Source organism: Myodes glareolus, chromosome 2, assembly GCF_982192425.1.
Source record: "Myodes glareolus chromosome 2, mMyoGla1.1, whole genome shotgun sequence".
Lineage (NCBI taxonomy): Eukaryota > Metazoa > Chordata > Mammalia > Rodentia > Cricetidae > Myodes > Myodes glareolus.
The window spans coordinates 85,174,031-85,246,119 of record NC_142027.1 but is presented as its reverse complement, the minus strand read 5'-3'; the positions used below and the strand labels follow the sequence as shown (position 1 = coordinate 85,246,119).

At 37.9% G+C, this 72,089-nt stretch overlaps 1 protein-coding gene across 1 annotated transcript; it reads right to left on the bottom strand.

Moving 5' to 3' along the window:
• Positions 1-34,264: 34,264 nt before the first annotated feature.
• LOC148123048 (uncharacterized) lies at positions 34,265-43,758 on the bottom strand. Its single transcript, XM_087902543.1, has 5 exons — positions 43,725-43,758; positions 43,130-43,225; positions 36,226-36,308; positions 35,349-35,659; positions 34,265-35,180 (listed from the first exon to the last, which is right to left on the bottom strand). The coding sequence occupies exons 1-5, from the start codon at positions 43,756-43,758 to the stop codon at positions 34,667-34,669; spliced, it is 1,038 nt and encodes a 345-aa protein (XP_087758669.1). The 3' UTR covers positions 34,265-34,666.
• Positions 43,759-72,089: the final 28,331 nt, after the last annotated feature.

Genomic DNA, 72,089 nt, shown 5'->3' with positions numbered 1-72,089 from the left:
ATACCAAGACATGAGTGGGCTTGGGTGGCGAGGGAGGTAAGAGTCCGTTTGCACACAGTGAGATGTTTGGGGTGATAGGGTCGAGAACTAAGTCATTACCAGTCAGCATCCTCCAAAGGATGGTACCAGAGACTTCATGTGCAGGTAGAGAACAACAGAGATCTCCAATGATCTCTTTGGTTCTGAGGAGAAGAGGGGAGGATGAAACTAAAGTGCCCTAGGGGAATCCATCCCCACCACAGCCCAGTCCAGCTTGTTCAATCAGAGAGTGGAAAGTTAAAAAGCCCAGAGGCAAAATGCCATATACACACCTACCTGAACACAAATACACATGCATACACACATACCTACATAGGTGTACACACACACACACACACACACACACACACACACACAGAGATAGAGAGAGAGAGAGAGAGAGAAACCCTAGGTCATTTCTGAAAGCAAAACACATCTTAAGCAATTGTGACCAGGGAAGTGTGATCAACTGTCAAGCAGACAGAAAGCTTAGCGGAGCTGAAGCAAGAACATGGAAATACACACAGAAAATGAATCTGAGTTGCACTGACCACACAGGGTCTCACTATGCAGTGCTGGCTGCCTTGGAGTCCGTCTTCCTTGACATCCAGATCCTCCCGTCTCAGTCTCAGTCCCCTAAATGGTGGGATTACAGATGTGCACCAACATAGTCAGCAAAAGAGCAGTATATCCATGTGACAAAAACCAGGCTCCAAAGACAATCAGAAGTGAAAATCAAGTGGGTTGCTGAGATGTATATGAGGTTTTTCTATTCTGTCTTCTGACCTCTTAGGTAAACTTTACACAGCTCTACTTGAGCTGCCAAAAGGTTCACCCCCCCACCCCACCCAAGGTTACAGATGTTTAAACAACTGGGGGCAAAGTGACCCTGCCCTAGCTGGCCCTATGCAAGTGCAGTAAAGGTCATCACAGTTGCAGCTTTTGTGAGTCAGTACCCAGTCTGTGATGGGCTGTGCAGTGATGCACAGGTCCCTGCTCCTGTAATCCTTCACCCATGCTCCTGGAACTGATGTTGATAAACTAGGTGGTTTATCAGGTTGGTCTATGAAGTGTCTTGGTTTGAATGGGAAACGTTCCTCCTTGGGCTAATGTATTTGAACACCTGCAACCCAACTGGCAAGATGGATAGTACAGAGGTCCTTCTTAGGATGGCAGGCTTATTGTGTATCATACTGTAAAGAATGCATGCCCACAATAGTCACAAATAGCATAAAATAATCTCGGGGTAACTCTCACCAAACATGTGGAAGACTTGTATGACAAGAACTTTAAATCTTTGAAGAAAGAAATTGAGGAAGACACCAGAAAGTGGAAAGATCTCCCATGCTCTTGGGTCGGCAGAATTAACATAATAAAAATGGCAATCTTACCAAAAGCAATCTACAGATTCAATGCAATGACCATCAAAATCCCAGCAAAATTCTTCACAGACCTCGGAAGAATGGTACTGAACTTCATATGGAAAAGCAAAAAACCCAGGATAGCCAAAACAATCCTATACAATAAAAGAACTTCAGGAGGCATCACAACCCCTGACTTCAAACTCTACTACAGAGCTACAGTACTGAAAACAGTCTGGTATTGGCATGAGAACAGACAGGAGGACCAATGGAACCGAATAGAAGACCTGGATATCAATCCACACATCTTTGAACACCTGATTTTTGACAAAGAAGCAAAAATATCAAATGGAAAAAAGAAAGCATATTTAAAAAGTGGTTCTGGCATAACTGGATATTAACATGTAGAAGAATGAAAATAGACCCATATCTATCACCATGCACAAAATTCAAGTCCAAATGGATCAAAAACTCAGAAAGCCAGCCACACTGAACCTTATAGAAGAGAAAGTGGGAAATACACTTGAACACATTGGGACAAGAGACCACATCCTAAATATAACCCCAGCAGCACAGACACTGAGAGAATATTAATAAATGGGACCTCCTGATACTGAAAAGCTTCTGTAAATGCCCCTTGACTGAAGAATGGATAAGGAAAATGTGGTGACATCTTGAATTTTGCAGGAAAATGGATGGAGCTAGAAAACATTATTTTGAGTGAGGTAACCCAGACCCAGAAAAATAATTATCACATGTACCCACTCATAGGTGGTTTTTAAGCATAAAGCAAAAAAAAAAAAAAACAGCCTACAAACCACAATCCCAGAGAACTTAGACAACAATGCAGACACTAAGAGATACTTACATAGATCTAATCTACATGGGAAGTAGATAGTAGGAAAAGACAAGATCTCCTGAGTAAATTGGGAGCATGGGGACCTTGGGGGAGGGTTGGTGGGGGAGGGAAGAGGCAGGGAGAGGAGCAGAGAAAAATGTAGAGCTCAATAAAATCAATAAAAAAAGGGAGAAAAGAAAAGAATATGTGTCCATAAACATCTCATCCACAGGCAGGAGCCCAGAAGAAAGAGATTTGGCCTATCATGGGCTTTTGAAACCTCTGTGTTCACTCCCAGTGACACACTTACTTCAACAAGACCACATGTTTTAATCCTTCCCCAAAGAGTTCAACAACTGGAGGTTATGTTATTTAAGCATATGAGCCTATGCTTAAATAGGCTCATTTCATTCAAACCATCTTAAGAACTGAACTGTATCAATAAAATAATATTGTTGAGAAATCATGAAGATGGAATGGAGAGATAGTTTAGTTGTCTAAGGTACTACTAGCTACTCTTGCAGAGGACATGGGTTCAATTCCTAGTACCCACAGGTGCCATCTCTTAACTTCAGTTCCACTCAATCTGTCGCCTTCTGCTGGCCTCTTTGGGTACTGCATATACATGGTGCTGAGGCACACATGCAGACAGAACAACTAATTTTAGTCAGTGCCCTCCAAGGGACAGACTACTGGAAATAACACACATGCACACACACACACGTACACACAGCCCAGATCTAATAATGCAGAAACATATATAGGGAAGGTTTATTAGAGTGGTTCACAACTGAGGTCTAGCAAGTCCTACAAAGGCAGTCTCCTGATGGAAAAGACAAGCACATGGCAGTTCTTCAGCCTAGGAACCTGAGTGTCTCAGCAGTCCCAGTCTGCTGCTGGTCCCAGGTGAGTCCTGGAGAGCTGCTGGTCTAACACCAGTGAATGAGTATCTTGTGAATAGGAGAGATGAACTCGCTGGAGAGAGCAAGGACAAATAGATGAAAAAAAGCATCCCAGAAGCTTCCTTCTTTCATATTCTTTTATGTCGGCTGACTCCAGAAGCTGTGTTCAAGATTCAGAGTGGGTCTTGTCACCTCAAGTGACCCAATCAATAAAATCCCTCACCAGTGCCTAGATTCATGGATTAGAGATGTAGTGTAAATGACACCCAAGATTAGCCTCCACAAACCATACATACGTAATAATAAGGAAAATTTAAAAACAATTTCAATGTAAACCATGTACTCTCCCTTTAGGCGGAGACTGGACCTGTTTCTGTCCTTAAGGATTGCTCCAGGGTGGTAGGTCAGCTAGGAGATTGCCTGTAGGAATGCAGGTTCACCTGACGATAATGCACTTTTCTCTTTCAGGAGGCTTCTAGCACCTTCCCCTCCTCCACCCATACCCAGTGCAGTTCCGACAAGCCAGTCTGTCACCTTGAGGTTTTGCGGGGTCTGTCTGCCCTGCTGAGTGTTGGCTTTGAAAGGCACAGCTGTCTTCTCCTCTCATCTTCTTCTTTAGGCTGTTGGCCAGATATTCAGTGAGTTCTTTTTTTTCTTTTTTCTTTTCTTTTTTTTTCAGTGAGTTCTTAAACTCCCTAACTCTTTGAACTTCCTCATTTTCTAAAGTTCTGTTCGCCACTGAACAAACCCATCCCTAGACAGCATGACAAGGATGTGGAATCTTGCTGAGCTGTCTTTTCCCTGCACTTCAACCATGAGATGTTTCCCACAGCACAACTGGACCCACGGCTGCATCCCAGCAGCAGGTGACCAATACTTAGGAGTTCATAAAAGCACAAAGGCAGGCACTCCTCTAGTGCATATCTAGGTGCATACCCGTACACCTGAATCTGAAGCATTGGCCACCTTAGAGGGTCTGACCGAGAGACTCCCTGAGAGACCCTGTCCAGCACGCTGACTGTGTGCTATAATGCAAGCTATGGTCAGCAGAGGGCACTGACACTTAAGGGAATTATGAAAGTCATGCTAACTGCAATCAGGGCTTCAGACACAAAGTAGTCTAAAACACCATCAAAACCACAGGAAAGAAAAGAATCCCTAGTTGACCCACACACCCACACTCATTAATACCGTGCTATTCGGCTGGACAGCAGAGTCATTGAGAGGAGTGTCAGCCAGTCTGCCAAGACAAGCGAAGGCAGCCTACCGCCGTATATAGCGGGGACAGCACCCGGAGGACATCAGCAGAGATAACTGTCCAGACACCTGAGGGACTGGTGCTTATTCTCAAGTGTCACATGGGTTTTCCGGGTGTCTCTTACTCAGTATTATTGTCATAATAGATAAAGATACATCAGAGCCATTAAAGATTTCGTATTTCTGTAGGTTGCATTCATCTCCTATGTCCTTTCTTTGTTTCTCTTAGACTTTTGTTGGGTGGAAGAACTATTGCATGACCCTCTGTAAGAATTCTCATTGAGACTGATGAGTCATATTCTTACTAATCCTTACCTATGCACACCTTCTCTGGGTACCATCCACTCACCTTATTGGGCAAAGCTCTGTCAATCTCATTTTGAAGTTTTTTCTGCACATCAGGTTGGGTTCCCAGTGTATACATAATGAAGGAAATGGATGTCTTTGTGGGTTCACAGCCAGGGAAAATAAAAACAACTGATTGGGTTGTGATCTCCATATCAGACAGGGCCAAAAGGAAAAGAACATTGTAGATAATGAAGTCAAAGCAGAACATCACAGTTGAGATGAGAAGAAATTCAACTGTGCTCCCAGTTGTCTAGGGAAGAACAGAAAGGAGGTCCAGAGTCACTGGGACTGAATTCCCCTCTGGTGCCCACTTGTGGCCCGTCTGTCCTGTTAGAGCAGACTCACCACCACAAATGTGTAGCTCTATCCACCACAGCCTGTCCTCATACACACTTATAAACAAAGAAATGCAGTGGTTAATTCTGACTGACAACTTGGCAGGATCTAGGATGGCCTAGGAGACAAGACTGGGCATTCCCTTTAGAATTATATTTATTGATGTGAGAAAATCCATCTTAAATGTGGGTGGTACATTCCCTGTCCTGGGGTCCCCAACTAAATAAAGAGAAGAGTGTGAGGTAAGCACCGGCATTCAGCTCCCCTCTTTCTGACTGCTAACACAATGTGGCCAGCTGCTATCACCAGCTCTTCCCCGCCATGATGGAGTGAACCACTACATGTGGGTGAGAATAATCCTGTCCTGAAGGGGTTTTGTCAGGCATTTGTTACAGTGACAGCATGAGTGACTAGGACAACACCTTACTATTAGTAAATGTGAGATCATTTTTCCTTCAAGAAAAAACAAAAACAGGCAGGAAATGGTAGAGTATTTGTCTTGCAGATGCATTGCCATGGTGGAGGAGGGTATGCAGAGGTATACAGGGAATCTTCCTGTATCTTTCCCCCAAGCTCTGCTTTGACCAGAAAACACTCTAAAATTAAAGTTTCTTCTAGCACTCGAAATTAAAGAACAGACAAAGCAAGTTCTCCTGAGGCCAAAAGGGGCCCCAAGTGGACATGTATGACAACTTGAAATGCAAAGTAATTAATCACAAGAAGAAAGTAACAGGGAATGCAAAAGATCACACTCCTAGAAACGAATGAATATATATTTGAATGATATTTTTAAAAAAGCAAATAATTAAGGCTTGAAAACTCTTCTCATGCTACATAATAACTATAAATATGAAATAACAGAATTTAAAAGTCATTCTTTAGCTATAATAGTAATAATAGTTTTTGTCACAAAGCTAGCATGGATAATATTATAACCTGGGGGCCTGAAGGAAGAAGAAGTGCAGGGTACATAGTTTCCCAGATGCTGTTTATAAAGAGCAGAATTAATTGCAGATAAAGATGTTAAACACAATTCCACTACTCACTCTCAGGGACCATCCCCATTGCTGGATAGTGTGCTTCCTGTTTGGGACCCAGATGCAAATTCCTAGGCAAAGATCCAGAATAGTGGGGTTGGAAGGGACTGAGAGTCAGACTCTGCTCCAATACTGGAGACTTCCAGGCACGAAATGCTTCTCTGTGGCTACCCAACAGGCTCTTGGCCATTTATACCAGTTTACTTCTAGAAAGCTCTTATGGGCTCCCTAGATACCATCCATGTGCAAATGTTTCTGCAATTTGGCACGAGCTTTGTTCCATGCCCCATGCATATGTCCTCATACCTTCTTCTCTCTGGGTTTCTTTCTTTCTTTTTTTTAAAAAGATTTATTTATTTATTTATTTATTTATTTATTTATTTATTTATTTATTATGTATACAGTATCTCAGTATTCTGCCTGCATGTATGCCTGCAGGTCAGAAGAGGGCATCAGATCTCTTTGCAGATGGTTGCGAACCACCATGCAGCTGCTGGGAATTGAACTCAGGACCTTTGGAAGAGCAGGCAATGCTCTTAGCCACTGAGCCACCTCTCCAGCCCCTCTCTGGGTTTCTTGATACACACACTGTGAAGCATCCTGGGTTACCTTTCTGGGGCTCTTTTCCTCTGTAGTTCTGAGTGTTCATCATCATCTGAAGAAAATCCACTTGGGTCCGGGAGCAGAAAGAGAAAAGTCAAAAAGGGACACTTAGAGAAAGGGAACAAATTATACATGATCAAACATTGAGCATTTTGAGAGTAACACACCACATTTTACCTTATGATTTGTATCAAGGTAATTCTTCTTCTTCTTCTTCTTCTTCTTCTTCTTCTTCTTCTTCTTCTTCTTCTTCTTCTTCTTCTTCTTTTTTACAAATTTATAGAAAAAGTCCATTAGCTGTAAGGAATGGAAACATAACTATAGAGAAAGTATAATAAAATTCTGCACAAAGTTCTTATTCACTTATTATCTTTTTGCATTGTAAGTTGGCATTTTCAAAAACCAGAAATTCAATAAGTACTCATCTAGTCTCTAGGTCTGTTATTCCTATTTCTACAGCCTTAGTTAATATGTGTAAAATATCACTAAAGGGTTTTCTCTGGTCCTGTTTAACCCTGGTATATGATTCAATTAGTTTTCTTAGTTCTTGAATCCTGTCCCAAGCATTTAAGGCTGTTTTGTGGCATAGGGACACAATTTGTCCATCGTAAAGAGCTTGAACCTGTGGGTCAGCATAAGTGCCCTCACCAAGAATTTGATCTTCGGAGGTCTCAAGTCCATTTGATTTTCCCTGTTGTTCTAAAATTTTAGCCTCTTCCCTGAAATAACATTTAAACATCAGTTGACGCTTGCCATCCAAGACTGCTGAGACTAACTGAAGCCAGTCATGTGGCACCATCTTAATGCTAGAACTCCATGTCTTTATTATCTCCCTATCAAATGTGGAATGCAAGCCATAAGTTAAGGCAGCTTGCTTAATTTCTTTTAGATCTTTCATTCCTATTGGTATCCATCTAACTTCTTTGGATCCTTTTGGGCATTTAGAACTTCATGCTTTGTCAGAGCAGATTACAGGGTAGGAAGCTAAAACCCTGGGTATGTCATCTCTGACAGCTACTAGTGATCTTGAATTCTGTCCTTGTGCCTTATTTCCCTGTTAATCAGCTCCAATAATTTCCTCAATCATTTAAAATCTTTTTACTATTGTCTTTTGTAAAGCCTGAATCTCCTGGCCTGTATATATTTCTAATGATTTCATTGAGGCACATAGCCTCTGGTCCTCATTCTGCACATGTGATTCCAAGGTCTGAAGTTTTTTCTTTAAAGATAAAACCTTATGCTTGGTCATTGTTTGGATAACATGCAGATTGTCATCCTGGAAATATACTCTATCTGCTAACTTATCATAACTTTTAAACAAATTTTTATTGTCAAATTCAACAGTATAAATTCTTTCAGATAATTTCTTAGTACCCTTAAATATGTATTCAATTTTGTTTGTCAAATTAATGTTATCCTTTTCAATGATATTATTTTTTTCAGGTAACTTTTGATAGTCAATGGTATTAATACTGCCAACTAGCTGTTCATTATTAGTCTGTAAAGACTGTATCATTTCTAAAAGTGCTGCATTCTTTCTTAAGGATATAATATGAAGAAAAAACTGAGTCCCAATTGAAGATGCAGTGCAATCGGTAATGAAAGGTTCCCAGACTATCTTACAAAAGATACAGCTTTAATAAAACAGAAGGAAAAATTTACACCAGTATCCCAACTGTCCAGAACGCTGGATCCAGGCCAGAGCGAGAGAGAGTGGGGAAATGCACCCTCCAGGTTTATAGGTAAACTTTTGCCTTAGGGCAACATGCTCCACAGATAGAATGTGATTGGCTGAACTCCCCTATCACCCATTTTCCAATAAATGGATGTATCACCATAACCATACAAACATTGCAGAACACAATACATAGTATTAGCAAAACAGTTACTAGAAGTTTCAATGTTAATGTAGTCTTCCATATTGATTTATTAATTACTTGTTATGAGATTTTGTAAATTATTTTAGGTGTAATAATCTTTATTGTCCAGCTGGTGTTGTGGTTACAGGGTCATGACTAGCAGTGTTGCAGTGGGTCCTGAGCTGCTTTAGTTTCCTGCTTTGGTACTGGTTAAATACTGAGAAATATGCTTTGCTTGACAAATTAAAAGCAATTAAATCAATTCTATACATGGAGCAAGAAATCCAGAACTCAAAGGCAGGGAGCACAAACCGGAAGCTGCAAAAGTTGCCATGCGGCAAGGAACCATACCAGGGAACTGTGCCAGGAAACGTGGCAGTGGGGGGTGGGGTGTGTGCTTGAGAAATTTCCAATTTGCCATATGCAGTAAGCTCCACTGTGGTGGGGATTCTACAAATATCTGCTTAGGTAGAAGCAAGTCAAGCAGGCAGGGTTGGGAGACTTTCTGACCTGTGGACCAGTTAGTTCCTCAGGTCATTCACCCAGTAGGTATGGAGTCCTAATCTATGTGGGGCACCAGATGAAGGATGCTTAAAAGAAATCCCACACCAGCTCAGAATTGAGAATAACAGAGGGTTATTTACTTAGGGGTAGGCTCACAAATCACAATCCTCTGCTGGAGTGGAGAACAGCAACCAAATCCTGCAACCAGAAAAGAGGCTGGATGTGGCTTTACTTCTGCATAAATAGTATAAGAGGCCATGCCCAAGTGGGCAGGTAACTTAATGGCTACAGGCAGTAGGAATTCCTAAATCACCTCTCTCTTTTGTTTAAATAAGAAAGTTCTAAGCCTAATACAAAATGATACATATAAGAATAATCAAATTATATATAATTATATATAATAAAACGTATTATATATAAAATATATAAATAACTTGGCCAAGTCATGAGAGGAAATTAACTACAACTATCTAGTCTTCAACCCCATCGAAGATCCAAGAGAGGAAAGAATATTACTTGAGTAAGCAATCAAACAACTTTGAAAAATGTACAAGTGACAGAGACAACTGGCTACCTGGGCAATCACCCAATATCTCATTTCAACACTGAAGCAATCAACTTTGGCTAAGGCCTAGCATAACTGACAGGTCATTTTCAGAGGCAGGAAATTTTCAAAACTGTCTTACTCTGTCTTGGCAAGATTTAACGATCTCTTTCCTTATGTCCTACTTATCCATTTCCAGATACCATGTACCTTGTCAGTGGTTGAGGCATGTGCAGTTCCTTACCCACAAGCCAATTGTGCGAAGAAGAAAACAAACTCCAAATGGAATGTCTTTGGTGCTCAACATTCTCTCGGGAATAGATCCATGCTGCCAGGAGCAATCATGTTTCAATTCAATAGAACACTAAGTTATTTAAATGCCATATTCTACAGCTCTTTGAAGTGGTTGAAGATTACCTATCTCTGCAGAATACAATCTCTATGCATCTAAAGAACCTGATTAGTCTAACTGTAAGTATGACAAACATAGATGACTATTGATCTATATGTTTTAGTTTAGAGAAGGAGAGAGTCACACTCCAACTCCAAGGTCAGCTTTAATTTTTAATTGGACTAGGACTACAAAAAACTATTTGCATTATACGTTGGTAGAGAATATAAGAAACAAATATTTAGGAAGATTTATGAAATTTTATCCTGTTGGAAATGTGTTATACCAATTATATCAATTTACTCTTTTCCTTTTTCTGGATGAAATGTCCTTTTCCTTCGTATGTCTCATTTGTCCAGTTGTGTTTGGATTCCTCAGCTGGATACCTTTATTCTCCTGAAAAGACAAAGACAAAAGCCTTTCCAACCCTAATTTTGGGGATATTATCTTTTGGGAAGTTATTTCTGATCAAATTAAAAGCATTTGTTAGTTTTCCAAGTTAGGTTAAACAGCCATGCTAGTTGATGAACTCTCATCTCTTCTAATTAAGAACTATCTCTTGTTCAAATTAAATCTTTGTCAATTTTCATGGTATCCATAGCTTTTCTTTCCCTGTGGAAACAAAAGCAAAACCTCTTCCTGAACTTAATACATGACCTGATTTCCATTCAGAGGTCAGCATAGTTTTAAAGTATAGAGGCTGATTTAATTCCATAGTTTTTTTCTACTATCCAATGTCTTTGCAATTGTCCCTTTCTCATTAGCATTTAGAAAATTCAAAGTCAGTGTTAAGCATTATGCAGTTTGTTTCTGGGGTTTGTTATCATTCTTTTCTGTTTATTTAACATATGCTTCAGAGTTTGATTTGACCTTTCCATAAGTACCTACCCTGTAGGATTACATGGTATACCTGTAATATGATTTATATAAACAAAAAACTGTTTTATTTTCTTAGAGAAATATGGCAGAGCATTGTCTGTCTATTTGTACAGGTGTACCCATGATAGCTATAATTTCTAACAAATAAGTGATTACTAAATTAGCCTTTTCTCAACTCAAAGTAGTTGCCCTTTGAAAATCTGAATAGGTATCAATGGTGTGGTGTACATATTTTAGTTTTCCAAATTCTATAAAATGGGACATATGCATATGCAACATTTCAATCCTTTGAGTACCCTTTGTGTTACTTTCTGCAGGTAGCGGTGTTTGGCTGTATAAAGAACAAGTAGCACATTCCTTATAATTTCCTTGGCTTGTTGTCATGTGATGTGTTGTACCATAAGGACAGTGCTCAACTATGTTCATAGCAGCTTTGTTTGCCATAGCCAGAACCTGGAAACAACCTAAATGCCCCTCCACCAAAGAATGGATAAGGAAAATGTGGTACATTTACAGAATGGAGTACTACATAGTAGAAAAAATAACATCTTGAATTTTGCAGGAAAATGGATGGACCTAGAAAACAACATTTTGAGTGAGGTAACCCAGACCCAGAAAGACAATTATCACATGTACTCACTCATAAGTGGCTTTTCATAAAGCAAAGAAAATCAGCCCATAAATCATAATCCCAGAGAACTTAGACAACAACGAGGACTCTAAGTTGGACATACATAGATCTAATCTACATGGGGAGAAGAAAAAGACAAGATCTCCTGAGTATATTAGGAGCATGGGGACCTTGGGTGGTGGGTTGGAGGGGAGCAGAGAAAAATGTAGAGCTCAATAAAAATCAATAAAAAATTAAAAACTTTGATATTGACATGATTATTTTAAAATGAAGTTCTGAGGTCTTCAGCACATTTCCAGCAAATAATAGATCATTTTCTGCATTACCTTGTGCTTGAGGACCTGACAATCCAGTATGGGATCAGATGTGTTACATCTGCACCTGTGTCTACCAGACCTTTAATGGCAATGCCATTTATTTACATTTTTAATTTTGGCTTTTGACATTTATAGAAGTTTGCCAAAATACTTTATTTATGGCTTATCCTGAAATTTTTGTTCTTTTCTATAACTCTTCCATTATCCAGAGTCGTATCTATGGCTTCTTAAAATAGGCATTAGTTTCTTTAGTAGTTCTGTGAAGGAGTTTCCTGTATGATGTCAAGAAATGACTGAACTGAATCTGGCATAAGGGCTTGTAGCATGATCGCCTTTTACAAGAAGTTCATCTTGGGAGATATCCATACTTCTAGCTTTACTCCATTTTTCAATAGTCTTAGCCTCTTCTCTGAACCAGGTATTCCATAGTATGGTCCACAATGGAGTAACTGTGGACCAACCTCTTAAACAGCTTTATCCAAGTTTATCCAGTCTCTAGTAATAATTCTATTAAAAACTGACCACGGGTTTAACATCTGCTTTGCAAAAGGTGGATGTGTGCCATATAAGAATATTGCTTCCTTGAATCTCCTTGAATCCAACATTGGCACAGGAGTCAAATTAGGACTTATAGAACCTCTATCATTTGGCAATTCCTGTAAGGATACTGGCTATATTAATGTTGGTTGTTTGAAAACCCTAGACTGTTCCTCTCTAACCTTATAATACAATGCTGAAATTGATTCTGCACTAAATTTCTCTGTGTGGAATATTTCTATAATATGGTTTATTAAGTTTTTCTAAGGCTTGTATCTTGGGAGTCAAGCCAAACAACTTTTTAACAGGTAAACTAAGAATTATCGAAAAAAACAATAGGAATTATCAAAATGAAAACAGTATGTTAATTTCATTTAAGTTGATTATTCCTTCATTGATTTGTTCCATTTTTAAATCATATATTATGTAATCATACAGAGACCTAACTTTCTCTACTGTAGTTGTGTCTTCCATTTTTTAATGTGAGAAAACTCTCTTTTAACAAATTCCTCCATTTATGAATTCCCAATTTTATCACCAAATCTTCCACTGATGATGATGTGAGAGTTACTGCTGCTGCATAAAACAGTAAAAGCCTGACTGAATTTAAAGGCAGCTGTCTAGGCTGGCAGCAGCCTCAGAACAGGGTCCAGGAAAAGCCCACCAGGAGAGAAGAAAGGAAAAGCTAGCTGGTGTGTGGTGACTCTGGCTGTGTGGAGCTCTGGCCTATGATCTGGCTGCAAAGCCACAGGCAAAGGGCTTTTTTTTTGTGAATTTGTACCCCAAAAGTTGGGAACCAGATGTAGCTCTAATAATAAACCCCAGAGACAGACATTAAGGTTCAAGCTGAATGATCAGAGAAGCAAATCAGCCAAGCCACTAGAGAGCTTTTATCTCTATGAAATCTTCAGACTGAAAAGAGAGCGAGGCCCTGTCTCATCCTGCTTTAAATTCCCCCTTATGGGTGCTGGGAACCAAACCCAAGTGCTCTCAACTACTGAACCATCTCTCCAAGACCCAAACTCACACTTCTTAAATTTAGCAGATGGAATGATGTTCTGAGAAACCTATATGAGACAGACTTATGGAATTTTATCAACTGTTCTGTGACATAAACCAATTAGTAGGACCATTTCAGAGCTGTAAATGAATCCTTCTGACTCTGTTCCCAATATTCCTACTGTAAGTAGATGATAGTGCTGGAGCAGGCCCTTACTCTGCAGCTCCCCAATGTAATAGTCATGGTTTAGGAGTGAGAGGTTGGAAGGCATCTCCAGAATCCAAACTTGCAGCTCAGCAGTTCCCCTCTGCTGTGGGTACACCGTGCTCATGCATTTCAAAGGCCACATTCACTGGTTTGCTATCCCAGGATCACAATGAACAATTGTGATTGGACACTGGGATAGAACTAATGTAGTGCAGATTGGGGAGTTCCTTTCTTTCCAGATCACTTCTTCATTACATTCTTTTAAATCTGACTGTTAATATAAAGTCAAGGCCATCAAGACAGGAGTAGGTCAGGCCATCCACATCCAAGGTACTACCCTCCTGTGTAGTCCTGCCTGGATGTGAACTCACTGTGTAACCAAGGCTCCTGGAACGTGGGGAAATCCATCTCTGCCTGTGAGTTCTGGAGTCACAGGAGAGCAATCCCACACCTGACTCAAGAAGGGTGGTATAATTGAGAAGTTGAAAATTGCTTTTTATTCATAAAAAGTCATTTTACACAATAAGGTCTACAGAAAGGGCAGTTAGTATATACAGTGTACAGCCTTACCAACTATTAAAACTACAATAATGAGATAATTAACAAAAACTAACAACATTAAACCAAAGCAAAGACAGAAATACCCAAGCAAATGAAACTCAAGCCCAAACTCGCACCCCCCCCAATTAATTAAATATTCTCTTGCTCTAGATCCAACAAATCAATTGAGAACATCTGGCTCCCTAAGAACACCAATGGTGATCAGACCTCTATAGACCGTTTCTCAGGACTGACATGCCAGTCCAGGTTGTGAAACTGGAGAATCCCCAGACATTTTCTTTATGGACGATAATGACTAACACAGGTGAGTGATGCTGTGGTCTCTGTAGTGCGTTATCTTCAGCAGCACTTTCCTGTGACATGGAGCCCGCCTCAGCACTGCACAGGAGAGGGAATCCTGTTCTTTTCCCTGAGGTGTGTACAGACTACAGCACGGCACCAGTACAGTCTTTCTTGTGAGATTCCTCACCACATATGGAGGGCCCAGCCGGCTTACTAAAGACATGGAGAGTAAACTGGCAGAGTAAGCCTTGCTCAGCAGCATATCCTCCCCTTGCTGCTGTGCGCCACTCAGGGTCCACCTGCTGACTGATGTCAGGATTCTGAGTAATTCTTGGTGGGTCCTCTGGATCTCAGGTTTCTTTCTGATGACTTCCTTTCTCCAGGAATAGTGCACCAACAGAACTTCAATCAGATTGGGGATGGATCCCCTGCACTAGGTGGAGATTTTTCTAACTTGTTAGTTCATATCTACGAGGAGGGGTCTGTTTTTCAGTAGGTGTTGCTGCTAGAGTGGAGAATGTGTGAAGCTTCCTTCAGCCTCCTCAGTTCTCCAAAGCGGAGCTGTCAGAGAAGGAAAGGCAATCATACCCATAGGCAGCCTCACTGGACCACATCCTAGACAAAACTAGGGCCTGTCCACACATGGGAAACAAACGTCAAGGAAGAAAACCCACCCCATGAATGCCAACGTTGCAGGGGATAGGAGTCAATGGTGGCTCATTGGCCTGGCACACTCAGGTCTCCTGCTGCAGCAGGTCTGTCTGCAGGGGCCTCTCATCCTGGACTGTGGCCTGTTCCAGAACATGCTGAAGGTTTTCAAACCTTGGGGAGGAAGACAGCTGGAACACAGGTCTGTTGGGGACTTGCCTGCCAGCTTTTGAGCTCCCACCAGCTCTACTCAGCTGCACAATGCAGCATTACATCTGAGCTGGGCTCATTCACTCCTTGCTTCCTCAAGGATAAAACAGCACCTGACTTTCTTTTTTCTCCACTTTTAAAGCTACTAGAAATTGAGCTGAAAAATACACCGTGGTGAACTAGAAGAACAGCCCATTTCTCCAATAGTTCAGATACATTCTTTTGAAAAAAAAAAACAGCAGCATAACAATGTCGGAGTCACAGTTCAGTAGATATTCATGGCCAGGAAGCTGAGCAACCTCTAGGGGAGCATACACAACACTGCATTGAAGGATCGATTTATTCCTTTTCAGCACAGAAACTTCCTTGGGTTCAACATGTCAAACTCTAAATCTGATTTTAATTCCAGAGAAACCTTCTCATAGGAAACAGATGCAAACTGCAGAGAACCCATAATCAATAAGAATATGTCATACATAAATCAGCCCAAGTGTAGAAGTTTATCTCTAAAGATGATACTCCTGGAGGAAAATAAAGTGACAGGAGGAGACACCGTCTTCCACAATTAACACTGTCCCTGTTAGGTCTGGGACTACCATAAGAAGGATTAATGCACTCAGAACACACGAGAACTCTCAGAAGTGAGGAAGTGCACACAATCGAGAAAGATTAAGGATAATACATAATGCTTCCTGTGCAGGCATTTCTGTTGACTGAGTCAGCTCAATACTCTCAAATGTTCTTTCCCTGGCTGTGACTGAAAGGTCATGCAAATGGCTAGGAACCCAAATAGGACAGAGATTCAGGTACTGGGAAACTACTTGGTATAACTCCCTCTTTGTGGCCTTGGATCCTACCTTACCTGGGAGACAGCGAAGTGATTCTGCAGTTTTTTTTTTTTGCCAAGACTATTTACTTGGTGACCAGATCCCTCTGCTTCAGCAGGTATTGCAGTCTTTCCTCCAATTTTTCTTGTTTCTGTTCATTGGAAGATTACATTTTTAGTGAATGGGTGGACACTCAAATGCACACAGACACAGATAATTCTGAATACACACTCCTGGACATACATGTACAAGCATATACACATACAACAAAATAACAGGAACTCATCATTTGATATCTCTCTATTAGTGGTCTCATTTCCTTAATAAAAACACACAGAACGATGGATATAAAAACAGGGTCCAACTTTCTGGTGCATATAAGAAACAAACTTTAACATCAAGTATAGACATTACCTCAGGGTAAATGATGCAAATGGAACTAAAAGACAAGCTGGTGTAGCCTCTTTAATATCTAACAAAATTGGCCTCAAACCAAAATTAATCAAAAGTGATGGGAAAGGGCACACCACAAGATGACATTTATTTCAATTCATTTTTTTTTGAGACAGGGTTTCTCTGTAGCTTTGGAGCCTGTCCTGGAACTAGTTCTTGTAGACCAGGTTGTCTTGAACTCAGAGATCTGCCTGCCTCTGTTTCCCCGAGAGATGGGATTAAAGGCATGCACCACTGCTGTTTGGCTGACATTTCAATTCTTAATGTCTATGCCCTAAGAACTTTTGTAAAAGAAACATTACTGTAGCTTAAAACACATATTGACCCCCACACGCTGATATTTGGGAAGTTAAATACCCCAGTCTCACCAATGTGCATGTCATCAGTGTGCAGGTCATGCAGACAAAATTAATAAATTCTGGATTAACTGAAGTTTAAACCAAATAACCAAAACAGATATTTAAAGAACACTCTACCCAAACACATAAGAGTGTACCTTCTGAGCAGCATTACAAGGAACTTTCTCCAAAACTGATCACATACTCAAACATAAAGCAAGTCTCAATAGACACAAGAAATTTGAAATAATCCCCTGTACCCATCAGATCACCGTGAATTAAAGCTGTATATTAACAACAGAAATAAAAGAAAGCTTATAAATTCATGAAAACTTAAGATCTCTATATTGAATTGGCAGTGGAGCAATAATAACAAATTTAAACATTTTCTAGAATTCAATGAAAATGAATACATAATATACCCAAACTTATGGGATACAATGAAAGCAGTGCTAAGAGGAAATTCATAGAACTAAGTGCCTACATTAAAAAATGGAGAGATATCATGCTAACAACTTAACAGAGCATCTCAAAACTATTGAACAAAAGAAGTAAGTACATTCAAGAGGAGTAGACCAGAAGAAGTAACCAAACTGAAATCAATAACATAGAGATGAAGAGAACAAAACAAAAATTATCAATGAAACAAAGAATTGGTTCTTAGAGAAACTCAACAAAATAGATAAAAACTTATCCAAACTAAATAAAGATGGGCAGAGAATATCCAAATTAATAAAATTAGAAACCAAAAGGGGCCATAACAACAGACACTGAGAAAATCTAGAGAATCACAAGGACATACTTTAAAAAATGTACTTCATCAAATTTGAAAATCTTAAAAAATGAATAATTTTATCAGTAAGTACCACTTACCAAAGTTAAATTAAAATCAGACCTATATCCCCCAGTGAAATAGAAACCGTCAATAAAAGTCTCCCCCCCCAAAAAAGGAGGGAGTTCCTGTGTTTCAATAGCCTGCCTGCTGAAAGGCAGGCCTACGGTCAGTGTGGTCCCTGCCCAACAAGGGAACCTGACCCGGTATCAGATGATCCAGTAGAGAGCATTTGAAGGAAGAAATGGGCAGATGCCAAGGCAAGAATTCCTCCAACAGTCTGAAAAACAACATGAAAACACCAGATCCCAGCGATGCTACAACAGAAAGACATGAACACCCTAATCCAAAAGAAGTGGAAAAAAGTGACATTATGAAAGCAATAGAGTCCCTTAAACAGAATACGAATAACTCCCTTAAAGAATTGGATGAGAAGTATAACAAAAAGTTTGAAGAAATGAGTAAATCCGTAAATGATACCCTGGGAAACCAAGAAAAAACAATCAAACAGGTAATGGAAACAGTTCAAGAATTGAAAACTGAAATGGAGGCAATGAAGAAAACACAAACCAAGGGCCGGTTGGATATGGAAAATCTATGTAAATAAACAGAGACTATAGAATCAAGCATAACTAACAGAATACAAGAGAAAGAAGAAAGAATCTCAGAATATGAAGACGCCATAGAGAAAATAAACGCTCTGAACAAAGAAAACAGCAAATCCAACAAATTCACTTCACAAAACATTCAAGAAATCTGGGACACAATAAAAAAAACCAAATCTAAGAATAACAGGGGTAGAAGAAGGAGAAGAATTGCAGATCAAAGGCCCAGAAAACATATTCAACAAAATTATAGAAGAAAACTTTCCCAACCTAAAGAACGATATTCCTATGAATGTTCAAGAAGCATACAGAACACCGAATAGACTTGATCAAAAGAAAAATCCCCTCGCCATATAATAATCAAAACACAAAACATACAGATTAAAGAAAGAATATTAAGAGCTGCAAAAGAAAAAGGTCAAGTAACTTATAAAGGTAAACCTATCAGACTTACACCGGACTTCTCTATGGAAACCATGAAAGCCAGAAGATCCTGGATAGAGGTACTGCAGAAACTAAGAGACCATGGATGCAAGGCCAGACTACTATACCCAGCCAAGCTATCGTTCACTATCAATGGAGAAAACAAAATACTCCAGGATAAAAACAAATTTAAACAATATGGAGCCACAAATCCAGCCTTACAGAAAGTAATAGAAGGAAAATCACAACCCAAGGAATTTAACATTGCCAACACTGCCTACAATAACTCAGACATCTAGCGACCCTTCACAAGCACAACTCAAAGAAGGGAAACACACAAACTCTACTACACAAAAGAAAAAAAATAAAAAATAACTGGAGTCAACAACCACTGGTCATGAATATCACTTAATATTAATGGACTCAATTCACCAATAAAAAGGCACAGACTAAGAGATTGGATACGAAAATAGGATCCAACATTCTGCTCTTTGTAAGAAACACACCTCAACCACAAAGACAGACATCTAGTCAGAGTAAAGGGTTGGGAAAAGGTTTTTCAAGCACAGGGACCTAAGTAACAAGCGGGTGTGGCCATTCTAAATTCCAACAAAATTGACTTCAAACTAAAATCAATCAGAAGAGATGGAGATGGACATTTTATACTCATAACAGGAACAATTCATCAGGAGGAAGTCTCAATCCTGAATATCTATGCCCTAATATAAAGGCACCCACATATGTAAAAGAAACACTTCTAGATGACTCAAGGCAGTCATCAAACCACAGACACTAATAGTAGGAGACTTCAACACACCTCTTTCACCAATGGACAGGTCAATCAGACAGAAACCTAACAGAGAAATAAGAGAATTATTGGAGGTGTTGATTCAAATGGACTTAACAGACATCTATAGTACATTCCACCCAAATAGGAAAGAATATACCTTCTTCTCTGCTGCTCATGGAACCTTCTCAAAAATTGACCACATACTCGGTAACAAAGCAAACTACCACAGATACAAAAAAAAATATTAGTAACCACCTGTGTCTTGTCGGATCACCATGGATTAAAGTTAGAATTCAACAACAATTCTAACCCCAGAAAGCCTATAAACTCATGGAAGCTGAACAGTCAACTCCTAAATCACCCCTGGGTCAAGGAAGAAATAAAGAAAGAAATTAAAGTCTTCCTTGAATTTAATGAAAATAAAGACAAAACATACTCAAACCCATGTGACACAATGAAAGCAGTGCTAAGGAGAAAGTTCATAGCACTAAGTGCCAAATTAAAGAAAACGGAGAAAGCACACATTGAAGACTTAACAGCACACCTGAAAGTTCTGGAAAAAAAGAAGCAGACTCACTCAGGAGGAGTAGAAGACTGGAAATAATCAAACTGAGGGCTGATATCAACAAAATAGAAACACAGACAACAATCCAAAGAATCAAAGAAACAAAAAGTTGGTTCTTGGAGACAATCAACAAGATTGACAAACCCCTATCCAAACTAATCAAACGGCAGAGAGAGAACATGCAAATTAATAAGATCAGAAATGAAAAGGGGGCATAACCACAGACACAGAGGAAATTCAGAGAATCATTAGATCTTACTACGAAAGCTTATATGCCACAAAGTTGGAAAATGTAAAAGAAATGCACTTGTTTTTAGATAAGTACCATATACCAAAGTTAAATCAAGACCAGGTGAACAATCTAAATAGACCTGCTAGTCACAAAGAATTAGAAGCTGTTATCAAAAACTTCCCTACCAAAAAAGCCCAGGACCAGATGGTTTCAATGCAGAATTCTACCAGAACTTCCAAGAAGAGTTAATACCTATACTCCTTAATGTATTCCACAATATAGAAACAGAATAGTCATTGCCAAATTCTTTTTATGAAGCTACAGTTACCCTGATACCAAAACCACACAAAGACACAACCAAGAAAGAGAATTACAGACCAATCTCACTCATGAACATCGATGCAAAAATTCTTAATAAAATACTGGCAAACTGAATCCAAGAACACATTAGAAAAATTATCCATTATGATCAAGTAGGCTTCTTCCTGGAGATGCAGGGTAGGTTCAACATACGCAAATCTATCAATGTAATCCACCATATAAATAAACTGAAAGAAAAAAGAACCATATGATCATTTCATTAGATGCTGAAAAAGCATTTGACAAAATTCAACACCTCTTTATGAGAGAGGTGTTTGAGCGATTGGGGATACAAGGATCATACCTAAATATAATAAAAGCTCTTTACAGCAATCCTACAGCTAACATCAAATTGAATGGAGAGAAACTCAAAGCCATTCCACTAAAATCAGGAACATGACAAGGCTTTCCACTCTCTCCATACCTCCTCAATATAGTGCTTGAAGTTCTAGCAATAGCAATAAGACAACATAAGGGGATCAAGGGGATTCGAATTGGAAAGGAAGAAGTTAAACTCTCGTTATTTGCAGATGATACGATAGTGTACATAAGCGACCCTCAAAAACTCTACCAAAGAACTCCTATAGCTGATAAACACCTTTAGTAATGTGGCAGGATACAAGATCAACTCCAAAAAATCAGTGCCCTCCTATACACAAAGGATAAAGAAGCATGGAGGGAAATCAGAGAAACTTTACCTTTCCCGATTGCCACAAATAGCATAAAACATCTTGGGATAACTCTAACCAAGGAAGTGAAAGACCTATTTGACAAGAACTTTAAGTCTTTGAAGAAAGAAATGGAGGAGGAAACCAGAAAATGGAAAGATCTCTCTTGTTCTTGGATTGGGAGGATCAACATTTTTTTTTTTTTTTACCCAGTGTCATTGACAATGGCTTCTCAGTCAGCCCCCATGTCAGTCACATTTAGAGACTCCGGTTTGATCACATGCTCATTCAGTACCAGTGCTGCTGGCCTTGGTGAGCTCTCATTCAATTGGTCCCTTTGTATCCGAGGGTGAACGCACCCCACACGGTTCTGATTTCCTTTTTCATGATCTCTCTTCTTCTGCTCCTCATTTGGACCTTGGGGGCTCAGTCCAGTGCTCCAATGTGGGTCTCTGTCTCTATCTCCATCTATCGTCAGACGAAGGTTGCCTCTGGTCCTGCCTTTCTTGCTCATGTTCTCCCTCCTTCTGCTTCTCATTTGGACCTAGGGAGTTAAGTCCAGTGTTCCAAAGTGTGTCTCTGTCTCTATCTCCATCCTTCGCCCGATGAAAGATCTACAGTGATATACAAAATATTCATCAGTATGGTTATGGACCAGGGCCAGATCAGGTACGCTCTTCTCTGCTGCCCAGGGAACAATCTGGGGACCTCTCCTTGGACTTGGGAACCCCTCAGGAATCAAGACTCTTGCAAACCCTAAAATGGCTCACTTAGTTGAGATATATACTTCCCTAGTCCCATATCCATCCTTCCCCCCCATTACCCCAAGACATCCCCAATCCTCCTCCTCTCCCTTCTCTCTAACCATCTCCCCTTACTTCCAGCCCCTCACCTCACCCCCCCCTGCAGCCAAGTTTGCCTGGCAAACTTGTGTACTTCCAATATCCAAGAGGATAACTATAAGATTTTCTTCAGGTTTACCTTCTTATTTAGCTTCTCTAGGATCACGAAGTATAGGCTCAAAGACCTTTAACTATGGCTAGAATCGACTTAAGAGTGAGTACATACCATATGCCTCTTTTTGGGTCTGGATTACCTCACTCAGTAAAGCGTTTTCTATTTCCATCCATTTGCATGCAAAATTCAAGATGTCATTGTTTTTTACCGCTGAGTAAAACTCTAATGTGTATATGTTCCACACCTTTTTTAACCATTCATCTATTGAGGGGCACCTAGGCTGTTTCCAGGTTCTGGATATTACAAATAGTGCTGCTATGAACATAGTTGAACAAATGCTTTTGTAGTATGATAGGGCATCTCTTGGGTATATTCCCAAGAGTGGAATTGCTGGGTCTGAGGGAGGTTGACTCCCAGTTTCCTGAGAAACCGCCACACTGATTTTCACAGTGGTTGCACAAGTTTGCATTCCCACCAACAATGGATGAGAGATTCCCTCTCTCCACATCCTCTCCAGCATAGGCTATCATTGGTGTTTTTGAGTTTGGCTATTCTGACAGGTGTAAGATGGTATCTCAAAGTTGTTTTAATTTGCATTTCCCTGATCGCTAAGGAGGTTGAGCATGACCTTAAGTGCCTTTTGGCCATTCGAAGTTCATCTGTTGTGAATTCTCTGTTCAGTTCAGTACCCCATTTTTTAATTGGGTTAATTAGAGTTTTAGTGTCTAGTTTCTTGAGTTCTTTGTATATTTTGGAGATCAGACCTTTGTCTGATGAGGGGTTGGTGAAGATCTTCTCCCAGTCGGCAGGTAGCCTTTTTGTCTTACTGACAGTGTCCTTTGCTTTACAGAAGCGTCTCAGTTTCAGTAGGTCCCACTTATTCATTGACTCTCTTATTGACTGCGCTCCTGGGATTCTGCTTAGGAAGTGGTCTCCTGTGCCTATATCTTGTAGACTACTTCCCACTTTCTCTTCTATCAGGTTCAAAGTGGTCGGATTAATGTTGATGTCTTTAATCCATTTGGACCTGAGTTTTGTGCATGGTGATAGATATGGATCTACTTTCATTCTTCTACAGGTTGACATCGAGTTATGCCACCACCATTTGTTAAAGATGCTTTCCTTCTTCCATTGTATACCTTTAGCTCCCTTGTCAAAAATCAGGTGTTCATAAGTTTGTGGGTTAATACCCGGGTCTTCTATTCGATTCCATAGGTAGACTTCTCTGTTGTTATGCCAATAACCAAGCTGTTTTCAACACTGTTGCTCTGTAATAGAGTTTGAAGTCAGGGATGGTAATGTCTCCAGAAGTTCCTTTATTGTATAAGATTGTTTTGGCTATCCTGGGTTTTTTGTTTTTCCATGTAAACTTGATTATTGTTCTCTCAAGGTCTGTGAAGAAGTTTGGTGGGATTTTGATGGGAATTGCATTGAATCTATAGATTGCTTTTGGTAGAATTGCCATTTTTACTATGTTGATTCTCCCAATCCAAGAGCAGGGGAGGTCTTTCCATTTTCTGGTATCCTCCTCCATTTCTTTCTTCAAGGACTTAAAGTTCTTGTCAAATAGGTCTTTCACTTCCTTGGTTAGAGTTACCCCAAGATATTTTATGCTATTTGTGGCTATCATGAAAGGTGATGTTTCACTGATTTCCCTCTCTGCTTCTTTGTCCTTTGTGTATACGAGGGCACTGATTTTTTGGAGTTGATCTTGTATCCTGCCACATTACTAAAGGTGTTTATCAACTATAGGAGTTCTTTGGTAGAGTTTTTGGGGTCGCTTATGTACACTATCATATCGTCTGCAAATAACGAAAGTTTAACTTCATCCTTTCCAATTCGAATCCCCTTGATCCCCTTATGTTGTCTTATTGCTATTGCTAGAACTTCACGCACTATATTGAAGAGGTATGGAGAGAGTGGACAGCCTTGTTGTGTTCCTGATTTTAGTGGAATGGCTTTTAGTTTCTCTCCGTTCAATTTGATATTAGCTGTTGGCTTGCTATATATTGCTTTTATTATATTTAGGTATGATCCTCGTAAACCCAATCTCTCCAACACCCTATCATAAAGGGGTGTTGAATTTTGTCAAATGCTTTTTCAGCATCCAATGAAATAATCATATGGTTTTTTCTTTCAGTTTATTTATATGACGGATTACATTGATATATTTGCGTATGTTGAACCAGCACTGCATCTCTGGGATGAAGCCCACTTGATCATAATGGATGATTTTTCTAATGTATTCTTGGATTCAGTTTGCCAGTATTTTATTGAGTATTTTAGCGTCAATGTTCATGAGTGAGATTGGTCTGTAATTCTCTTTCTTGGTTGTGTCTTTGTGTGGTTTTGGTATCAGAGTAACTGTAGCTTCATAAAAAGAGTTTGGCAATGATTCTTCTGTTTCTATATTGTGAAATACATTAAGGAGTGTAGGTATTAGCTCTTCCTGGAAGTTGTGGTAGAATTCTGCATTGAAACCATCTGGTCCAGGAGTTTTTCTGGTATGGGAGATTTTTGATAACAGTTTCTAATTCTTTGTGACTAGCAGGTCTATTTAGATTGTTCACCTGGTGTTGGTTCAACTTTGGTATATGGTACTTATCTAAAAAAATGTCCATTTCTTTTACATTTTCCAACTTTGTGGCATATAAATTTTCATAGTAAGATCTAATGATTCTCTGAATTTCCTCTGTGTCTTTTGTTATGTACCCCTTTACATTTCTGATCTTATTAATTTGCATGTTCTCTCTCTGCCGTTTGATTAATTTGGATAGGGGTTTGTCAATCTTGTTGATTGTCTCCAAGAACCAGCTTTTTGATTCATTGATTCTTTGGATTGTTTTCTGTGTTTCTATTTTGTTGATATAAGCCCTCAGTTTGATTATTTCCAGTCTTCTAGACCTCCTGAGTGTATCAGCTTCTTTTTTTTCTAGAGCTTTCAAGTGTGCTGTTAAGTCTCCAATGTGTGCTTTCTCCGTTTTCTTTAATTGGGCACTTAGTGCTATGAACTTTCCTGTTAGCACTGCTTTCATAGTGTCCCATAGGTTTGAGTATGTTGTGTCTTTATCTTCATTAAATTCAAGGAAGAGTTTAATTTCTTTCTTTATTTCTTCCTTGACCCAGCGGTGATTTAGTAGTTGACTGTTCAGCTTCCATGAGTTTATAGGCTTTCTGGGGGTGGCATTGTTGTTGAATTCTAACTTTAATCCCTAATGTTCTGACAAGACACAGGTGGTTACAAACATTTTTTTTGTATCTGTGGAAGTTTGCTTTGTTACCCAGTATGTGGTCAATTTTTGAGAAGGTTCCATGAGCTGCAGAGAAGAAGGTATATTCTTTCCTATTTGGGTGGAATGTACTATAGATGTCTGTTAAGTCCATTTGATTCAATACCTTCAATAAGTCTCTTATTTGTCTGCTAGGTTTCTGTCTGATTGACCTGTCCATTGGTGAGAGAGGAGTGTTGAAGTCTCCTACTATTAGTGTCTGTGGATTGATGACTGCCTTGAGTTCTAGAAGTGTTTCTTTTACATAAGTAGGAGGCTTTTTATTAGGGGCATAGATATTCAGGATAGAGACTTTCTCCTGATGAATTGTTCCTGTTATGAGTATAAAATGTCCGTCTTCATCTCTTCTGATTGATTTTAGTTTGAAGTCAATTTTGTTAGATATTAGAATGGCCACACCCACTTGTTACTTAGGTCCATTTGCTTGGAAAACCTTTTCTCAACCCTTTACTCTGGGTAGATGTCTAACTTTGTGGTTGAGGTGTGTTTCTTGTAAACAGCAGAATGTTAGATCCTGTTTTCGTATCCAATCTCTTAGTCTGTGCCTTTTTATAGGTGAATTGAGTCCATTAATATTAAGTGATATTCATGACCAGTGGTTGTTGACTCCAGTTATTTTTTTATTTTTTCTTTTGTGTAGTAGAGTTTGTGTGTTTCCCTTCTTTGAGTTGTGCTTGTGAAGGGTCGCTAGATGTCTGAGTTATTGTAGGCAGTGTTGGTAATGTTAAATTCCTTGGGTTGTGATTTTCCTTCTATTACTTTCTGTAAGGCTGGATTTGTGGCTTCATATTGTTTAAATTTGTTTTTATCCTGGAGTATTTTGTTTTCTCCATTGATAGTGAACGATAGCTTGGCTGGGTATAGTAGTCTGGCCTTGCATCCATGGTCTCTTAGTTTCTGCAGTACCTCTATCCAGGATCTTCTGGCTTTCATGGTTTCCATAGAGAAGTCCGGTGTAAGTCTGATAGGTTTACCTTTATAAGTTACTTGACCTTTTTCCTTTGCAGCTCTTAATATTCTTTCTTTAATCTGTATGTTTTGTGTTTTGATTATTATATGGCGAGGGGATTTTTCTTTTGATCAAGTCTATTCGGTGTTCTGTATGCTTCTTGAACATTCATAGGAATATCGTTCTTTAGGTTGGGAAAGTTTTCTTCTATAATTTTGTTGAATATGTTTTCTGGGTCTTTGATCTGCAGTTCTTCTCCTTCTTCAATCCCTATTATTCTTAGGCTTGGTTTTTTTTTTATTGTGTCCCAGATTTCTTGAATGTTTTGTGATGAGAATTTATTGGATTTGCTGTTTTCTTTGATCTGAGCATTTATTTTCTCTATGGTATCTTCAGGCTCTGAGATTCGTTCTTCCATCTCTTGTATCCTATTGGTTATGCTTGATTCTGTAGTCTCTGTTCATTTACCTAGATTTTCCATATCCAGCCAGCCGTCATTTTGTGTTTTCTTCATTGCCTCCATTTCAGTTTTCAATTCTTGAACTGTTTCCATTACCTGTTTGATTGTTTTTTCTTGGTTTCCCAGTGTATCATTTACGGATTTACTCATTTCTTCGAACTTTTTGTTATACATCTCATCCATTTCTTTACTCATTTCTTCAATCTTTTTGTTGTACTTCTCATCCAGTTCTTTAAGGGAGTTATTCATATCTTGTTTAAGGGACTCTATTGCTTTCATAATGGCACTTTTTTTCCCACTTCTTCTGAATTAAGTGGTTCAAGTCCTACTATTGTATGGTCGTTGGGATCTGGTGTTTTCATGTTGTTTTTCAGATTGTTGGTGGATGTCTTGCCTTGGCGTCTGCCCATCTCTTCCTTCAAATGCTCTCTATTGGATCTTCTGGTACCAGGTCAGGTTCCCTTGTTTGGCAGGGACTTCACTGACAGAAGGCCTACCCTTCCTCATTCAGGCTATTGAAACACAGTCACTCCCTCCTTCCGGGATGCACCTAAATCCCAAGCCCAGTGCGCAAGGCAGCTGAGCTGGGGAAATTTTATGGCCCCAGGGGGAAGAGAGAAATATAGGAAGGTGTACCTGGATGGAAGCTGTGATGGCATGCAGGAGAGCTTTGCAGGGTGGAGCCACCATTGCAGGGTGACCTGGGGGTGTAGGGGGTCGGGGAAAGTCTGACCTCTTTCTCGCCAGGCTCCTGCCATGGGCCAGAAGCAAACTCACCCCTCTGATGTCTGTCTGCTAGAAGTCAGTGCCCCTTGCTGGTCAGGAATGTTGCTGAGCTGACACAAGGCCCACCTGTCCTCGGCCAGGCTTGTAAAACACAGGCTATTTCCAACATTTCTAAACCCATGCCTTTTGTTTTGTTTTAAACAGCCTACCTTGGGCAACCGTGCATGCCCTTATGATTGCAAGACCCTGTTAGCCAATCATCTTTAAGAAGTGGATCCCAGGTAAGGTATGGGTTTCTGGGACCTGAGGAAAAACTTTTGCACTGCCCAGTTGCTCTCTCTTGTGCCATTCTGATAGGACACTACTGTGCTTGGATTTCTTGATTCCTGTTTCATGAGTTTCCCCCTTATAATAATTAAAAATAAAATTGTTGTATCCTTTAGTTAGCCTGGTTATTTCAACATCATATGCTCATGTGTAAGAACCGTCATCAAGTTTGCTCAAATTACCTGGCATTCACACCCTAAATTATACTGACCCTTCCTCCTCCAAAGACCATCAACTGCCACCAATTTCTCAGTAATGCGTGGGGGCCTGTGAGAACCTTTCTCTTCCATGCTCTTCATATACAGTGTGGGCTTGATTCCTCAAAGAATGATCTCCATTGTACTATTTCTTTTATTCCCATCATGATATGTAATGGCAATCATTAACGCTTTAACAAATAGAGGCTTTCCTCACATATTGTCAGGGTTCTTCCTATATTTAATATTCCTTATTCTGACATTTTTTGATTAACGTTCTGGAGTGAACCACCTCATCTGAACCTTTCAACTGCAGGTACCTCTACATTTCATCTCATCACCTTGCTGCATCCCCTCTTTCCAGACAGGATTATAAGCTAATCATTAAATGGAATGTCTTTGGGTTGGTGAGTTCAGTGCTAGAAACCCCTCTCTACGCAACGATATCCCCCAAACACAAACAAGATCAGTTCAATACATTCTAGGAAAGTCTATAAGCTGGCATCAGAAATTGGTAGGAAGCACTGTAAGTCTTAAATCCTGTTTCCTTCTTACTTTTCTCTAAAATATGTCCATAAAAATTGGGGGTTGGGGATTTAGCTCAGTGGTAGAGTGCTTGCATAGCACAAGACCTTTGGTGTGATCCTCAGTTCTTGAAAAAAAATGACCTACTTTTTATTTTCAGAAAATCTAGCATGTTACATATTTCTGGATCAGAATCTCTTACTTCTACATTACAATAACCTGTATCAACATGCTAGAATTCATCCTGTTTTGTCAAATCTTCCTGTATTATGTGCTGTATCTAGGATTCCTTGCTTCTTTTCTGGAGTTCTACAGAAAACCTGGAGAATTTTGTTAGAGAGCTTTTGGGGAGCCTAAAATGCCAGTGCTTCCTGAATGGCCAGTATTTCTCCCACCTAACCTCACATATCAGTCTTAACTAAAAGCAAGACCACTGAGAAAACAATTGGAATGGAACTAAATGTGAAAGCTATTTCTGGGATAAATGGCCCAGATTCAAGTGACTACAGATTCTGGAAGAAAAATTCTGAGTTCTTCACCCATACCTAGTTCTCTGACCTATTTGAGAAAAAGGAGTCCATCCTTCCTCCAGTGGAAACAATAAAATATGAAAACTGTATACACTCTATCTATCTATCTATCTATCTATCTATCTATCTATCTATCTATCTATCTATCTACCTATTTATCTATTTATCTCTATCACCTATCTATCTTCATCCATTCATCCATCCATCCATCTGGATTTTATTCTCCATATTTTCCCACCCAAAATATTGGTAATCCATATCTTCTCCAACACTTGTTTAAATGTAACATTCATTAAATCTCTGACTCCGTGACACTAAAAATATTGTGAAAAGGGTCTTGGATAAAAAAGTAAGTTGTACTTAAAAGAAAAGAGTGACATCTAACAACTCTACAAACACATTATCTTAGTCTGTTTCTTTATATAAAAATGTAATAAAAATAATGAATTCAGTGAGTTGGTATATTCAGTTTTTATTGCTTCTCTGCCATGAAGGTCACAAAACCTTTTTCTCACTAAGTAACTTTTGTCAAGAGGTAAAATGGTATGGGAGAATTGTCTCTATTCTGTCAATCATATTTTAAATAAATGTGGATTGGCCAGGCAGGAAGTATAAGTGGGAAAACCAAACAGGAAGTAGAGGTGATGAAATGAGAACAGGAGAATTCTGAGAAGGAAGAAGCCAGTTCCTCCCAGTCCTGCACAGACCACCGAGGAAGCAGAATGTGACCTGCCAGCTGAAAAAGGTACTGAGCCATATGCCTAAAATAGATCAGAATAATGGGTTAATATAAGTCATAAGAGCTAATAAGAAGCCCGAGTTAATGGGCCAATCAGTCTTATAACTTATAGAGATCTCTGTGTGATTTTCTTTGGGGCTAAACAGCTGTGGGAACCGGGCAGAACAGAAAACCCCAACAAGCAGGCCCCCTCATGTAACAGTAAAATCTGTAGAGTTCTCTAAATGGAAATAGAAAGATCTGAACAAAGCCAGAAAAATTGACTTATCATAAATCAGAAGGTTTATGAAAGATAAAGAATAATAGATCATATGTGAAACTGCATTATTCATTAAAATTCCTTAGTACAAAATTCAGTACACTTGTATATAATTACAATGAAATTCTCTATTTGGAATCAAAGTGATAGAAGATGCCACTTAACTCTCTGTTGGAATAGAGGTGATAGAAGATGACACTTAGGTTCAACCTTTTCTACAGAGAAAAGAAAAATCCATTCTAGCTCTTGCTTTTGAATCTTATAATGGCCTGCAAAGAGACTGTCTTAGTCAGGGAGCATTCTGTCTCTCCACTACAGAAGTACAAAAGGCTTTCAAAAAATCAATAAAACATTCTGCTAAAGCTTGACACATGAGATTGCAGGCTATGAGAACAGATGGGATCAATCTGACTGCTATAGAAGTGGGAATGAAGGTCACGCACTTACTTAAACCTCCTTGACAAAAATAATCTAATACAATGTTCATGAATCATTTCTGATGGACTGGCTCAAAGGAAGCATCAGAATACTTGGTTATCACAAGCAGAGGTCTCACAAATGTCATGGACTGGAAGATGATGAATGATAGGTTTCCCTGAAAAACTATGTATGAGAGAAACAGTGTTTATGGCTGAGTCACTGAGCATGATGGAGCTGTGCTTACAGAAGAGGTAAACAATAAAGTTTGCTTCACCAGGGACTTGAGGACAGGTGTGCATCTTTAGTGTCTTAGCAGAGCTTCATTGTAGACTGTGCTCTTGTGGAACCAACTAACATTTTAAGGAAAGGGTGAAGTATTATGTAACAATTTTTCCTTTTTGATATATATAGTTTCTGTTATTTTTGAGATTATAATTGCATTTTTGCTCTTCCCTTTCATCCTTGCAAACCCTCCCTACACTCTCCCTTGTTCTGTTTCTCATTTATGACTTATCTTTTCATTCATTGCTGTTATATGCATATACATATATGCATGCAGCTGATACAGTCCTAAATGTAAACCAATCATTCTTTATAGCTAGCATGTATGCTTTCCAGACTCACTGTTTGATATGGGATTTACAACAGGTGTGTTCTTCCCTAAGTAGGAGTATTTCCTTAACTTTCACAAAGTTCTATGGAAAGAGGAAGAAAGATTATAAGACTCAGCATTTAAACCATGGCTGGGAAGGCTGGAGCTAAAATATTAATAAAGATCTGCTCTCAAACTTACTTCTTCAGTAAGAAATGAGAACCTCTGTCTCAGTTAGTTGTAAACAAGTCATGCAGACATGTTCATGGTTCTAGTTTTCCTGAGTCCCCCATTCTGATGGGAACCTTTATGATCCCACACATTTGAGTTATTCATACTCCTGTAAGTAATCCTGTACCTATATTCCTGTATTAATCTCAATAAACTCATTGATTTGAGGGAATAGGAATGACACAGTCTTCCCTGGGAGGCAGATAAAGAAAGGGGGAACTGATAGGTAATAGAAATGGTCATCTTTGAGCTTTCTTTTTATTTTCTGTACTGAGACAAGAGCTTAGGAGGCTTTTCCTTCCACCAGCAGGCTGCCTCCTCCAGCTTTCCGGTTCAGGACAGATAGGTTAACAGTCAGTTCTGAACATGGTCACCTGAAGTTGCAGGTGATCACAGCTGCTGTGAGTGAGCAGCGGCTGGATCATGCCCAAAGACAGCATGTCACAGCAGTCCTCCTCACGCCCAGACAGGACATTCAGGACCAACTTCCATGACGTCCCCTGTGTCTAGGGGGAATGGTTGGTCTACAGGTCCCATTTAGGAATGAGCATTCAGGGTCACTTCAACATTTTGAAATTATGAGGCTGTGCATTTGCTGCTGTGCACTCCATGAAGAAGAACCTCTGACCAAGGCTGACAGCTGAAGAGAACTATTTGTAGAAACAGATATATTTACAAAGCAGTTACTCTTGTCACACAATGTAACAATAGCATCATCTTAAAGGACTATATGGCTCATCCAGCTATGGTCTTTTGACTATGGACATAGGACCAGGTACTAATTCCTACCTAGAGTGCAGGCCTCACCAGATCAGCAGGAAGTTAAATAACAACGACTCTCAAGTTACTATTGCACCAGTGATTTTCTCATATTCTGTATGTCCCATTTAAATGATATTTTCTTAAGCAGAAATAAAAAAGTTTTAATTTCATAAGATCCTATTTGTTGATTTTTGGTCTCATGTTCTATTGGACAAGAGTCCTATTCAGAAACCCCTTACCTGTGCTTAAAAGTTGGAGGATTTTCTCTACTGTGTCCTTTGGGATTTGTATGGTACGAGGTCTCATTTTGACATCCATGACACATTTGGTGCAGTTTGTGTATGGGAGATAATAAAGAACAGAGTTTTATTGTCTGCATGCTGAAAACAATTTTCATAATCAGCATATCTGAGACAGTTTCTCAAATGCCAACATACATATGAAATACAAATATGTGTGTAAAGTTACCCTAGTTACTCACAAGTACTTTCTGCTTACCAAGTGGACCATGTTGAGGTACCCAGGCATGGAGTAATATGAGGTCAAGCTCTGACCACTCAAGGTATGTCATGGCAACCACTTGCATTAGAATACATTTTCAACAGGACTTATAACCTGGCTCAAGTACTCTAGATTTTGTGGCCATTTTCTTGGGTTCCAGACTCATTTCTCACAAAGTAAAATAATATTTGGAGTGTTCCATAATTCTAGATTTGAGTGCCTTTTTAGTGATAACATTTTTGACAACTCTAAATTTTTTTAAATACTGCAAAGGAAGTGGGAAAAAAGAACGCATATGGTATGGTCATTGTAAAATAAGACATCCCAGGTACTGTGGATGCTATAAGGATAGTTATGACTGAAAATTTACCATAGACATACCAGCTGAATCACTCCTAGATATGCATGCTTATCAAGGTGAGTTCACTATACTGAATCACATATATGTGAGCATGAGTTTGTGTGTAATTGTTATCACTGCACTTCATATAATTGATGATTCAGGGAATGAGCTTAGATAACCACCAATATATGAATGGATAAAAAACATAATATGCATAAATAATGCAAGATAATCCATCAATGAATAAAATCATAAAAATATATAATTTTCAAGAAAATTGTTGCAACTATGTATCATTAAGTCAAAGAAATAGACAACTCTCCAAAATACAAATGACACACATCTTTTCTCATAAATGGAACCTCAAAGAATATGAAAGGAGGATGAAAAATTTTGCAGAACTTTGAGGGCAAATATTTTAGACGGAGGGGAGTTAAACAGGGAAGCAAGGGTGTATATGAACACATTACATATTTTATATAATTAAAATGTACAAAATAATAAGATTAATTTTGTACTTACAATTTCCTACCTCCAACTCTACTATACACCACAATCTCTGTTCTCTTTCAAGTTTGTGTCCTTTATTCATGCATTGCTAATTTTATACATAAATTTGTATACACATTTATTCCTAAGTACAAAGAGGCCAGTCCATTGAATATTAGTATTCTGTATGTTTTCAGGGATGTCCATTGGTTACAGGACAACTGGTTTATGTGTTCCTCTTCAGGGAAGGCCACCTTTCCCACTCCCTGCTTTCCTAAATGACTAGAGTTTTTTGCTTTATGTTGTTGCTTTGTAGTTTTCCTTGTCCAGTTTTGCATGCCCATTGATATTTTCCATCTACCTCACACTTATTTGAACCACAATTATACAAAGTTTCAAGTAATCTATGTAGTGTGCCATCTCTGTCCTACCAGCTCATCCATGGAAGTGTTCACAATTATGATACTCTACTATTAGAGAATAGATTATCAGAAAAAAATTGGACAAAATATTTAACTGTTGTGTTGCAAGGACACAAATTAAAAGACTTGAATTTTAAAACAAACTAATATTTATTTAAGAATCACAAAAAATCACAGAAAAATAATGTTTATGAGGAGTATAATCTCATTATATAAGCAACCATATGCCAATAAATTAAATGTGCATCAAAATCTGAACTAGTTTGACATTGGCTGTTTTGTCACACATTATCTTAACATATAGCCAAGAAATGTTATTGCTCAATTTACTCCTACTAGAAAGATTTACCTATTCATAGCAATTAATTCTTGAATTGCATGTTTACAATGATGTATAAATTCTGTTTACAACAAATGTTTGATGACAATAAAGTTCAAATCTGGATACGATGTTTCTAAATTCATAAGAACTGTATAGCTGTCTAAGTATTGACTAAGATTTAAAAATTAGTTGAAGGATGTGAGTCTGTGAAATAAGTTGGCTAATGCATGAAGAGCTGTACAATGAATTAATGTGAGATATACTAAGAAGATTCATGAAATGTACACATTACATGCATTTTGTGATGGTTTCTAAGACTTAAATTTGTTTTAAAGGACTTGCCACATTCTTGACATCTGTAAGGTTTTTCACCAGTATGGGTTCTGTGATGAGTCTGAAGATTTGAGGCCCAGGTAAAGGACTTGCCACATTCTTGACATCTGTAGGGTTTCTCGCCAGTATGGAGTCTGTGATGAGTGTGAAGATTTGAGGCCTGGGTAAAGGACTTGCCACATTCTTGACACCTGTAAGGTTTCTCACCAGTATGGATTTTGTGATGTCTATGAAGAACTGAGACCTCGGTAAAAGATTTGCCACATTCTTGACACCTGTAAGGTTTCTCACCAGTATGGATTCTGTGATGTCTATGTAGAATTGAGACCTGGTTAAAGGATTTGCCACATTCTTGACACCTGTAAAGTTTCTCACCAGTGTGAATTCTGTGATGAATATGAAGATGTGAGACCCGGGTAAAGGACTTTCCACATTCTTGACATCTGTAAGGTTTCTCACCAGTATGGGTTGTGTGATGAGTCTGAAGAGCTGAGGCCCAGGTAAAGGACTTGCCACATTCTTGACACCTGTAAGGTTTCTCACCAGTATGGGTTCTGTGATGATTCTGAAGAGCTGAGGCCCAGGTAAAGGACTTGCCACATTCTTGACACCTGTAAGGTTTCTCACCAGTATGGATTCTGTGATGTCTATGAAGAACTGAGACCTGGGTAAAGGATTTGCCACATTCTTGACATCTGTAAGGTTTCTCACCAGTATGGATTCTCTGGTGAGATTTAAAATTTGCATGACAGATAAATGACTTGCCACAATCTTTACATTTGCATGTCTTCTCTTTGGAATTAATTCTCTTATGCATAGTGGGGCAGGCATATCTGTTGAAGCACTTTCTACATTCTATATAATTGTTTTGTCTCTCTTCATTTTGATTGTTTATATAATGCCTCCCTTGTTTCTGGTCATGCTGAAACAAAAAGAAGGTGTGTTTAAATCAAAATCATCCTTACAATTATCATGTATGTATTGGCTCTTAGGAAAATCATACTTCTTCTGTGAACTTATATAATGAGAAAAGACATACTGTGATTTTATCTTTTGGGAATTTGTCCCTTTAAAAGGAGGATTCTGGAAACTATTCTTCTTAGAGTTCCTAGGAGCTTTAATAACATCATTGAATATGTAAGGTTTCTCATGACTCAAAATTCTATGATATATTTTCAGTCTCATTTTATTGAGAAAAACTTCTCATGTTTATCTCATGAATAGCTTGTAACAAAATGTAATTTTTGTTGAGAAAATTCTAGTGAATGTTTAATAGAATACATGCCATTAAATTTTCAGGTTTTTCAATATTCTTTGTAGAAAAAAACATTTTTTAAAACTTATTTGTATTTTTTTTTACTGAAGAAAGTGCTTCTGAAAATCTGATGAATAGAGATTATTTCAATCATGACATAATCCATTCTCTTTTCTTTCTTCACCAAATATTGAAATCATTTTTAAATGGAAGTTTTTAAAATCACTACTTACAGTTATTCCTGATACTAACTTCTGAATACAATCTTGTCTATTCTCCTTTGAAAATAAGTCTTGTGTGTGATGAGAATATAAAACTGGAAGAAAGAAAAATATATAATTATCTGAATTAGTATACTTAGATGAAACTTTTCAGATATATAAGTGACACAATTATATATATGTAGACATATATGCAAGATGGCATATTATATAAAATAAACTTCAAATCATTTATTCTAATGAAACAATCTTTTTAATGTAAATGGATAGAATATCTTTTATAACATACATTAAATACATTTTTAAAAATGAAAGGATTGAGTTTATGTTATCTTAGAGGTTCCAATCATAGTTTTCAGTATAATAAATGAGATTATGGTGGTTTGAGTGAAATGACAACATATAATCAGATATCTGAATACATGGTCTAATGTTGGTGGATATTAATGGGTAAGATAAAGAGGTATCAACTTACTGGAATACCTATATCCCTGAACACTGGCTTTGAGAATTTTAAAGCCTTCTAATGTCAAGAGTGAGCTATCTATGTTCTCGTGTGGTTCTATTTGAGACATGTCACTTCTGCTCTAGCCCCTTGCCAACTGCTTTCTCTGATTCATCATCAAGGATCTTTTTTCTATACGTTGCCTTTATCTTGGAGTTTTATCACAACAACAGATAAGCAGTTAATACAAAGACTATAACCCGAGTACAGTAAAATTGTACTTATAAAATTGTATTATCTTAGTGGATATAACTCATCTCCATAATCCCTTGAAATGAACAAACTGAGTAATATCAAGAAAAAGGCACAATATTAATTAATCAAGAAAGAAGAAAAGGGAAAACCAGAAAGAGTTATTACTAACTGGTCCACAGATAATCATGTATACCATATGGAAGGGATTCATAAAATTTCAGACATCAAGGAAATTCACTAGGATTGATATTATTATCAAAGATACATTTTCTTTTATACTTATACAGAAAATAGATGCCTTCATAAAATATATTCTGACTATGACTTTTCATCCCTCAAATGCCCTGAGTTTATCCCCATCTTTACTCATATCTGAATTCATCCACTTTCTGTCACTTCTTAGAAAACAAATAGTCATCTAAAGAATAACAATAAAATAATCAGAATAAAAGAAACCAGATAGGTAAGAGAAGAAAAGCAGAGAAAGAAAAGGCATAGTAAGCATATGTAGAGAGAAAGACACACTTTTGCACCCACAAAATTGTGTAAAACAAAGCATAGCAAAACTCTAGAAGGTGTAATGTACATAAAGATACCATAAGGTCATTAATAAAAATAAATAAATTCCCAAATTAAACTTTACGGGGAAAAAGAGTGTAACAATTCCGTTGAGTTGTATTGGTGATATCCTTCAAGTGCTGGCTATGGGGAATTCCTGTAAGTGTGACTTTTTTTGGCTTACATTTTTTAATTATTATTTTATTACTTTAAAAAATACCAATTCAAATTACCACACTCTCTCTTCCTTCCACTCCCTCTCCACACCCTCCTACTCCTCCCTCCTCCAATCCTGAGACAGGACAAGGCACCCTGCCTTGAGGCAAGTCCAAGTCCAAGCCCTCCCTACTACATCTAGGTTGAACAAGGTATACATCCAAAGAGAACAGGATCCCAAAAAGCCAGTACATGCAGTAGAGACAAATTCCAGTGCCACTGTCAATGTCCGCTCAGTCTGCCCCAACTGTCAACCATATTCAGAGGGTTTGATCCCATGCTAGTTCACTCCCAGGCCAGTTGGAGTTGGTGAGCTTCCATTAGCTCAGGCAAACTGTCTCAATGGGTGAACCACTCATGGTCTTGACCTCCTTGCTCATATTCTTACTCCTTCCACTATTCAACTGGACCTGGGAACTCAGTCCAGTGTTTGGATGTGGTTTTCTGCCTCTGTTTCCATCTTTTGTTGGACAAAGGTTCTATGGTTATATTTAAGATAATCATCAGTCTGACTACACTGAAAGGCTAGTTCAAACATCCTCTCCTCTATTGCTTAGGGTCTTAGTTGGGGTCATCCTTGTAGATTCCTGGGCATTTTTCTAGAGTCAGGTTTCTTGCAAACCACAAAAAGGCTCCCTCAATCAAGATATCTCTTTTCTTTTCTTTTTTTTTCCGGTTTTCTTTTTTATTAATTTATAAAAGTTTCCACTTCCGCCCTCCTCCCAATACCCTCCCACTCCCCCCACTCCCTCTCCTCCTCCCACTCTAGCCCTAAGAGCAGTCAGGGTTTCCTGCCCTGTGGAAAGTTCAAGTTCCTCCCCCCTCCCTCCAGGTCTAGGAAGGTGAGCATCCAAACAGACTAGGATCCCAAAAAGCCAGTACATGCAGAGGAAACAAGTCCCAGTGCCATTATCAATGGCTTCTCAGACATTCCCCGTGCCAGCCACATTCAGTGAAACCGGCCACATTCATAGAATCCGATTTGATCACGTGCTCATTCAGTCCCAGTCCAGCTGGCCTTGGTGAACTCTCATTACATCGGTCCCCTTGTATCAGTGGGTGAATGTACTCCTCACGGTCCTGCCTTCCTTGTTCATGTTCTCCATCCATTTGCATGTAAAATTCAAGATGTCATTTTTCTTCCTGCTGAGTAGTACTCTAATGTGTAGATGTGCTACATTTTTTTTTCCTTTCTTTAGTTGAGGGGCATCTAGTTTGTTTCCAGGGTCTGGCTATTCCAAATAATACTGTTATGAATATGGTTGAACAAACGCTTTTGTAGTATGATTGAGCATCTTTTGGGTATATTCTCAAGAGTGGTATTGCTGGATTCTGAGGTAGGTTGATTCCCAGTTTTCTGAGAAATGGCCATACTGATTTCCATAGTGGTTGCACAAGTTTGCATTCCCACCAGCAATGGAGGAGTGTTCTCCTTACTCCACATCCTCTCCAGCATAAGCTATCAGGTGTATTTTTGATCTTAGTCATTCGGACAGGTGAAAGATGGTATCTCAGAGTTGTTTTGATTTGCATTTCCCTGATAGCTAAAGAAGTTAACCTTTCCTTAAGTATCTTTAGGCCATTTGAAAAGCATTGCATAGAACAAAACAAAGCATAACTCTAGAAGGCATAATGTACTTATAGATACCATAAGATCACATATAAAACTAAATAAATTCCAAAGCTAAATGTTATGGAGAAAAAGAATATACAAAAATTCCATTGAGTTGTGTTGGTGATATCCTTCAAGAGCTGGTAATGGGGAATTCCTGTGTGACTTTTATCCCCACTGAGACTCTCTTGAAGAAAACTTTTTTCTTTGCTCACGTTCTCTTTCCTTCTGCCTCTTATTTGGACCTAGGGAGCTAGGTCCAGTGTTCCAACGTGGTTCTCCGCCTCAATCTCCATCCATCGCCAGATGAGGGTTCTACAAGGGAACTGATATAATGAGAGTTCACCAAGGCCTGTTGGACTGGGACTGAACGAGGACGTGATCCAACCAGATTCTCTGAATGTGGCTGGCCCGGAGCCTTTTTGAAAAGCCATTGACAAAGACACTGGGACTTGCTTCCTCTGCATATACTGGATTTTGGCGCTCCAGTCTGTTTGGACTCTCTCCTTTCCTGGACCTGGAGGGAGGGGGGAGGAACTTGAACTTCCCACAGGGCAGGAAACCCTGACTGCTCTAGGGGATGGAGAGGGAGGAGGAGAGGGAGTGGGGGGAGTGGGAGGGTGTTGGGAGGAGGGGCTGAAATGGAAACTTTTATAATTTAATAAAAAAAATAAAAATAAAGAAAAAGAAATGTTGAAATTGCAAAAAAAAAAAGAAAACTTTTTTCATTGGGGACTTGTGGTCTGTTGGACATAGTTTAGGTGCGATTAAGATTCAATGCTCTTTATATTTCAAGTGCATTTTTCTAGATTCTTTGACAAAATTAGTGTAATAGATGAGTGGACTTAAGTATCTACAACTTGATTTTTTGATCAATATATCTGTTTTTCAGCTGTACCAATATTTTACAAACCTGATTATTAAAAAATGTAGTATAATTTAAAACTCTGAATGGTATATTGTTTATAGTTTTATTTTTCATAACTGTTTATGCTATTGTGAGGTTTTTATTGTTTGTATCCATATGATGCTGAAAACTGTGTTTTTGAGATCTGAGAAGAATTGTTTTAGAATTTTGATAGGGCTTTCACTGAATCAGTATATTACTATATCAATTGACCAGTCCTTGAGCATAGATATTTTTACATCTTCCAATATCCTTTTTAATTTATTTCTTCAATGCCTTAAAGGTTTTAAAATGATCTTTCACTATTTGAGTTCTAATTACCCAAAACTATTTTTTGAGGTTATTATGAAAGACATCATTTCTATGAATTCCATTTAAGTCTTCTCTCATTTGTGTATAGGAAGGCTACTGCTTTTTGTTAGCTAATTTTGCATTCCTTATCTTGTTGAAAGTGTTTCTCAATCGTGCAAGTTTCTACATAGAGTTCTTAGAGTCTTTTATACATAAAACATAGCATCTGCACATAACATATTTTTGATTTCTTCCTTTGCTATTAATTACTTCTAGATCTTCTCATTTTGTTATCGTTTAAGCTAAGATTTCAAGTACTGTATTGAATACATATAGAGAAATTGAATACACTTGCATTGTTCCCTATTTTATTAGAGAGTCTTTGAATTCTTTCCATTTAGTTTGATGTGGGCTATACCGTTTCTGTGAATTGCATCTTTTATTTAAAGGTATATCTCTTGCACCCCTAAACTCTCCAGGACTTCTATCAAGAAGGAGTGTCAATTTTGTCAAAGATTTTTCTGCATCTAATAAGATGAACTTCTGGAATTTGACTTTAGTTTGTACAAATGGTAGATTACACTTATTGGTTTTGAATGGTTCGTCTACCCCTAAATGGCTTGACATGAAGCCTATGGTAGTCTATCTTTTTGATATGTTCTTAGATGCAGGTTGCAATATTTTATTGATGACCTTTGTATATATGTTCATAATGATATTGGCATATATTTCACTTACATATTGGGTGTATACATGGATTAGGTATCAAGGTAACTGTCCTCATGAAAAGAATTTCACAGTGTTCTGCTGTTTTTATTTTGTAGAATAATCTGAGGAGCATTCATGCTAATTCAAATGCATTCTTAAAAGATAGAAAGTACCACCTACTACCGTTATTCTGCTTGGATATTGTACTAAAATTATTTTTGATATCCTATTGATTTATTTACAGACTGTTGCGTCTCTAAGCCTTCATTCTAAAAATGTCTGTCTAATTTGACAACTAAAAGGTGACTCACAGCTGGACATGGTACAAACAACAAGAAAATATTCAGTTTTAACTAGTATGTTTATATCAAACCTATTCCATGAACTGTTCAGTGGTCATTCAGGACAGAGTGATAATACACAATAAGGCAGGAAGTCATGAATGACTATAAGAAAATAGTGCTTTCTGCGAACAACATGACAGTTGCCCATATAAACTCAAGAAATTAGGACAGAATGTATCAGACCTGAGCAAGCCAGATGAAAATCCTTGGGAGACAGTAAGAAAGGACCTGAAGAACAATGCCTTCCTGAGAAGCTACTATTATCTTAAAGATACTTGGATAAAGGGAATAATGTTGATTTTAAGAATGTGCAGCTCATAATTATTCAACCATATTGTAGGCCATGCTCAACACCCAGAATTTTATGGGAGTTAACAGATTGAACTCTGTGAATGCAAAAAAAGAAGAGGAAAAAAAACCCAAAGATGTCTGGAGGAAGTGGAACTTGGGAAGAGTGGAGAGTTGAATTTGCTCAAATGACACTGCAAGGTATTCTTAAATCACTAATAAAAGTATTAAAAGTAAAATATTGTGGATATTTCTCCAAACATATTCCATTACTGATATAAAACACAAAGGAAAACAAGTGCATATACAACATTTATGTGGAAGTTAACATAAATTTTGATAGTCAAAGATTAGTAGGTGATATTAAATTAGACCAATAACATGTATGACTCTAAACAAGTCTTAATTTCTAAAGAATATTTTGCAGAAATAGAAAAAGTTACCTTTTAGGTTCTGTAGTATCTCACATAAAGAATGAACTCTACAATCCTCCAAAATGAATACAGCTATAAGATTTATATTTCCTGATTTTATGTGAGACTACACAACAGTGAAAGCCATGTAATTCTGTCATGAGAGCAGAGAAACAGACATGAACAGGTACAGAGCAATACTCCTTCAAACACTGTGAAACTTTTTAATGCTAATTTTCATTTCAATATTGTTCATTTCAAAGCCTGATAGAGTTCAAAGATATGTCAACAAATCATTTTACTTCTACTTTATACCATAATTTAAGTTAATTATTCAAAGTGACATTTTAGGTCATTTTACTTATTAAGTAATTTGGAATAATCATTCATTGTGAATTTTTACATAATTTTACATAGAAATATTTGTGCATCTGTTACAGGGAGAGGGAGCCTTTTGTTCTGGCCATCCGCTAGCTTACACCCAAAATAATTACACAGAAACTGTATTAATCAAAACACTGCTTGGCCATTAGCTCTAGCCCCCTATTGGCTAACTCCCACATTTTGATTTAACCCATTTTTATTAATCTGTGTTCACTATGAGGTCTTGTGGCTTACAGGGAGAGATTTAGCATGTGTGACCTGGTGTCTCCATGGTGGCTCTCTCATTCTGACTCTGCTTTTCTCCTCCCAGAATTCAGTTCTGTCTTCTCTGCCTACCTAAGTTCTGACCTATCAGGCCAAGCAGTTTCTTTATTGATTAACCAATGAAAACAATACATAAACAAAAGGCCCTCCTACACCATGCATCCCACTTCAGGTCAGAATTTTTCCATGCCCTAGGTTTCCCACGTGTGCCAATGCTTCATTCTGGCTTACCTTGTTCATTGCCTTCTGTCTCTCCTATGTTCATATTCCAGGGTTCTTTGTTTTGTTCAAGAAATCTGATCAGATCTGGTTTTGACACTGAAAGACCTGCATGTTGGAAGAGACTTATGACCACAACTTGGGATAACAATAATAAAACACATGGATTTCTCATAAACCACCACACTGATTATATAAGATGACCTATAATTTAAAATTCCAAATATGATTTTCTTATTGCTATCTCCAAATATTTTAACACACTGAAAAGCACTTTTGTTAATATTTTATACCTTGAATTTCTTTGTAAATTACTACCTGATCAAATGCAAACACATTATGAATCATTAAGATGCAAATAAATATATAATCTGTGATGTGCCTAAAGAGTAAAATGTATTATGAAAGTTTGAATGATGAATATCTTCTCCAGGAGTCAGGAATATATTGACAAGATAAAGTTACACAGAATATTGTGTTCTACATGAACTCCAAGATTTTTATTAAATTGGCAAATGAAAATGAGGCAGACAATTCAGACATAGATGTAAAACATACTTGTAGGAAACAATTATGATGAAGGAATCAGAAAAGAAAAAAGTCTCACCCACAGAGACCATGTTACTGTAGTTCTCCAACATGACTTCCCTGTACAAAGCCCTCTGTGCAAAGTTGAGGCAGTCCCACTCATCTGGAGAGAAATCAATTGCCACATCCTGGAATGTCAAGATTCCCTGCCATGAAAGAAAAGAGTTTATCAAGTGCCCATGTATATATTTCTTTACTTAGACTAAAGATACAAGAGTTCACCGCAAAACTTGATGTGTTCTTGCTTAGCATTATTCTAAAAGACATACTCCAAAATACAGTCCATACTAAAAATCCATGTGCTGGAAATATTAAACCAAGTAGGACAAGTTAAGATGCAGATCTATGGGCTAAAATAGGGTATATGAATGGGAGCCCGATTATCTTCAAGTGATGTGCTATTCTTCACCTGTGCCCTTAACTATCTATCCTCATGGCAATTTTTTCTTTAGAAACCACAGGCTGAAGAAACATGAGCTGTAAAGTTGCAGCAATGTGGGCATACACTGCTGTCAAATAAAAATATGTCAAACATAAGATGTGTAGCAAAGGCAGAATTTCCATATCCAAGAAAGAAGCAGAAATTCTTACTGTATATGATTCTAATGACATCAGTGGGAAGATCATGGAAGGGCTGACACCTGTATGTGGTGACCTAAAAAGAGACTAATTTCTGAGTCCTGAATTAGTTCTGGGAACACCGTGGGAAGATTTATAAAGGACAAGTGAAGGATGTAGATCGTGTAGCTGATGCATGACTTGGATCAGCTGACATCCAAAACTGACTCTCCTCTACAGGGTCCCATCACGGCTTCAAGAACATAAGATGAGTATGAACTAAAGTACCATAAGTTACTCAGCAAAATTTCCAAAGAATCAATAAAAACACCAACAAAAATGTGACTAAACAACTCTGTGAACAACATTCCCCCAAATCTGGTATTCTAGACTAGAGATAACATTACAAACAGCACTTTGTCCTTCATCATTTTTTTCTACATGAATTATCATGGAGAAGAAAGGACAAAAAGGACAAACTACCAAGAACATACCCTCATGGACAGTATAATTATATTATTCATCATACATTTCCCTGTTGTCTTTTTTCTATTCTAATTCTTTAACATATTCATTATCACTTAACTACATCTTAAACACTTTTATGATTTTTACTGTTTCATTGTTTATTTGTACTTTATGAATTTTTTTCTGTATGTGTCTGTAGTACACTGTTTTCTTCCATTGTTCTAGTCACATCCTGGGCAGATGTGCTGCTGACTTGAAGACACCACAAATGCGTGGCCAGACTACTAAAACCAGAAAAGTTTTAAATCACCAATGGCAAACAAGATAATCTATGAAAAAAAAACAGATTTAAACAATACCTGTCCACAAATCCAGCACTACACAAAGTACAAGAAGGAAAACTCTGACCAAACAAAGCTACTTGCACACATACAAATACATGCAACAGATAACCTCACACCAACAAAACCCAAAGAAGGGAAACACACACTTTCATCAAAAACTAACAGGAATTAACAAACACTGGTTATTAATATCTTTTAATATCAATGAACTCAATTCACCTATGGAAAGACACATGCCAAGAGAATGATTATGAAAGCATGATCCAGCCTTCTGCTGTATACAAGAAACATACTTCAACCTCAAAGACATATATTAACTCAGAGTAAATGGTTGGGAAAAGATTTTCCAATCAAATGGACCTAAGGAACATGTGAGTGTAGCTATTTTAATATCTAACAAAATAGACTTCAAACTAAAATCAATCAAAAGAGATGGAGAAAAACACCTTATACTCATAATACGACCAGTCCATCAAGGTGAAGTCTCAATCCTGAACATCTATGCCCCAAATGCAGGAACACCCACATTTGTAAAAGAAACATTACTAAAGATTAAATTGTAAATCAAACCCTACACACTAATAGTGTGGGACTTAAACACCCCATTCTCCCCAATGGACAGGTAAAGCAGAGAAAACATAAAAGAGAAATAAGAAGACTAACAGATTAATGAATCAAATGTAATTTACAGACACCTACAGATTATTCCACCCAAACACAAAAGAATATACCACCTTCTAAACACCTCACAGAACCTTTTCTAAAGTTGATCACATAATTGGTAGCAAAGCCAATCTCAACAGATACAAAAAAATGGAGTAACCCCCTTGATCTTATTAACCACTGTGGTTTAACATTAGTGTTCAACAGTAACACTAATTTCTGAAAATCCACTAACACATGGAAAATAAACAGTGCTCTACTGAACCACCCCTGGGTCTCAGGATGCTATAAACAAAGAAATCAAAGTCTTCCTAGAATTCAACAAAAATGAAGGCATAGTGTACCAAGACCTATAGAACACTATGAAAGCAATGCTAAAAGGATAATTCGTAGAATTAAGTGCCCACATTAAGAATGTGAAGGAAGCTCAAACTAGTGGCCTAACAGCACACCCGAATGCTCTAGAACAAAAAGAAGCAGACTCATGCAGGAGGAGTAGAAGACAGGAAATAGTCAAAGTGAGGGCTGAAATCAACAAAATAGAAATAAAGAAAACAATACAAAGAAACAATGAAACAAAGAGCTGGTTCTTTGAGAAAAATCAACAATATAGACAAACCCTTATCCAAACGAATCAAAAAGCAAAAATAGAATATCCAAATTAAGAACATAAGAAATAAAAAGGGAGCTATAACAACAGAGAGTGAAGAAATCCAGAGGATCATTAGATCATACTACAAAAGCCCGTACTCCACGAAATTGGAAAATGTAAAAAAAAATGGATAAATTTTTAGATAGATACCATATACGGAAATTAAATCTAGACCAGTTTGACAATTTTAAATAGATGTATAAACTGCAAGGAAATAGAAGCTGTTATCACAAGCCTCTTAACCAAAAAAGTCCAGAGTTGAATGGTTTCTGTGCAGAATTCTACAAAAATTTCAAAGAAGAGCTAATACCTATACTCCTCAAAGTGTTCAACATAATAGAAACAGAAGGAACATTGTCAAATTCTTTTTCTGAGGCTCCAGTTACCCTGATACCAAAACCACACAAAGATGCAATCAAGAAAGAGAATTACAGATCAATCCCACCCATGAACATTGATCCAAATATACTCAATAAATTACTGCACACACCTTTAATTCCAGCATGCAGGAGGCAGAGGTGGATGAATCTCTCTGAGTTCAAAGCCAGCCTGGTCTACAAGAGCTAGTTCCAGGACAGGCTCCAAAGCAACAGAGAGACTCTGTCTCGAAAAACCAAAACCAACCAACCAACCAACCAAACAAACAAAACCCCCCTAAATTCACCATGATCAAGTCAGTTTCATCGCAGGATGCAGGGATTTTTCAATGTACAAAAACCTATCAATGCAACTCACCACAAAATAAACTGAAAGAGTATATGATTATCTCATCAGATGCTGAAAAAGCATTTGAAACATCTTTATGATAAAGGTCTTGTAGAGATCAGGGATACAAGGAACGTATCTAACCATAATAAAAGGAATATACAGTAAGATGACAGTCAACATGAAATTAAATGGAGAGAAAGTCAAAGGGATTACACCAAAATTAGAAACAAGACGAGGCTGTCCACTCTTTCTATATCTATTCAAAATAGTTCTTAAGGTTTTAGCTAGAGCAATAAGACAACAAAAGGAGATCAAGTGGATATAAATTGGAAAAAGTCAAACTTTGCTATTTGCATATTATATGACAGTATACATACATGACCCCAAAAACTCTACTAGGGAACTTCTACAGATGAATAAATTACCTTCAATATTATTGAAGGATACAAGATCAACTAAAAAAATTAGTAGTCCCCTACATATAAATGATAAAGAAGCTGAGAAAGAAATCAGATAAATATCACCATTCACAAAACAAATAACATAAAATATCTTGTGGGTAACACTAACCAAACAAGTGAAAGACCTGTTCAACAAGAACTTTACATCTTTGAAGAAGGAAACTGAAGAAGATAGCAGAAAATGGAAAGATCTCCCATGCTCTTGTATAGGTAGGATTAACATAATAAAAATGGCAATACTACCAAAAGCAATCTATTGATTCAATGCAATCCCCATCAAAATTTCAAAAGAAATCTGCACAGACCTTGAAAGAACAATAATCAACTTTATATGAAAAACCAAAAAACCCTGGATTGCCATAATAATCCTGTACAATAAAGAACTTCTGGAGGCATCAACGTCCCTGACATCGAGCTCTGTTATAGAGTTACAATAATGTAATGGTCTGGTATTGGTATAAATCAGACTGTTTGACCAATGGAATAGAATTGAAGTTCTGTATATTAATCCACACACCTATAAACACCGAATTTTTAACAAAGAAGTTAAAATTATACAATGGAAAAGAGAAAGCATCTTCAACAAACCGTGCTGGCATAACTGGATGTCAACATGTACAAGAATGAAAATAGATCCATATCTATCCTCAAGCACAAAACTCAAGTCCCAATGGTTTATAGACCTCATTATAAATCATAGCATACTGAACATGATAGAAGAGAAAGTGGGAAGCAGCTTTTAATGCATGGGCACAGGAGACCACTTCCTAAATATAATAAATTCAGCAGCACAGACACTGAGAGTAACAATAAATAAAACTGAGAAGCTTCTATAAATCAAAAATCACAGTCAATAAGACAAAAAACCAGCCTACTAAATGGGAAAATATCTTCACCAACCCCACATCAGCCAGAGGACTGATTTCCAAAATATATACAGAACTCAAGCAATTAGACATCAAAATACTAAATAATCCAATTAAAAATGGGGTACAGATCTAAACAGAGAATTTAAATAGAAGAATCTCAAATGGACAAAAGACACTTAGGGGAATGTTCAACATTCTTAGCCATCACGGAATTGCAAATCAAAACAGTTCTGAGATACCATCTTATACCTGTCAGTATGTCTAAGATCAAAAACATCAATGGCAGCCTATGGTGGAGAGCATGCAAAGTAAGAGGAACATTCCTCCATTGCTGGGGGGAATGCAAACTTTACAACCACTCTGGAAATCAGTATGGAAATTTCACAGAAAATTGGGATTCAATGTACCTTAAAACCTAGCAATACCACTTTTGGGCGTATGTCTAAAGGATGCTCAATCATACTACATGGACATTTGTGCAACTATGTTCATATGTTCATAGAAGCATTGTTTGTAATAGCCAGAACCTCGAAACAACCTAGGTGATCCTCAACCAAAGATTGGATAAAGAAAATGTGGGACATTTACACAGTGGAGTACTACTCAGCAATAAAAGACAGTGGCATCTTAAAATTTGCATGCAAATGGATAAAACTAGAAAAACAGTCCTGATTGAGGTAACCCAGACCCAGAAAAATGAGCATGGTATTTGTTCACTCATAGGTGGATTTAGCTGTAACCAAATCCTGTAGTCCATGAGCCCAGAGAAGCCAAGTAACAAAGAGAATCCTAAGAGAAACATATATAGATGCCCCTGGGAAGGGAAAGTAGACTAGATCTGAGAAAATTGGGAGCATGTCGGGAGGGCAGGAGAAGGGAGGTTGGAAGGGGAAGAGGAGGGGAGAAAGGAATGGTGGAAGGGAACTAGAGGTAACTGGATATATGAGATTGGGAAAAGACAGAGACAGAGAACAAAGAAAGAGATATCTTAATTGTGGGAGCCTTTATGAGGTGAGCAAAAAAACTGCCACTAAAGAAATTTCCTAGAATCCACTAGGATGACCCCATCTAAGACCCTAAGCAATAGTGGAAAGGGTGACCGAACTGGCCTTGCCCTGCAGTCTGATTAATGACGATCCCAAATGTCACCAAAGAACCTTTGTCCAGCAACTGATGGAAGCAGAGCCACAGATTCACAGTGGAGCACTGGGCTGATCTCCCAAATTCCAGCTGAAGAGTGAGAAGAGTGAGAATATGAGCAAAGAGGTCAAGACCATGATGGGCATACCTGCTGAAACAGCTTGACTGAGCTGAAAGAATCTCACCAACTCTAACCAGATAGGAAAGGACCCAGCAGAGGACCGAGTTAGGCCTTCTGAATGTGGGTTACATTGTATGGCTGGGGCTGAATGGGGGCCACTGGCAGTTGGCCAGGGTTTATCCTTACTGCTTGTAATGACTTTTTGGAACCCATTCTCTTAGGAGGGATACCTTGCTCATCCTAGATGTAGCATGAAGGACTTGGTCCTTTCTCAAAGCAATATGCCTTATCCTCTCTGAGGAGTTTATGGGATTGAGTCCGGGGTGGGGGTAATATGAAAGGATTAGGAAGAGGGGAGGGAGGGGCAACTGGGATTGGTACATGAAATGAAAAAAAGATAGTTTTTTAAATAAAAGTTTTAAAAAAGGATGAAGCTAGTGTGCAAGAGTCAAGGATGATGGAGAATACAAATACCCACACACCCTTCCCAAACACACAGCTCTCTACCTCAACTGGATTGAAGGACATATTAACTAGCAGAAATAGAAGCAGCATATATAGGGCATGTAGTCATGCACCTGATTTAATGTTAGAAATTAAGTAAGAAGTGGACTCATGCACAGATCCCTAACCCAGAAGCTATCTCTGATTTATATTCATTTTCAAATGAAAATTTACTTTTTTCAAGGAATTGTCGCTAGGATAAGAATTTACTTTCAAAAATTCAACAGCAAGCTAGGCGGTGGTGGCACACACCTTTAATCATAGCACTCAGGAGGCAGAGGCAGGTGGATCTCTGTGAATTTGAGGCCAGCCAGGTCTACAAGAGCTAGTTTCAGGACTGACTCCAAAGCTACAGGGAAACCCTGTCTTGAAAAAAACACTCCACATCCCCCAAAATTTAACAGCATCTTGGATGTTCCTTGTCTCATTATGTCATGTCAGAACTTTACATCCTTTCTTTCCCTTATATCTTATCTAATTTACACATTTTCTTATCATATTTTCACACACGCACAGGCACACGCACACACACACACACACACACACACACACACACACACACACACACACACTATTACAGATTCCAATTGAGTGTATTGGAGGATTCTGTTTCTTTTGGCTTTTCTTGGGCTATTTGCCTTCTAATTGTTTTTTTCTATTATTCTGTGGTAGTTTTTGTTTTATTTTACTATACAATAGTATATTTTTTTGTTATTATTCTCCATTAGAAACCAGTTTTTTGTGATGAGAGAAAGAAAGAGGTTGGATCTGGATGGGAAAAAGATGGGGAAGAGTTGGGCATACTAGAGTTGAGACAAACACAATTAAGAAATTATGTAAGGAAACCTGTTTTCAATAGAAGGATAAGTATAAAAACATATAAATAGACCCCTATTTTCCTGAAATCTTCATATGTAAACATCCACGTTCACTGGGGGAAATGTGTGGAGATCCCATGCAAGGGAGTTTCCAATGCAAGGGATCAAATGCAAATAATTATGGAAAAGTTCATTTTCTGCAAAGGTGTGGTAGTTTATGTTCATCACTTGGCAATGCTTCAAAATAATTATTTCTGATAACATGAATCCAACATATCCTGGTTAAAGAATCAAACACTATATATGAAATCAGAAATAAAAAACAACCAAACTAATGATCTCTGAAGTGGTAGATATTGTCACAGAGAACTGAATACAGGTGAATGAAGTCAACATCAATACATTAAGATAAACTGATGACAGCTTTTCATACACAGAGTCACATCAGTTTTGCTGGGATAGTGATTACCCAAGGAATAGAGCATGGAAACTGTAGTGTGAATACAACAGTATCAATTTTATGCCACACATAAGCTACATATGTCTGCCACATTCCAGATTCTCAAGTGAATTCCATATATGGAGTTTTGTTTTCCACAAGAATATGCCATTCCTGATTCCACTTCCTCGTAACTGAAAAAGTTATGCTAGACTACGCATTTCATGTGAACGAGCATGCATTTTCATAAACCAGTAAACCAAGAGAGCCCCGTGCAGAAGTCTTGCCATATATTTGCATTTTCTGTCTTTATATGAGGATGTGACTTGGTCTCTGGAGGAATTGGGCACCAGGAAACTACAATATTCCTCTGTTACAATGCAATCCTCAATGATAAGCATCATCAGTTCATTGAGGATCTATGTCTTGAAAAAAAATGAGCAGGCAAGAACAAAACAAAACAAAACAGTGGGAATTTGACACAATAGTATATATTTAAAGACTCAATCATAACTGTAATAATTTAGCACAGACAAGCAAATATCAAAAGAAATAAACTCCATAGGCAAGACTATGAGAAGCAGAGAAATGTGCAACATAAATATTTCAACTTTGTAGAAGAAATTGAGCATAGCTGCTGTGCAGAGACATACTTACTATAGAACCATCCATCTCTTCTGAGCTTCTGTTCCTCGATTCTCTCTAGAGGATTTGCTTTTAAAAAAAGTATTACTAAATACCATTCACCTGCTACATGCACAGTCACCATCTGCAGAGCCTCAGAAATCAGGGAGTATTTACTCCTGGCTTGGTTAAACAGATACTCATGAAAACAAGAGCGATTAAAAGCCTGAGTTTCTCACTTGCTGAGTTCAAGTGGTTTGCTCAGCAGTCAGGTTATCCAGTGAGATCGTGGACTGCACTAGCCTGTTGTACTCAACCAAGGCAAAGCATCAGTGGGGAAAGGAAAGCTGAACTCAAATGCAGATTAAAATCTTATAAAGCTTATCATAACCTCTACCTTGCTTTTACTGGCATGGTTCATAAAGATGTCGGGGCTGCTAATTAGATTAACGAATAGAAGCTGTGGAATGAAGCACAAGGGAAAGCAATTTTATTTCAACATGCAGTTATTTTGAGAGAACTGCAAGTATTTTTGCCTTCTTTTAATGGCAGCAGTAGAGTTCAAGATGCTTTAACAGTAGACATTGTTCATTAAGCATGTGACATATTACCACAGTATGTTATGATACATTCTTTTTTTTTGCAAAAAGCAAAGAGTCTTTTTTTATTATTATTACTATACCAGCATACTGGGGCCTGATCATCCTTCCAAAAGGCAAGATGTCAATGATCCTGAGAGCATTGTAGGATTTTTTTTTAAGCCTTACTGAGGGGAGTGGTGAAGGAAGTTTGGTAATTTTAGATATTATTGGCTTAAGCAAGTTGAAATCATATTAGTGCATCTTAATTGATTAGGGCTAGTCAGGGGTTCGTCAAAAATACAGTTTTCCATCTCGGTTTTCCAAGCAAATGGACCTAAGAAACAAGCGGGTGTGGCCATTCTAATATCTAACAAAATTGACTTCAAACTAAAATCAATCAGAAGAGATGGAGATGGACATTTCATACTCATAACAGGAACTATTCATCAGGAGGAAGTCTCAATCCTGAATATCTATGCCCCTAATATAAAAGCACCCACTTATGTAAAAGAAAAACTTTTACAACTCAAGGCAGTAATCAAACCACACACACTAATAGTAGGAGACTTCAACACACCCCTTTCACCAATGGACAGGTCAATCAGACAGAATCTCAACAGAGAAATAAGAGAATTACTAGAGGTGATGAATCAAATGGACTTAACAGATATCTATAGAACATTCCACCCAAGAAGGAAAGAATATACCTTCTTCTCTGCAGCTCACGGAACCTTCTCGAAAATTGACCACATACTCGGTAACAAAGAAAACTTCCACAGATACAAAAAAATATTAGTAACCACCTGTGTCTTGTCGGATCACCATGGAATAAAGTTAGAATTCAATAACAATTCGAACACCAGAAAGTCTACAAACGCATGGAAGTTGAACATTCAACTACTGAATCATCCCTGGGTCAAGGAAGAAATAAAGAAAGAAATTAAAGTCTTCCTTGAATTTAATGAAAATAAAGACACAACATACTCAAACCTATGGGACACTATGAAAGCAGTGCTAAGAGGAAAGTTCATAGCACTAAGTGCCCAATTAAAGAAAACGGAGAAAGCACACATTGGAGACTTAACAGCACACCTGAAAGCTCTGAAAAAAAAAGAAGCAGACTCACCCAGGAGGAGTAGAAGACTGGAAATAATCAAACTGAGGGCTGAAATCAACAAAATAGAAACACTGATACATTCTTATGGACTCATATATTCTGATATAAAAAGAAAATACTGAGATTTTCATAATTCCCATGAGGACCTACTGTTAGGAACCCTCTTTTTACTTAAACATGAAAAAGAGCTCTGTATGAAGGACGTTGGGATAGGTAAAGAAGGACGCCTAGTAAATAAGAATGGAACCTTTGAAGCTCGGTTTCACTCTACTTACTTATTTCACTGTCACAAGGAGACAGTAGACTCCATTAGACCCTGATGTAGCACAGATAGACCATGTACATGCACAACACAACCACAGAATATGGTTTGAAAAAAAAATCTGTTCCTTGTCCCTGATATTTGCTGTGCTTTGTACAGAGAGTTTTTATTTGTTTGTCTCTCCTCCCTGACCATATAAAAATGCTTTACATTGATGCTGAACTATTTTGCCATACATTTTGGTCTTTCTGACAATTTGACAGTCTCTACTGTTTGGATAAGTTTGTTATGTCTCCCAGTGTAATAGGTGTAATGGATTTATTCATCAATTGTTGTCCCCAAAGCTTTACTATCAACTGCTTCTTCTCTTACTCAGAAGCAGAGCTGAATGTGTATAAACATGTGGATCTAGATGTTTGACATGGTAATAACTCTCTTCACTGTCTCTGATCTCAAGCCAATCTAACGTGTATGATTAAAAGTAATGAATGGCATTCATCTTTGAGAGATTATTCATGAGAAAAAATTCTGTAAGTATGCTAAACCTTCAAAAATACTTAAATTTATTAAAATACAATAAAAATCTTACTTGATACTTACAAAAACATTTCGTTCCATATTATGTGTTGTCAAGATATTCATTTGAGATATAATAATCATGGATTTGTGAGAAAAAATAATTGTTTAATGAATACTCCTAAGGAACAATATTATAATTTCTATGAGGAAACACATAGGACAAATCTTTGAATATGAGAATTGTTTTTACAATTAAATCTCATCTAACTCATGTTTTTGGATACATGACACACCATAACATAAGTTTATTCCAAACAACACTGACACAATTAAGGCCACGGACTCATGATTTTTAGTTCACTTTTGGAGAATGTAAATTGTTTTCAGTTTTTAAAGATAGCCTAGTGATTTCAGACATACTGAATATAACTGAAGATGTTTAACTGTTAAATATTAAGAATGTATTACTTTCTTTGGTCTATGACTTTTGACTTTTAAAGACATACTAACTTTGAAAACAAGCACATAAAGGAGAAGAAATTCTGTGGGGAAACCCAACAAAATTAAAACTCCACACTCTCTCCTGTAGTGAACAAATTTGGAATGAGAAAAAAAGAAAAAAATATGAAGGTGACTGTGACAGTGCCTCTCTCTCTACCTTCTTGAGAACCCTCAGTGCAAATGATGAGAAAATTACAAATAGGGGGAGTATCGCCATTGTATGTCTGTAAAGGAAGTCATCAAAAAATATTTAAAAGAAACATTCCTGAAATAGTTGAAAAACATAATTATGGTACTCATTTGAAGACGGTACCACCACATATAACAAAATAAAGAAAAGAGCTAAGGGTAATCCTCTCTAACTTTAAAAGCAATGGAGTTCACGTGTGGGTGGATCTGGGAGAATCTTTTGTGATCCATTGTCTGCTAGGCTGCAGAGAGCATCTAGACAGCAGGACCCAAGTCATATACATCTCCATACTTCCCCATTCCCAGGACCCTTCCCATTCACCTCATTGAGCTCAAGTGAAAGAAAATAGAATTTGATAAATATAACAAATGTGTCTTTATGATAAATGAAGTGGCTTATTCTATAATAATAATATGGAAAAATAATGACAAAGGCCTCTGTGGGATTTACAGTTGAACAGAAGCACTAATATGCTTTCTATGCATATAACATCATAAGTCAAATAAAATGACCTAGAAATTCAATCTTAGACATGTGCCTAAGTCTAGTACACCAAAGGACTGTGATTCCCATAATTGAAATATACTAGTCATGTGACTTTAAAAACTTCATGTGATTCTATTTGAAATTCCCATATCTGGACAACTGGATTCCCTGGCTATTCTGCCTCAGATATTTTCATTTAAATATTTCAGAGTTCTGTGTAAGTTTACATTTTAAGTTTAAGTTATATTTATGAGTGTTTATCTTATTGAATCCACATGCTTTTTTACAGGCAATTTCCTCCATAGCTGTCCATATAGCTATGTTTTCTGAGGCCTCTGTGTGTCTAAATTTTACATTATAGACTGTAGATGTCTTTCTTCATTTACTGAATCTTGGCTGACCATTTCTCTGTCTGCTGTAGTTTCTATTCTAGTAAGCATCAGTGGGTAAATGGTATTGAATCACTGAAGTAAGGGAGACTTGAACTCTCGCCCTCCTTCAAAGCCCTAACCAGTCTCCAAGTTCTGTTTTTACCATGTTCTCTTTCTACAGAGAACAGGTTCCTTTGACGATGGTAGGATTCACAGAATAGCATTTTATCTATTTTATTGTACCGAGGGAAACTGGTAAAGACCATCAGATACCTTGTTCATTAGTTCATGTGGATGTTAGACCATGTTAGAAAGTGACTTAGCACAGACAGTCTGTATGTAGGGAGGACATTGTCACAGTGCAAAATCTGAAGTATAATTTAGACTTCGCTTTACTGCCACCTAGTGTCCCATTGGCAGGATGGTCTTTGTTTCTCTTGTCTTTTAAAATTTTAACCTGAGCTTTTCTTACCTTGGATTTTCTTTCCATTTCTGTCTATATGGTCAACTAATTTCCTTGCAGCTTTCTATGTAGTAGCTTTCTGTGAACTTTTCCCTCAATCATTTCCTCAAACATTTACTGTTGCCTGTTTTTTTAAACCCATGACGTTTAAAGCAAGCTGATATTTATGAGAAATCACAAATAATTTCAGGAAAATTAAAAATTACATTAATATAGAATATAATCACATTATATAGCAAGAATATACTAAGAAACTTAAATATCAATCAAAATCTGAAAGAATTTGAAGTTGGCTGCTTCTTTAATATATTATCTTGACATATAGTCAAGAATTATTATTGCTTACCTCAGTCCCACTAGAAATATTTATTTATTCATAACAGCTGATGTTTGAATAATTGTGACCATAACAATAATGCATAAACTATTCAGTTTTCAACAAATACATGGTGTCCATAAAGTTTAAATCTAGATACAATATTTCTAAATTTATAAGAACTGTCAAGCTAAGTATTGACTAAAGTCTGAAAATTACTTGAAGCTTGTCAGTCTGTGTAATAAGTTCTTCAATGTATGAAGATTAGTAGAGAGAAGTAATTTGAGCTATACGAAGATATTTTGTGAAATGTACCCATCACATGTTTCTTTGCTGCTTTCTAAGAATTGACTGTGTGTTAAAGGACTTGCCACATTCCTGACATTTGTAAGTTTTCTAACCACTATGAATTCTGTCATGAGTTTGAAGAGTTTAGACCTCGGTAAAAGACTTGTCAAATTCTTCACATCTGTAAGGTTTCTCATCAGTATGAATTCTATGGTGATCTTGAAGATTTTGTGACGGGTAAAGAAGTTGCCACATTCTTGACATCTGTAAGGTTACTCATGAATATGAATTCTGTGATAAGTTTGAAGAGTTGAGACCTTGGTAAAAAAACTTGCCACATGCTTGACATCTGTAAAATTTCTTAGCAGTATGAAATCTTTGATGAGTTTGAAGAGTTAAGAAATTGGGAAAGGACTTGCCACATACTTGACACTTGTAAACTTTCTCACCACTATGGATTCTCTGGTGATCTTGAAGATTTCTCTGATAGGAAAAGAACTTGCAATATTATTGACATTTATAACGTTTCCCACCAGTATGGATTCTGCGATGAGTATGAAGAATTGAGACCTAGGTAAAAGACTTGCCACATTTCTAACATCTGTAAGGTTTCTCACCAGTATGGATTCTGTGATGTCTGTGAAGATTTGAGAAGTGGGTAAAGGCCTTGCCACATTCTTGACATATGTAAAGTTTCTCACCAGTATGGATTCTCTGGTGAGCTTTAAGATTTGGATGATGGGTAAATGACTCGCCACAATCTTTGCATTTTTAGCCTTCTCTTTGAAGTTAAGTCTCTTATTCCTATCGAGGCATGTACAGCTTTTAAAGCACTTTCCACATTCCTTATAGGTGTTTTGTCTCTCTTCATTTTAATCATTTCATATGTTTTTCTTGATTCTGGTCTTGCTGGAGAAATAAGAGGTCTGTATTATAATCAAAAGTCTTAAACTTATCATATATGTATTGGCTCTTAGGAAATAAGTCTTCTTTTATGTTTATAAATACTGAGAAAAGACATACTGTCATTTAGTGTTTTGGAAATTTGTCCCTTCAAGATGAGAATTCTCATAACTTTTTGTTTTTGGAGGTCGTTTGTTCATTTCCCAGCAGCCCAGTCTCCCAAAATAATCACACAGAAACTATATTAATTAAATCGCTGTTTTTCCTATTAGCTCTAGCTTTTTGTTGCTAGTTCTTACACATTAATTTAATCCATTTCTATTAATCTCTGTATTGCCATGTGACTGTGACTTACCAGGTAACATTCCGGTATCTGTCTATGGCAGGGCTATATGGCATCTTTAAACTCTGCCTTTGTTTACCAGCATTCAGTTTAATTTCCCTGCCTCGCTCTACTCTTTTGCCCTATCACAGGCCAAGACAGTTTCTTTATCAATCAATGGTATTCAGGGCATACAGAAGGGAATTCCACATCACATCTCTTGTTCTGTTTAAATAAAAAGGAAGGTTTCAACTTTAACATAGTAAAATTACTTATAACAAAACAGTTATTAATCTAGAATTACAGTTCCAATATTTATATCTACTTTATCTGTTACCATATCTATGGAAAACTGTAATTATAATTGTGTATTCTTCAACTCCATCAAGGACTCCAGAAGGATATAATATTACCTAAGTAAACAGGAAGTGCATTGTAAGCAACTTCCAAAACTATAGAATGGACAGACACGTCTAGATGCCTGAACAGTCACCCAAAGTTCTGTAACACTGGAACCTACAGGCTCATAGTATCCAGAAAACTTTTCAATGAAGCAGGAAATTTCAAAGACAGTTCCACCTATACTGGCAGTTTTTCAGTCATTTTTTTGTGTGTGTGTCTTGCAGAATGTCTGGCAGACTCTGTCATAAAGTAGGAATATCGAAGGACAATCTCACCTTTAGGCAAATTCATCAGTCATTTCTCTTTGGATCCTGTGTGTCCAGTTCATACAGCATATCATCAAGCAGTCCAGGAAAGAGCAGTTTCTTGCCCAATTGTCTATCAAACTCCACGAGGAGGCTCTTTTGCAAAGCAACATATTCTTAGACTCAAATTCTGAAGTCAAGATACCATTTTGTTGATTAATCTTAGCAGCCCCCTAAATATCTCTCTGCAGTCAAAAAATTCAAAGAAAACACTGTAGTATACATAATCTAGACTCTCTGTGTATTTTTCATTTTATGTGGCTCATTTTTCTTGCTGTATTAGTTTTTTTATAAGTTTATTCTGTTTTTATAAAGACTTTAATTTTAATAATTTGCCTTTTTTATAACTCTCTATAATCCTCTTCTTCTCTCTCCCAAGCCTACATACATATATTTGTCATTACTGTTACCCATTTAGAGGTCTTTTTCATCTGAATTTGTCTTTATTATTTATCTGCTTCTTAAAATGGTAAGCATTTCTTAAAAATCTAAGCGGTAGCATTGCTAGGGCAAATATGGCCTTGCCTGCTTGGTCTGCACAGTCTACCACTGTGGAAGACTATGCAATGGCTCTGAGACTGCTGGATGGGGGCCGTCCTCATCACATCAACTCTGATGACCATTTGGCCCATGCTACCATCAAGTGACTTGCAGCAAACTATCCACAAACCCCATTTAAATGCGTAGTCTCCTGAAAGAGCCAGAGTTTGTGCTGGCAGCTGAGCCAAGAAAGCCAGCATTTCAAAAGTGTGCAGCTTTGTTTTCTGCTACCACTGAATCTGGAAAACCTCTCTTAAAGCAACTATAGCACTATGCCAGCAGGAAAAAAAAAAAGCTACTAAACTTGATTATTTTAGTGCCTAGAATTCCTTTCCAAGCCCTCTCAGTTTCTATGTGGATTTAGTTATCACATGTTGGTGCACCAATTTGTATTAAAGAGGCCACTTATTTGTTCCTGGCTGCTCAACCCCCCCAAAAATCACACAGATAGTATATTATTTTCAATACTGTTTGACCAATAGCTTAAATTTATTTCTGGCTAACTTATATCCTAAATTAATCCATCTCCATTAATCTATGGTTCTCCACAAAGCTGTAACTTACAGGGTACAGTTCCATCATCTGTCTCTGGGGGACTACATGACGTCTCCTTGACCCCACTTTCTTTCTCCCAGCAGTCAGTTTCGTTTTCCTAACCTAGGTTTATTCTGCTAAACCACTGATCAAAACATCTTCTTTATTCATTACCAAATAAAGGCAACACATATACATAAGGACCTCCTACAGCAACTGTTCTTCCTAGAGTTCCTAGGAAAGGTTTTAATAACATCATGATATGTGTAAGGCTTTTCAATTCTAGAAACGCTATGATTTTTTTCAGTCTCATTTGATTGAGAAAAGATTTCTCATGCTCATCTAAACTGAATGACTTGTCACAAAATGTAATTAATAGTTTAGAGAACTCTAACAACTGTTTATTTAATACATATAATTCAGTTTTTGTTTCTCTAATATCTTTATAGAATAAAACATGTTTTAAAATTTTAGTTGTATTTTTTTTAACTAAAGAAACTGCTTCTAAAAATGTAAGCAATCTAATGTGACGACTTTCAAGATAAGGTAGAGATTCTTGACCCTTTTTGGAAGAAATTTCCAGAGACATTAGTGAATACCGATTATTTCAATCATGCCATAATCACTCTCTTTGCGCTCTCCTCCAAATTTTGAGGATATACTTAAATGCAATGTTTTTAAGTCACTTCTTAAGATATTTCTGTTACCAATTTCGGGATAGAATTTTTCTGTTCTCATGTACAAATGGATCTTGTGTTTGAAAGGAATACAGAACTGGAAGAAGGGAAATTATACAATTATCTGAATTAGTAAACTTAGGTGAACAGTTTTCAGATACATAAGTGACTCAATTTTATCATTATATAGGCCCATAATGCAAGTTGGCATACTAAAAGTAATAAACTTCAGATCATTTATTCAAATAAAATCATCTTATAAAGACAACTAAATACAACATATTTCAAAACATACTTTAATACATTATAAAATAGAAGGATTGAAGCTATGTTACCTTGGAGATTTCCAATATAATTTATAAAATAATAATTAATAGTATGGTAGGTTGGGTGTAATGACCCCATATAGTAAGACATCTGAATACATGGCCTGACATTGGTGGATATTTATGGTAGGATTAAGAGATATCAACTTTCTGGAACATCTATGTCCCTGGAAACTGACTTTTAGAATTTTAAAGCCTCCTAGTACCATCAGTGAGTTTTCTGCTCTGTTGTGAGACCTCTCACTGCTGCTCCAGCTCCTTGCCAGCTACTAACTCTGATTCATCATCATGGATTTTTCTTCTGCACATTACTTTTATCATGGTGTTTTATCACAGCAATTAAAAGTAACTAATACAAAACCTATAACTCAATTACAAAATATCATATGCATGAAATTATATTATCTTTATGGATATAACTCATCTCCACAACCCCTTGAAATGAACAAATGGAATAATATTAATAAAGAAAGAAGGAAATGAATAAGAGGAAACCATTATTACTAAAAGGACTACACAGAATCATGTATAGCATAAGAAAGGGCTCCATAAATTGTCAGACATCAAGGAAATTCACTAGGACTGATTAAATCACCAGAGATACATTTTCTCTTTTTCTTATATAGAAAGATGTTTCCATAAAATATATTCTGACTATGGATTTTCAGACCTAAAATGTCCTCAGATCCTCCTCCACATCTTCATTCATGTCAGAATTTATTCACTTTTTGTCACCTAGAAAACAAATAGGCATCTAAAAATAAGAATAAAATAACCAGAAGTGGTGGTGCACACTTTTAATAGCAGCACTCAGGAGGCAGAGGGAGTCAGATCTCTGTGAGTTCAAGGCCAGCCTGATCTACAAGAGCTACTTCCAGGACAGGCTCCAAAGCTAGAGAGAAATCCAGTCTCAAAAATCCAAAAAAGTAGAATAAAATAACATATTCAATATCAAAGAAATCAGATATGACAATAAAAAGCACACAAAGAAAAAGCACAGTAGACATATGTAGAGAGAAGATGTACATTTGTACAAACAAAAATTGCAGGGTACAGTCAAAGTAAAACTCTAGGAGTTATAATTTATACAATGATGTTGTAAAGCAAGCAAGAAATAAAATTAAATTAAATGAACTCCCAAACTAAATATCACAGGAAAAAAGAGTGTAGAAATATTCCTTTGAGTTGTGTTGATGTTACCCTTCAAGAGCTGGGAATGGGGACAGCCTTTAAAAGTACCTCTTATAGCCACTGTCCTCTCTTGGAGAAAACTTAGTTTTCACTGGGTACTTGTCTGTTGAAATAACTTAGGTTAGGTTAGGATTAAATTATCTTTATGTCTAGATTCTTTTGCAAAATAATATGTCATGCGTGAGTGGACCTACATCAGTATCTACAATTTGATTTTATTGATCAATGTATCTGGTTTTCAGCCATACTATTATTGTAGATAACCTGGTGAATATTTATCTGCAGTGTAATTTAATATTTAATATTGTCAATGATAATATCCTCTATAGTTTATACTTTTAGTTTTCATGATTGCTTCAGGTATTGTTTTTTTGTTTGTTTGTATCCATATGACGCTAAAGACAGTCTTTTCAAGACCTGTGAAGAATTGTATTAGAAAATTGATGGGGTTTTCACTGAATCAGTACATTACTTTTGATACGGTATACTTGTCTATTTTTACTTCATCAATTGAAAAACCCTTGAGCATAGAAATTTTTCCATCTTCTGATATTCTTTTTAATTCACTTCTTCAATGCCTTAAAGTTTTTTTATGAGAAAGTAATTTTATTAAATTATAAAAGTTTCCATTTCTGCCCCTCCACCCAACACCCTCCCACTCCCCCCACTCCCTCTTCTCCTCCCTCTCCATACCTAAGAGCAGTCAGGGTTTCCTGCCCTGTGGGAAGTTCAAGTTCCACCCCCTCCCTCCAGGTCCAGGAAGGTGAGTATCCAAACAGACTGGATCCCCAAAATCCAGTATATGCAGAGGAAACAAGTCCCAGTGTCATTGTCAATGGCTTTTCAGAAAGACTCCGGGCCAGCCACATTCAGAGAATCCGGCCACATTCAGAGAATCTGGTTGGATCATGTCCTCGTTCAATCCCAGTCCAACTGGCCTTGGTGAACTCTCATTAGATCAGTCCCCTTGCATCAGTGGGTGATCGCATCCCTCGCAGTCCTGATTTACTTTTTCATTTTCTTCCTCCTTCTGCTCCTCATTTGGACCTTGGGTGGCTCAGTCCGGTGCTCCAATGTGGGTCTCCGTCTGTATTGCCAACCATCGTCAGATGAAGGTTCCCTCTGGTCTTGCCTTATTTGCTCACGTTCTCTTTCCTTCTGCTTCTCGTCTGGACCTAGGGAGTTAAGTCCAGTGTTCCAATGTGGGTCTCTGTCTCTGTCTCCATCATCGCCAGATGAAGGATCTATGGTGATAAGCAAAATATTCATCAGTATGGTTATGGGCCAAGGCCGGTTCAGGCACCCTCTCCTCTGTCCAGAGAACAATCTGGGAATCTCTCCTTGGACCTGGGATCCCATATGTAATCAAGTCTCCTGTAAACCCTAAAATGACTCCCTTAGTTGAAATATATTCTTCCCTGATCCCATATTCATCCTTCCTCCCTCCCCCCCATCCCAGTCACTGAGCTTTCCCCATTGCTCCCCTACTCCCTTCTCTCTAACATTCTCCCCTTCCAACAACCCTCCCACCGCCCCATGCACCCGAGGTTACCTGGGACTCTTCTTTATTTCATATCTCCTGGAGGATAGCTAAATAATCTTCATCAGGTTCACCTTCTTATTTAGCTTCTCTAGGATCACGAATAATAGGCTCAAAGACCTTTAATTATGGTTAGAATCCACGTATGAGTGAATACATACCGTGTTCCTCTTTTTGGGTCTGGCTTACCTCACTCAGTAAAGCGTTTTCTATTTCCATCCATTTGCATGCAAAATTCAAGATGTCATTGTTTTTTACCGCTGAGTAAAACTCTAATGTGTATATGTTCCACACCTTTTTAACCATTCTTCTATTGAGGGGCACCTTGGTTGTTTCCAGGTTCTGGCTATTACAAATAGTGCTGCTATGAACATAGTTGAACAAATGCTTTTGTAGTATGTTAGGGAATCTTTAGGGTATATTCCCAAGAGTGGAATTGCTGGGTCCTGAGGGAGGTTGACTCCCAGTTTCCTGAGAAACCACCACACTGATTTCCACAGTGGCTGCACAAGTTTGCATTCCCACCAACAATGAATGAATGTTCCCCTCATTCCACATCCTCTTTAGCATAGGCTATCATTGGTGTTTTTGAGTTTGGCTATTCTGACAGGTGTAAGATGATATCTCAAAGTTGTTTTGATTTGCATTTCCCTGATCGCTAAGGAGGTTGAGCATGACCTTAAGTGCCTTTTGGCCATTCGAAGTTCATCTGTTGTGAATTCTCTGTTCAGATCAGTACCCCATTTTTTAATTGGGTTAATTAGAGTTTTAGTGTCTAGTTTCTTGAGTTGTTTGTATATTTTGGAGATCAGACCTTTGTCTGATGAGGGGTTTGTGAAGATCTTCTCCCAGTCTGAAGGTAGTCTTTTTGTCTTACTGACAGTGTCCTTTTCTTTACAGAAGCTTCTCAGTTTCAGTAGGTCCCATTTATTCATTGTTTCTCTTATTGTCTGCACTCCTGGGATTCTGCTCAGGAAGTGGTCTCCTGTGCCTATATCTTGTAGACTACTTCCCACTTTCTCTTCTATCAGGTTCAAAGTGGTCGGATTAATGTTGATGTCTTTAATCCATTTGGACCTGAGTTTTGTGCACGGTGATAGATATGGATCTATTTTCATTCTTCTACAGGTTGACATTCAGTTATGCCAGCACCATTTGTTAAAGATGCTATCCTTCTTCCATTGTATACCTTTAGCTCCCTTGTCAAAAATCAGGTGTTCATAAGTTTGTGGGTTAATACCCGGGTCTTCTATTTGATTCCATAGGTCGACTTCTCTGTTGTTATGCCAATACCAAGCTGTTTTCAACACTGTTGCTCTGTAATAGAGTTTGAAGTCAGGGATGGTAATGCCTCCAGAAGTTCCTTTATTGTATAAGATTGTTTTGACTATCCTGGATTTTTTGTTTTTCCATATAAACTTGATTATTGTTCTCTCAAGGTCTGTGAAGAAGTTTGTTGGGATTTTGATGGGAATTGCACTGAATCTATAGATTGCTTTTGGTAGAATTGCCATTTTTACTATTTTGATTCTCCCAATCCAAGAGCATGGGAGGTCTTTCCATTTTCTGGTATCCTCCTCAATTTCTTTCTTCAAGGACTTAAAGTTCTTGTCAAATAGGTCTTTCACTTCCTTGGTTAGAGTTACCCCAAGATATTTTATGCTATTTGTGGCTATCCTGAAAGGTGACGTTTCTCTGATTTCCCTCTCTGCTTCTTTATCCGATTTTTTGAGTTGATCTTGTATCCTGCCACATTACTAAAGGTGTTTATCAGCTGTAGGAGTTCTTTGGTAGAGTTTTTGGGGTCTCTTATGTGCACTATCATATCGTCTGCAAATAACGAAAGTTTAACTTCATCCTTTCCAATTCGAATCTTCTTGATCCCCTTATGTTGTCTTATTGCTATTGCTAGAACTTCAAGCACTATATTGAAGAGGTATAGAGAGAGTGGACAGTCTTGTCGTTTTCTGATTTTAGTGGAATGGCTTTGAGTTTCTCTCTGTTCATTTTGATGTTAGCTGTTGGCAGATATATATTGCTTTTATTATATTTAGGTATGATCCTCGTATACCCAATCTCTCCAACACTTTTATCATAAAGGGGTGTTGAATTTTGTCAAATGCTTTTTCAACATCCAATGAAATGATCATATGTTTTTTTTTTCAGTTTATTTATATGATGGATTACATTGATAGATTTGCGTATGTTGAACCAGCCCTGCATCTCTGGGATGAAGCCCACTTGATCATAATGGATAATTTTTCTAATGTATTCTTGGATTCGGTTTGCCAGTATTTTATTGAATATTTTTGCGTCAATGTTCATGAGTGAGATTGGTCTGTAATTCTCTTTTTTGGGTGTGTCTTTGTGTGGTTTTGGTATCAGGGTAACTGTAGCTTCATAAAAAGAGTTTGGCAATGATTCTTCTGTTTCTATATTGTGAAATAATTAAGGAGTATAGGTATTAGCTCTTCCTGGAAGTTCTGGTAGAATTCTGCATTGAAACCATCAGGTCCTGGGCTTTTTTTTTGTAGGGAGATTTTTGATAACAGCTTCTAATTCTTCTCAGCTGACAGGTCTATTTATATTGTTTACCTGGTGTTGGTTCAACTTTGGTATATGGTACTTATCTACAAAAATGTCCATTTCTTTTACATTTTCCATCTTTGTGGCATATAAACTTTTGTAGTAAGATCTAATGATTCCCTGAATTTCCTCTGTGTCTGTTGTTATGTCCCCCTTTTCATTTCTGATCTTATTAATTTGCATGTTCTCACTTTACCTTTTTCCTTTGAAGCTCTTCATATTCTTTCTTAAATCTGTATGCTTTGTGTTTTTATTATTATATGGTGAGGGGATTTTTTTTTCATCAAGTCTATTCGGTGTTCTGTATGCTTCTTGAATTTTCATAGGAATATCATTCTTTAGGTTGGGAAAGTTTCCTTCTATAATTTTGTTGAATATATTTTTTGGGCCTTTGATCTGCAATTCTTTTCTTTCTTCAATCCCTATTTTTCTTAGATTTGGTTTTTTATTGTGTCCCAGATTTTTTGAATGTTTTGTAATGAGAATTTGTTGGTTTTGCTGTTTTCTTTGATCAGAGCATTTATTTTCTCTATGGTATCTTCAGACTCTGAGATTCGTACTTCCATCTCTTGTATCCTATTGGTTATGCTTGATTCTGTAGTCTCTGTTCGTTTACCTAGATTTTCCATATCCAGCCGGCCCTCATTTTGTGTTTTCTTCATTGCCTCAATTTCAGTTTTCAATTCTTGAACTATTTCCATTACCTGTTTGATTGTTTTTTCTTGGTTTCCCAGGGTATCATTCACGGATTTACTCATTTCTTCGAACTTTTTGTTATACTTCTCATCCATTTCTTTACTCATTTCTTCAATCTTTTTGTTGTACATCTCATCCAGTTCTTTAAGGGAGTTATTCATATTCTGTTTAAGGGACTCTATTGCTTTCATAATGGCACTTTTTTCCACTTCTTCTGAATTAATAGGTTCAAGTCCTTCTATTGTAGGGTCGTTGGGATCTGGTGTTTTCATGTTGTTTTTTAGATTGTTGGAGGAGTTCTTGCCTTGGTGTCTTCCCATCTCTTCCTTCAAATGCTCTCTATTGGATCTTCTGGTACCAGGTCAGGTTCCCTTGCAGGGCAGGGACTTCACTGATAGAAGGCCTACATTTCCTCAGGCAGTCCTAGCCGAAGCCCTCGGGCCAAGAGCAAACTCACCCCTCCTCCAATGGATGACCGCTAGAAGTTTACTGCCTCTTGCTGGCCTGAATGTGACTGAGCTGACACAGGGCCCGCCTGTCCTTAGACAGGCTATCAAAGCACAGGAACTGCTCCTGCCAGGCTGCACCCACAGCCCAGGCCCAGCGTGCAAGGGAGCTGCTCTGGGGAGATCTTGTGGCCCCAGGGGGAAAGGGGGGAAGAGACTCCAGAGGAAATTTTTATCACTACCTGTATGATTTCTCTTCGTTTGGAACCCACCAATCTCTAAAAGTCTGAGGATCTTCCCCAGATGCTGTTCACTTCAGAGGACTCATCCCTCCTATTCCCCACCATCCTGACCTAATTTCTCAGGATCATTAGTTTCTCATCTTACTCAGTATGGATATTTAAAAAAGGAGGAACCATTCCTGCGCAGTGTTTTGAAAGTGAGCCTTAAACTCCACACAGATAAGGTTTCTGATGAAGCAGGGAGCTAGATCTCTGGCTTTGGATGAAGGATGTGACAAAGAGCTTCCTCTCTGACATCAGAGAGACTCCTGATATGGTACCTTGGTTTCAGGTCATTTTTGGAGTGAGAAAATCAGCCAGAGAAGTAAGGGCTGTACCGTGGGAAGCAGCAGACCCCTCCCAGCACATTCTATTGTATCCTGGAGAGCCCTGGCATTCTTTGCGATGTCACCAGTGCTGTGGCAACACCAACTGTGGCTGTGGCATCTGTTCATTGCCTACAGGTTTTGGTCAAAGCCATGTAGGCAAGACTGAGTATGCTGTTTGGGAGACAAAAGGGAGAGCATAAAGAGACTAAAGGGAAGCAGAAGGAAGCTGGCCTTCAACCTCAGTGTCACACATCAAGAAATAAATGGTTCTGGGGAAAATGCACTGAGTCCTGTGTAGGGAGTGGGCAGCTTCTTGATGATGGAAGGCTTCAGCTTGGTTTTTCATGGTGGGACACTGGATCTCAGAGCTCTGCGGAGGTAATGGATCTATCCTGCTTCACTCTGTTACTAAAGAATAGACTCAGAGTCTAGGATTTCTGATGGTTACTTTGGCAGAGAGCCAATAATGGTTAACCCTGTAGCTGCTGTGTAGGGGGCCCTCTGTTTGACTCTGAGTGGGAAGGAAGGAGAGAGGAATGAATGAGGTTTCAGTTTCAGTACTGTACACCAGCACACTGGATTTCTTTTGGTTTTGGATCACTGATAACAGGGAGAGTAAAGTCTGCTGGCCAAAGCTGGAGGATCTCACATTTTACCTCAGAACAACATGCAGGACAGGGGCCTTCAAGCATTCCTAAGGCTTCTGAGTCTCTACAGCCCATCATCTTTTATTGAGTGTAGGAATGGGCCATCACACTTCCTGAGAGTGTTCTTGGTATATGAGCGCTCTCCTGTGGATGCCCTGTCCTTAGGTGTCTCCAGCCTGTGCTGTCACTAGGTGATCTCACCTTTGCTAACATCATGACTGATGGAATGTATTCTGCTGCAGTTTGGGGGAAATTTTCATCATTGTCCATGTGACTTATCTTTGGTCTGATAGGATACTCACAATCCCCATCACCCCCACATATTTTAACTGCCCTGTGGATCTTTCCTGAGGTATTCATTGCCTTCATGAAACTAAACTTCCTTCCACATCAACATGAACTTATTTCTTAGTATCTTTCATTTTTCACCTTAATTAGAGATCTTCAGAGGGGAAGAACCATCCCTTAAGAATGTTTGGAAAATGAGTCTTGACCTCCATACATGGTGAAGTATTAAATTATAATCAATGAGAGTCTAACTAATGAGGGATCTCTGGATTGAAAAAAGGAGGTGCTGAAGAGCTTCCCCTGTGTCTCAGGGAAGGCACCTGGAAAGCTACCTTGCTATGTATGTAAGTGAGTTCTTAATGGAAACCACCACCGAATATAAAAAAAGCACCAAGGAAGATTCCAGTGTGAATTAAGGAAATGGCATGCTCCTTCTTGGCATTATGCCTCTGACAATCTGTCCAGTGTTCCCCATACATTTTTCTGTTTAAATCTATTGGTTATTAATGCTGTCGAGGTTTTAGGATTTAAATAGTTATAGACTTTACACACATTTAAATGTAATGTTATTACAAGTGTCAAATTAAGTTTTCCAAGGTACTTCAGAAGTTAACCTTTGAAATACTAAAGTCTTAAAGATTTAGTCAAAATTATTCCAGTGATATGTATAATTCAGTCTTCAAATATTCCTTGAACAAGAATCACTGAAAAGATGATTCAAAATGATGTACACAAAACAGAGTATACTAAGGTTAATGTTTAAATTCATAATTGTACTACATGTTGCATTTCAGGATCATACACGAATGCAACTCAGAAATTATACCCAGACCTTTGCCTTCATTTCATATTTGGTGCTGCTCAGAATATGCTACCTGAAAACATGGTGAGTAGACAAGTATTCTGAGCACAAGAATGAATGTGAGAATGGAGTCTGCTCATTCCCTGAAGCTGCTCATATAGCCTAGCAAGGGCTCAGTCAGTAAGAACAAATGGCAGCCTACTGAATGAGAAAAGATCTTCACCAACCCGACATCAGACAAAAGAATGAATGATTTCCACAATATATAAAAACTCAAGATATTAGACATCAAAATTCCAAATAATCCAATTAAATATGGGATACATAACACAATGGAGAAATCTAAACAGATAATCTCAAATGGCTGAAAGACACTTAAAGAAATGTTTAGTTTCCGTAGTCATTACAGAAATGCCATCAAAACAACTCTGAGAACCCATCTTGAACCAGGCAGAATGGCAAAGATAAAAAACACCAAAGATAGCTTATGCAGGAAAGGATGTAGAGTAAGGGAACACTCCTCCATTGGTGGTGGGAACACAAACTTGTACAAACACTCTGGAAATCACTTTGGTTGTTTCTCAGAAAATTGAAAATCAACCTACCTCAGGACCCAGCAATACACTCTTGGGTATATATTCAAAAGATGCTTAATCATACTACAAGGACATTTGTTCAACTATGCTTATAGCAGCATTATGTGTAATAGCCAGATCCTGGAAACAATCTAGATTCTTCTCAACTGAGCAATGGATTAAGAAAATGTAGCACATTTAAACATCAGAGTACCACTCAGTGGTAAATAACAATGACATCTTGAGATTTGCATGCAAATGAATGGAACCAGAGAAAACCATCCTAAGTGAAGCAACTCAGACCCAGAAAGATGAACATTATATGCAGTCACCCATAAGTGGATACTAGCTGTAAATAAAAGGATATGGAGCCTACAGTCCATGAAGTTAAAGAAGCTAAGCATCAATATGAACTCTTAGAAATACAAAGATCCATCTGGAAAGGGGAAAAAGACAAGATTACCTGACAAAATTTGGAGCATGGGTGTGGTGGAGTAGGGAGGGCATGAAGGGAATAGGAGGAGAGGAATGGAGAAGGGGAGGGAAGAGGAGAACTTGAGGGAATGGGATAGTGGAGATGGAGGAAGAACAACGCTGAGAGCAAGGAAAGAGTTATCTTGATTGAGGGTGCCATTATGCAGGTAGCAAGAAAACTGGCTCTAGAGAAATTCCCAGGAATCCACAATGATGACCCCAGCTAAGACTTAAGCAGCAGAGGAGAGTGGACCTGACTAGCTTTGCCCTGTATTCAGACTGATAAATATCTTCAACGTCATCATAGAAGCTTCATCCAGCATCTGATGAATATAGAGACAGAGACCCACTTAGGAGCACTGAACTGAGCTCCCAAAGTCCAGTTGAAGAGTGGGAGAAATGAGAATATGAGCAAAGAGGGCAAGACCATGATATGGACACCCACTGAAACAGTTTACACGAGCTAATGGCAGCTGAACAAAACGCTGGTAGAACAGGGAAGGAACCAGCATAGTTCCAAACTTGTCTCTCTAAATGTGTTTGACGATTGCATGCTGGGGCAGACTTCAGGGCCAGTGGTAGTGGCATCAGGATGTGTCGCTACTGTTTTTACTGTCTTTTTGGAACCTTTTCTCTTTGGATGTATATTCTCTTTGGATGGATAACTTACTCAGCCTAGATATAGTAGGGAGTGCCTTGGATCTTCCCCAAAGCAATGTGCCTTACCCTCTCTGAGGAGTAGATGGGAGGTGAGCTGGGATGGGTAAGGTGGAGAGAATGGAAGAAAGGTGGAAATGAGAACTGGGATTGGTATGTAAAATGAAAAATGATTGTTTTGTTTTAAAATGAATAACAGAAAGGAAAAGAAAATATTATTAATTTTAAAAAGTAAGGGTTTTCTGACTATTTCCTCAAGCAGGTCAGAAGCATCACATGTTCCTCTGTGGATGTAAGAGTGGCTTCATATCTGAAGACTGATGAAAGCTGGTACAGGAGAATTGTCTGTAATCTGTCAATCATATTTTAAATAAATTCTGATTGGCAAGGCAGGAAATAT

Bases quoted from the DNA above. Each gene is read 5' to 3' on its own strand.
- LOC148123048 (XM_087902543.1), bottom strand. From the start codon at position 43,758: ATGTTGGAGAACTACAGTAACATGGTCTCTGTGG. The intron at 36,309-43,129 runs GTAAGCCAGAAT...TCTTTCTTCCAG, and splicing joins GACAGAAGGCAATGAACAAG to TTTTATATTCTCATCACACA. The intron at 35,181-35,348 runs GTGTCAAGAATG...GAAACCTTACAG, and splicing joins ACTGGTGAGAAACCTTACAG to ATGTCAAGAATGTGGAAAGT.